This window comes from Nuphar pumila, chromosome 7 (assembly GCF_984573655.1).
Source record: "Nuphar pumila chromosome 7, dmNupPumi1.hap1.1, whole genome shotgun sequence".
NCBI lineage: Eukaryota > Viridiplantae > Streptophyta > Magnoliopsida > Nymphaeales > Nymphaeaceae > Nuphar > Nuphar pumila.
Window position 1 is genome coordinate 18,357,154 of NC_143255.1, and position 72,089 is coordinate 18,429,242.

Below are 72,089 nucleotides of genomic sequence, written 5' to 3' on the forward strand. Positions count from 1 at the left end.
TAATCGGACAAACCAAGAGCCGGACCCTATAAAACCAAACATGTAATTCACATTCATAAGGTGAAATTAAAAAAAATGATGAAATCTTGGTTCATACTCCAGCTTACATATTTTCAGTTAACATATCTTCAGCTTCACATTGAACCTTTCTCTAATGGCTTCCCAATCCATGGTTGAGTCTGTTGTTGTTCCAAAAAGTTACAAGAAACAGTTTTTTTTTTTTGGGACACCTGATCATTTAAAGAAAGAAAAGGGAAAAGAATTGTAAATTTAAATACATAACCAATAAGAGTTAAGGGTTAACGGAAGTTAATTGGATGTAGTTTGACAAAAGCGGTGATCTGAGTAATTTCCTAAAAACTTAGGCACCTATTTTAAAAGTTTGAAAACCCAGGCGGTTAAATACAATTTCACCATAGGTTAAGCGGCCATATGTAAATTTCCAAAAGAAAAAACAAATTACAGCAAGAATTTGTTTCGAGTTTCTTATCATGTTGGTACATTAGAACCAATCAAAGGTGTCTTTGGTGTTTGAAGTTAACTACTTCACATCAATTCATTGAAGTGTATAGCATGGCTGATTTGTGTGTCCCAAGTTTACAGGATCCTATAGGGTAATGTTTGCTACCCTCGTGGGTAAAGAACTACCCAGTGAAAAAATGCAATACTTTTAATTTTTTCTATGCGTTTACACATCTGACATTTAGATGTGATTTACATATTAAGTTAAGTAGAAGACTTTTTTTTTATTCCACAGAGAAACCTGGGGTTAGACATACCCCTACCAGTTATACAACCATACCATTTGGGGTTCGAACTTGCAACGTCCCAACACAAGGTGACATGCACTAACTGCTCCTGCCAGACAAGCGGAGCCCCATTGGCAGTAGAAGCCAACTTTTGGATCATGTGTTTTGATGTATATGTCAGATTTTAAGAGGGTTGAAAAATCACCAGCCTACGATGTACCAAATTTTCAAACCTTTAAAAAACATACTTTTACATGGAAAAACTATGATAAGAGTCGATTCCTAGTATTTTGACCATGTTGAACACATCTACAAGTTCAAATTTGGACAAAACAACCTCCCCCCTGAGTTTCAACCAAGGAGTTCCTTTCCCAGTAAGGCAGCAAATGCTATATCCCTCCTATGTGTACTTCAGGTCCAAGGGTGGATAGCGAACTACTTCATTGATTTGAAATCAATATGGTTTTGAGCTTATATATTATTATATCCAAATCTTAGGAATTTGTTGAAATCAATATGGTTTGGAGTCTATATATTATTATATCCAAATCTTAGGAATTTGCATCCTTATGTTGGTGTATGCTCCAAAATTAAAACCTAAATGCTAATTCAACATATACCGGTAGATGCCATAGTCGATGCGATGTGCAGGTGCTTGGTATTTTCTTCAGCCTATCGATGCCCACGATGAGCCCAGGCCTTCAAGTTGATGGTGAGCAGGACCTTAAACCCAAATGAGAATTACGAGGACACATGCAATAGGCTTCAGCTGCTCTCATCATGCAACAAAGCCTCCTATTTACATTGGAGGTTAAAGGACGAGAGGGGGGAGGGGTTACAAAATATGAACCCCTTCACATTCTCGTAACCTCTACTCTACTAAATCTTACTAATTTCCTACTAACAGCCCACTAACCCCTCATTAGTGTCAAACCGGGTCACACTATGGGTTGGACCCAAACCCAAATGTCTAACACCTTCTTTGTTCTCATTTTCTCTTCATGGTGAAGTAAAGAATGCACTCCTTATTAGTTGTTGATTTTTCTTAAGCCAAGATTAGTTGTTAACTTCAGTAATGTTGATTTTTTTTAAAGAGAAGATCAGCTATTAATTCATGATATGTTTTCAGAAATGGTTACACTGATGTAGTTATTGCATGAATATTTTTTGCCTTATGAAATCATCACCGTACCATGCGATCTAGGTGTTTTTGCAAATGGAGTCATTTGGAGTTTTTTTGCATCAGCCATCAATAAGAAACAAAGTCCAGATATTCTCTCTATTTGGATTATGAAAAAAGAAACAAATCCTTTCACTATTAGCTTCTGTGGGCCAGTGCTTCATAGATCCTCACCCATTGGATCTTATAATGTTTTTATGCCACTCAATGGAAAGAGATTCTTGGGTTTGATGTTCAAACTTAGCGAGCATTACAATAGTCATAAATCTCGTTACTAGGATTTTCTTAGCAGAGTAAATCTTGTAATAAAAAAAATTGTTTTTTTCATAGAAGGATGCCCAATATGGAGCCTCAATACTTGATCTAGCAACAATCATTTGTCATCTGCTCATCCATGAATTAAGTGAGACCTAATATACAAACAATAACCAATCACTAACCCCTTGAATTGAAGGATCACTAGTCTAATCAGCTTCTACTAGAATAATATAAATATTAAGGGAATATATATCACTACAAGAAAAACGTTAATTAGCGACAGAAATTTGCGATGAAAATAATCCGTCATAAATTTGTGACAGATTAGCTAGAGAAAACTAGTTATCCCTAAAATTGGAATTAGTTGCAGAATTAGCGACAAAAAAATTCTGTCTCAAAATCTGTTGCTAATTAGCGACAGAAAATGTTTCGTCTCAAAGTCCATCGCAACTTCACGATGGATGAGTGACAAAATTTTTTCGTTGCTATTTAGAGATGAATTTAGAGATGGATTTTTTTTGTCGCTAATTTTTGATGTAAAACAACCCATCTAGGGCATGAAATTAACTTCGCGAACATGTTGTCTCTCTCTCTCTCTCTCCCCTCTTTCGCCGACCGCCCCCGCGCTGCTCGCCATCTCCGCCCCCGCTCTTCGACGACCCACCATCCGACAACTCCCTTCAGAGACCTCATCGACCACCTCCTGTTTTCCTCCCTCGGTCATTCTCCCTCTATCGCCCCTTTCCCTTGGGTGAGCCCTCTCTCCCGCTCGCCAAATTCTGGCCACCCAACGCCGATGACCCCCACTCCGCGTCCGACCCTCTTAGGTGATCTCTTCCCCCCTCTCCATTTTCTTTTTCTTCATTTTCTTTCTTCTGGTCTCTCTTCTCCATCCTTTATACCTTGCAGCTCGTCGGCAACCCCACCCTGCATCCGGCCACCTACCACCGCCGACGACCTTAGCCAAAGCACCTCCCAACCTCCAGTCCCCACTGCCATCTGCCTCTCTCCAGTTTTGGTTCGCTGGCCACCCAACTGCCTCCCTCTCCGGCAGCCTCATCAGGCATCTGACCCTGGTTGACACCCTCTGTTCCCACTCTCTCTTTCTTCCCTCGCTTGTCCTTTCCCCCTTCTTACCTTCCACGGTCCCGCCCTCTGGTGATGACACCGACAAACCCTTCACCGGCCCCGCTCAGATGACTCTCTCTCTCTCTTTCTCTCTCTCACTGGCATCGCGGGAGGGGGCACATACCCCTCCCCACCTTCTTCTTTGTCGACAGGCTGGGCCTGTCGACACTTCCTTTTTTGCTGACAGGTTGGGTCTGTCGACTCTCCATTTCGGATAGACAGGGGCTTGCCGCCTCTACCTTCCAGACAAGTGGCTTCGCCCCTGCCCGTTGTGTCTTTCCCGACAGGTAGGGCAAGGCCACTGCCGCCTTTGGTTTTGTCGGTAAGGGCGATGCCCCTGCCCCTCTCAACCTCCCTCTTTTGTTTCGGCCGGCAGAGGCAATGCCCCTGCCACCGTTGGGGTTCCTTCGGTAGGGGCTTTGCCCTTGCCCCTCTTTTTCCTTCGACAGGCAGAGGTGCACTCCTTGTCTTTGCCCCTTTCCCCCCCTTTGGACATATAAAGCAGTCTCCTTGCCTCTTTATTCGTGCCAGGCAGGGCGGTCATCCGGCCTCTCAGTTATCATTTAAAATCTTCGTTGTATGATAGGAATCTAAATGTTAAAAATTACATTATATTGCCTATATAAATGTGCATTGCAGATGCGTAGCAGAGCAAAATGCATGATGCTTAATGCTAAACATCACATGCGGCTTAAAATGCCATGCGAAAAGAAATAAGAAAAATACAAATGCAAAAGTATGTAAATCGGGTAAATACCCATGATAAATAAGTGATGCAAGCACATCACATGTTATTTACTTTGTTGGATGCAACACTTTCCTGCTGACTCACTCACTTAGTTGTGGATATCTAGGTCCGTTTTGCTGGAGTTTGGAGATCATGCTGAGCATGATTTGAATGTATGAGAATAAAAGTGCTCTTATTTTTGTAGTCCGGAGACCATGCTAGTCATGGTTGTAGTTAGCGGGATATTAGAGTATGTTTGCTACAGGTACATGTTTGACATTGTTGTGATATGAATGATTTAATGTATTGCAATATTTGACATCACTATCCACGCTTGCATAAAGTTATTTTTGATTTGATTATGCATTCTATGTGAAATTGTATCATGAAAACATGCTTAAAATGAATGTATCGTGTTTGTGTGTGTGATATATATATCAAATCATTACATCCGCCATCAATGTATGATAAATTAAATATTTTCTTCATCATAGCATTATTATAATTCTCTTTTAACTGGTTAAGATAATATCCATAACATCATAGGATAGAATGACTGCAAACCGTGAATGGATATACCGTGGAATAGTTGATAATGAGGTGTTGCTTGAATATATGGATGATGTTCACAATTTTATTGAATTTGCAATGGCAAGTGTTAATACAGTGGATCCCACCTGTCGAATCAGGTGCCCCTACACGATGTGTAAGAACAATCGATTTGTAGAACCTCACGGTGTTAGACATTACCTATACAGGAAGGGTTTTGTTAGTGGTTATCATAATTGAACGCTTCATGGTGGAAAATTTTGGAACAATTTTGATGCATGGGTGGATGTGGTGCACGATAATCTATATGGGGATTTAATATTTGATGCCGCAGAACCAAAACTGGGTTCTGCTATGCATCCTAGTGATGTACCAACTGGGGTAGAGGAAGAAGCAACAAACGATGCAGCTAGTAGATTTTATGACTTACTTAGAGATGCTGATGAACCACTGTTGAATGGTTGTGAGAGTCACACTATCTTGTCTGCAATTCTTCAACTACTAAATTTGAAGTTAGAGTATAATTTGAGTCAATCATGTTTTGACCGTCTATGCTCTATTGTGAAAACTATGCTGCCCAAAGATGAGAAATTACCATAAAATTTTGTACCGTGCGAAGGTTATGGTCAACGCTCTAGGTATGAGGTATCAAAAGATAGATGCTTATCCAAATCACTGCATGTTGTATTTCAAAGATCAAGAAAATAACAGATCATGTTCGTCATGTGGGCATCCTCGGTTCAAGCCAAAAACAAGAGGCAATGCTAGCACGAGGTCAAAAGAAGTGTCATACAAGTCAATCCACTACTTTCCTCTCACCTCTAGATTGCAACGACTGTATATATCTTCGAGGATAGATAAACACATGAGATGTCATGTAAATAAAGTTCGACATGATGAAGACAAGATCACACATCCTGTTGATGCGGAAGCTTGGATGCACTTTGATCGTACTCATCAGACCTTCGCAATGAAAGTGAGAAATGTTAGGCTCGGTTTATGTACAGATGGATTTAATCCATTTGAGAGTAGATCAACCCCATACTCGTGTTGGCCGGTATTTGTCACCTTATACAACCTTCCTTCAAGCTTGTGTATGAAGCATTAAAATCTTTTCTTGTATCTATTGATCTCTGGTTCGACGTCTCTAGGCCAAAATCTTGATGTATATTTAAGGCCATTGATTGATAAACTGAAAATATTGTGGAATGACAGTGTTCTCACGTACAATGCCCATAAAAAAAAACTTTATTACGAAGGTTGCTATTTTATGAACAATTAGTGACTTCCCTGCATATGGTATGTTATCTGGTTGAAGCACACATAGAAGGTTGGCATGTCCGTACAACATGGAGGATACAAAATATTTTAGATTGATGCATGGAAGAAAGCTATGTTAGTTTGATTGTCACCATCCATTTCTACCTAGCAACCATTCGTTCTGACGATAAAAGAATGCGTTCCAAGCAGACACAACTGAAATAGAAGGTCGACCTACATGGTTGTTCGACATAGAGATTTTAAGACGATTGCGATACTTTTCATATGAACTGACAGATGCCCGTAGTGGTTTTATTTTTGTAGTTAGGAGACCATGCTAGCTATGGTTATAGTTAGCGAAATATTAGAGTGTGTTTGTTGCAGATACATGTTTGACATTATTGTGATATAAATGATTTGAATATATTGCAATGTTTGACATAACTATTCATGCTTGCATGAAGTTATTTTCGATTTGATTATGCATTCTATGTGAAATTGTATCATGAAAATATGTTTAAAATGAATGTATCATGCTTGTGAATGTGATTTCATTTTTCTAAATATCCTTGTAATGTATGTAAATATGATGTGATGAATATTAAATTATCAATACATGCATAATAGTTCATGAAATTGCATATCATGTTACATTCCACGCATACTTAGCATGTACATGCACAGTTTATGCATAGTTATAAAATTGATTCATGTAGGACCTTCAAATCTTTACATTTCATGCATATGTCATGTCAATGCTAAGATCAAGAGTTATGTAACTGATCCAAATAACATTTTTATTTGTTAGAATATGGTTCGTGGAGGTCACAGTAGTCGAGGACCAAGTGGAGGCTGTGATAGCCAGTCTTAGCCTCCATCTTCACGTAATGCTTCGATAGGTATATCATTTAAATAATTGTATACTTGATTAGTTTAAATGTGCATTGTGTGAATTTCTAACTCATTATTCTATAGATGATGTTTTGTCTGCACATGACCCACCTACACCAGCTACTCATACACATCACGAGACAAAGCCGGATGCAAGGTCTTCTCAGTCTAACACACGATGATTTATTCAAAATAGTGTATATCGATAGTCGACCATAACTATTTGATTGTCAATTATCCAATACTTATCTTATAAATAGTGTATATTGATAGCTGATTGTTAATGTGTACCAATTCATGTACAACGTGAGGTTCGAGCAAAAAAAATAATACAAGAAATTAAGAAATTACTAGTTCAGCATCTTCCAAGACCTATCACTCACCGGAAAGAGTACCCAAATGAGGTGTTGGACAGATTATGGTCATCATTCATAGTATACAATCATTTATCATAACTAATGTGTTTTATATTTAATTTTTTGTTATAGTCATGTGTACTAACTTTCTGAAATTATTTGTAGGCTTCGAATCACTTTGCGACTGCGAAGGAGTAGTAGCACTCGAAGCTAGAATGACAGAAGATGACTGTTAGTCGATTTGCCGACATGCTGCATAATATGAAAACTGCAACAATAAAAGCAACTGGTGGGATAGATAATTCACTGCAGTGGAAGGACCATGACCCTTGTGCTATCAGGTCAGATTATTGGGATGCAATGTGCAACAAGTGGGCGAGCCATGAGTTTTAAAATCGCTCAGCAAAGGCTGCATAAAACTGAGCGAAGATGCTCGATGCCCATCTACACAGAGGTGATTCTAGGACTTTTTGGGAGCCACAAGAAGAAAATGGTAACTCATTAATATATATTGTCAAATTTATAAGTATTTCTGCATACTTTCTAATTGATTTTTTAATCATTTAACCTTGCAGAAAGTCGAAAAAGGAGGCATTATGCCTTACAAGAATGTGTTTGTTGAAATACATAAACATAAGAGCACGAGAGAATTCGTATCAGAGAAGGTGAGAGCGACAACGGTATATATTTATTGTATTAATAAATATTATAATATACAAGTTACTATGAATTACATTATCATAAACCTTATAATTCTTAATTATTAATTCATACTATAACCATTACTTTGTAAGAGTCATACGAGCAGCAGATGGTAGAGCGATGACTCCACTCAGCATCCGCCTTTTGATCCTGCAGCATGGGTGACTGCAACCGGTGAACCCAAAAAAGGTCGTGTGTTTGGGTTTGAGAGTAATATGAACACCACACCAATCGTTGCCTCCTGCAGTCAGGGCTCTCAGAGTTCTCCCACCAGCATCAACTCCTACCGTCCGATTGACCCTACTATTTCTTGGGATGGTGTCCGCCAGCTTCTTGAGGACACAATGCATGATTTTTTATATGAACTCATTCCCAACCTTATCCATAATGGGTTGTGCAACTTTTTTGGGGACAGGGGTCTGCATTCAACATGAGCTCTGATGCCCGTAAGTTATAATTTTTTATATCATTTGTTTCATGTTGTTAGATTTCAAGCTAGTATATGCATGATTGAATACATATATACATGATTGAATCATTATGAATTTTTGACACCTTTAGAACACATATATGCAAATCGCTACACAATTTTATGACAACCTTAGAACACATATATGCATGATTGAATCACTATAAATTTTTTTGACAACCTTACAACACATATATGCATGATTGAATCACTATAAAATTTTTATGACACCCTTAGAACACATATATGCATGATTGAATCACTATAAAATTTTTTTGACAACCTTAGAATACATATAAGCATGATTTCATCACTATAAAATTTTTTGACTGCCTTATAATACATATATGCATGATTGAATCACTATGAAAGTTTTTTGACAGCCTTAGAATACATATAAGCATGATTTCATCACTATAAAATTTTTTGACTGCCTTATAACACATATATGCATGATTTCATCACTATGATTTTTTTTGACAACCATAAAACACATATAAGCATGATTTCATCACTATGGATTTTTTTGACTGCCTTATAACACATATATGTATGATTGAATCACTATGAAAGTTTTTTGACAACCTCAGAACACATATAGTCATGATTTCATCAATATGAAATTTTTTTGACAACCTTAGACCACATATAAGCATGATTGAATCACTATAATTTTTTTTTACAACCTTAGAACACATATAAGCATGATTTCACCACTATAATTTTTTTGACTTCCTTATAACACATATATGCATGATTGAATCACTATGAAAGTTTTTTGACAACCTTAGAACACATATAAGCATGATTGAATCACTATGAAAGTTTTTTGACAACCTTAGAACACATATAAGCATGATTTCATCACTATAAATTTTTTTTGACAACCTTAGAATACATATAAGCATGATTTCATCACTATGAAATTTTTTGACTGCCTTATAACACATATATGCATTATTGAATCACTATGAAAGTTTTTTTGACAATCTTAGAACACATATAAGCATGATTTCATCACTATAATTTTTTTTGACAACCTTAGAACACATATATGCATGATTGAATCACTATGAAATTTTTTGACTGCCTTATAACACATATATGCATGATTGAATCACTATGAAAGTTTTTTGACAACCTTAGAACACATATAAGCATGATTTCATCACTATGCAAAATTTTGACTGCCTTATAACACATATACATGATTGAATCACTATAAAAGTTTTTTGACAACCTTAGAACACATATAAGCATGATTTCATCACTATGATTTTTTTTTATACCTTTAGAACACATATATGCATGATTGAATCACTATACAATTTTTATGATAGCCTTATAACACATATATATATGATTGAATCACTATCGATTTTATTTGACAACCTTAAAACACATATATGCTTGATTGAATCACTATGATTTTTTTTGACAACCTTAGAACACATATATGTATGATTGAATCACTATAAATTTTTTTGACACCTTTTGAACACATATATGCATGATTGAGTCACTATAAATTTGTTATGACACTCTTAGAATACATATATGCATGATTGAATCACTATGATTTTTTTTTTGACAACCTTAAAACACATATATGCATGATTGAATCACTGTAAAATTTTTGACATCCTTACAACACATATATGCATGATCTAATCACTATGAACTTTACTTTTATTGACAACCTTAGAATACATATATGCATGATTGAATCACTATGTTTTTTTTTGTCAGCCTTAAAACAAATATATAAATGATTGAATCAGTATGAAATTTTTTTGATAGCCTTAGAACACATATATGCATGATTTAATCACTATAAATTTTTTTTGACAACCTTAGAACACATATATGCATGATTGAATCACTATGAATTTTTTGACTGCCTTATAATAGATATATGCATGATTGAATCACTATGAAAGTTTTTTGACAACCTCTGAATTCTGTTAATGTCCTTCACTTTATTGCTAGTCTATGTGTCATTCAACCATGTTACTTTGATTGTCTTAGATTAGGTGCATTGCATATAATTTATTTTATTATATTTTGTTTATCAATACTAACATTTCGGTTCTCTTGTAGGATGCTGAAGATGATCAGCGTAGAGGAGCTGATGGAGGCATAAATGAAGGGGGCAGATCGAGACAATAAAGAGGATGATGCTCCGAATCTTGGCGAGTATTAGATTCATGTGATGAATTTGTTTCACGTACTTGTTGTTTCAAACGAAACTCTTTGTATATGTTCACTTGTAACTAATTAGAACTTGACGAGGATTATATTGGGTTGTTAAATTTGTTTCACTATGTATTTTTTATGTGTACTTTATTTTTTATACACATGTTATATAAATTGTATAACAAGAAATTTTTTCTTGCTATTTATATTTCAAACAAAATTTTTTATTTTTATTTTTAAATTTTGCAACGGATATTATCCATCGCTAATATCCATCTCTAATTTAGCGACGGATTAGGGACAAATATTTATCTGTCTCACAAACTGAGTCAACCGATGTTTTGTGACAGAATGTATTTCATCACTAATCTGTTGCTGAATTGGCGACGAATATTAGAGACGGATACATATTTGTGGTTAAATTTTAGCGACGGATTAACGACGAACATGTATCTGTCACAAAACCAAATGAGTCCTTATTTAATGACGAATTAGCGTTGGATCATGAAATTTGCTAATCTGTCGATAATTAGTGATGGAAGTAGCGACAGATCAGTTCTGTCGCTAATTAGCGACCAAGAAATTGCGACGGATGCTACCCATCGCTGATCCGTCACTAAACACTTCAGCGACAGATTAGCATCGGATAATGTCCGTCGCTAATCCACAGAATTCTCATAGTGTATATATATGGTAATGAGTTCATGCTAAACCACATTGGTGCTAGATCAGAGCTAAAACATGCTAACCGTTCAACGTGACCGTTGATAGATGGTCAATGCACAAAAAATGCAAAATTCGCATAAAAACAATGATTTTTGTGCAAAAAGACCTTTAGTGGTACACTAAAAGCACCAGTAATGGTCCCAGACCTTTACCGAGAGGTTTTTGACGCGATCCTTTTTTGTGCACTGGCTGTCCATCAATGCCCGCGATAGTCGATCAATGTGCTTTAGCTCCAGTTTAACACCAAATGGGTTTAGCATGGACGCATTTCAATACATATATATATATATAGTGAAGAGTCAGACTCATGATAAAAAATGCTCCTCTTATTAAGGTATTGGCAAAATGATTTGCAGTATTCTTGCAAAGGATGGGACAACAACGAGTAAGGAAAGTGAACAAATATTTATTTAGAAATAAAAGGCCCATCAAACCACCTCAAGGTAAAAACTATGAATGCAAACCTACACATCGTAGCAAACCTATTTAACTTAATCAAGGTAATAAAACCCATGAATGCAAACCTACTCATCGTAACAAACCAATCTAACTTAATCATCAATATCCAACCTATCATAACTAAGCTTAAGAGCTGAATTGCAGTATTCCGTAAGTTGGTACTTTCTTCAGTAAGTTTCTTTGTGGGTACAGTTATTTAAATTGCGTAAAGTAAACTAAATTGAATCAGCACAATAAAAATTCAGAAAAGCATATTAGCAAAATTTTCAGAGGTTGAAAATCAAGGAAAAAATTCAGTGTTTTAACTATATCCTCTATGAAAATATCGCATCAAACTAATGGATTAATCCCTCAGAAAAATCAAACTAATGGGTCTACCATGTTCATAATTCAATTATGTGCATCATCAAAGAATACAAAAAGAATGAAGTTTTGGATCTTCCAATTGCATAATTCAGAGCAGGATGACAGTTGGACTGGCCTCAGATTGCACCATCCTAGCCAAGGAATGCAAGATTTCAGCTATCCCCGCTTGGCCATCAGAAACAAGATATTATTCGTAATAGTGCATAAATTGAACGTTTGGAATTGATTGGGGAAGAAGGCCAAAGGGTAAATGGCTTCCAGTCAAGGGTTCTAAAGGATTTCATGGATAATCATAAAACATAAAACAGAAAATCTGGTCAAACCATCTATCAGTTGAAGGGTTTGCAATCATAGAAGAATTGCAAGTACATGTATAAAATAGAAAATGTGGGTTACAGAAAAAAATGTGCCCTGGGAACGCTGTTTCCATTTCTTTTCTTGAAATTGGTTCAAACTTAAATTCAAGAGTCAATTCAAGTCAGCCACAATTCAGAGATTCAAAACTGGACTGGTAGTTTAGGATAATATCAATGCTTCCTTTGGTTGCTTTTTATGCTATGCACAAGACCATCAGGTTGCTTTATGTTCCATCTGAATATCAACTAGCCTATTTCTTCACTTAAGCACTCTCGTCACCTAGATTTCACTTCCTACTTGACAAACTCTCGTGTTACACTGTGAGTTTGAGGGGGTATTAAGATAAGCCTCTAATATATATATAAACCGGAATACCTATCAAGGGTATTCTGGTCATTTTATATTGTAATAGGCGTCAACCCATTAGGAGCTGGCTGTTTATTTATTTATTTATTTTTTTTGTAAATGTAAATGTGTACAGTGATTGGGCAGCTCCTATTGGAGCTATGTGACCGTTGGAAGTAGCCAATCAACTAATTGGGCTGCTCCCTATGACCCTTGTGTATTTCAATGACTTTAGAGCATTTCATGCAATACAATAACCTTTATTTTGACCTTTGTATGGGTAGTGTGGCTTGATCAATCAAGTGTTCTTCTTGGTTTGTTGTGTTTTTGTAGGTCCATAAGTGCCATTTATTTGCTTTTGTTCTATTTCCTAACAGCCCATTATTCCATTTGTAATCTAGCTAAAACAGCAATGCTTGGTTTTTATACTTTATTCTTCAAAGTTTTATATTTGCTTATATGTTCATTCTTATTTTTCTTTATCTTACTGTTGCCTGATTTTGATTTGTAGCAATGGAACCCTCCAGTTGCTTTCAGGAAGTTACTTTTCTGACATATATAGGTTTGGCTATTCCAAATACTTTATTGACCATGGGCATGTATAATGGCCTTGTTGAGAAAGTGGCTATAATGCAAAGAAACTTGTGAAAGCAGATTGCTGATTGTAAAGTTTGCTTAGAAATAATTGAAGGTATCATGGAGTTGTGACAAGGTTTTCATCTCTCTTTTTGGAAGGCTAATGCTGTAATCTCTTACAACAACAGACCAGCTTCAGAGGCTGTCCCATATTTTGAGCAGGTGATGATCGTTGTTTTGGTGAATTTATCTAGGAGGAATTGAAGATTGGTTACTATTCCAACATGCATGAACCAAAAGCAATTTATTCTTGTCTTTATATTATCTTTCGGAGAAGCAACTTTTCATCACATAATATTGAACTAGGGATGGAAATAGGATGGATTTGGGCTTGATATGTGATCAAAAGCCCTAAGTAGGTTTATTAGATCTATACCAGATCTGATTGTATAATTGGTCCCATCTAGCTGATAGTTTTCCCTTACAAACCAATAAAAGTCTGACATATATGTACATCCATATGTATGCACATGTATGTATGTATACATTATGTATTTTTATTTTGTGTATGCTGAATATTGTTTATTTACTAGAAGGCATGATTTGGATCCAAGTTTTCGATAAAAAAATCAATTTTTTAATTGCAAAGTTTTGGTGCAATATTGGCCATTGTTTTTTAGATTCTTCTAGATTCATCATCTTATAGCTCTCTCTCTCACTATGTGTGATTATGTGTGTTCTTTTCCTTTTTCTGAAAAGTCCACATTATTATTAAGAACATATATATGTATGTATATTCCTGTCATTTCTTCCATAAAGTTGTCACTTGAAAGTTAGCAGTTCTGCTAGCTTTTCATGTATGTGAAAAGAATCTTCTCATTTAATATCTTGCCATATGATGGTCAATTGTATGGGATATTTGATTGATTTATTATGTCTTTTTTCCTGCTGTTATTCTTAATTATCTTTCTCAACCTATCATGGGATATTTTTGTTATGCTGTATTTCATACGTCGGCACTTTACGCTTGCTTTTTTCTGTTTTGTACAGTTAGGTCCCATGGTCACCCAGTTAACGCCCAAGACAGAGGCTTCACCTATATATTCAATAGCAATGTCTACTTCAGGTATTACTTTGAGTCTGTACTGCATTTTCCTTCATATAGTTTCTTGATAAAGATCATCTGAAAAATCTTTTTCTAGCTGTTTTTTTTTTGGGCTTTCTTGTGTATTTGTTAGCAGGTGATTTCAAAAGTTTTGTCCGCCTTTTGCTTTATTATTGGAGAATAATAAAGCTTCTTGTATCCAAGTAACAACCAAATGTTCTAGCACTCCTTTCACAAATTGCTGTCATTAAGCTGAACTGACTGGTTTATGTTTAAGATCCACAATGTTAATTTGAGTAGAAGAGGGTAAAGATTGTCTGTTGGATGCTTTCCTTTCTTGCTTCTCGTCTCTTTGGAACTATCTTACTGTAATTTTGTGATGGTTGAATGCAATTATAGTTGGCAGAAAATTGTTGGTTTTCATCTTTTATGAGGATAAAAGTCAGAAGCAATGATGAGTTGTGATATTTTGAAGCTGGATAATTTTGAACATGCACGACATAAGATTTTGTTTCTTCTCAGATTTTGAACATGTACAACATTTCCTCCACTCTTTTTCTCTTTCCTGTTTGTTTGTGTCAATGTGGCTTCTTATACAGTGAAATCCTTCTGTAGGAGATGATTTGAAGGCTCTATTTGATACTGCTGCATCAATGGTTCAAGAATATGACCATGAAGCTGTAGTTTCATTGAACTAATTTGATGAACAATTGCCTCTGGTTATGAATCAGGTTACTTCCTGGAAAAAATTCCTTTTGCTTTCTGTATTCATTTTTTTGCTGTTTGTGAGGTACTAGTCCCTTGCCATTTGGTTTGATGGTTCTGGCAAATTATCAGCAAAAGTTTCATGCTCTTTCAATTACAGATGTACGAAGGGTTATCAGAATTCAATCCAACACCCTTTGAAAATAGTAATTTTGTGAAGAATAGTTACAATGTGCAGCAAACTTTGCTGGTATTTCATCTGTTTGTTATCTGGAGTTGTTTGTACACGCTGTTTATGTTTTATTGGTACACCATGTCTAAATATGTTAATGACATGCAGGTTAAGTTAAACTCTGATTCTATTGATGAAACTGATGTTATTGAAGAGATATTGAGGCTTCGTGTGCACAGTATAGGTGGAAAGTTGGAGAAGGTAATACTGAATGGAAACCATATCACACCATGTGCTCAAGTAATTAACCTTGTTCATTTTATGGTTTCGATTTTAAAGTAATACATACCGCTATTTATCCTTGATTGATGATCATGTCCAACTAAATGCACAGCTAAGTCAGAAGATATGAAAGATTCAGGCGATTCCCAGAACATGGGAAAATAGGATTTATGATTCTTTAAAAGAAAGCTGATATTCATATACTCATGCGGTCAAAGTTACTATATTACATATAATAGGGAGGTTTGTTGAATTTCACTCATTTACTGGTTATTGAGTTATTAGTGAATAGTAACTCTTGTTTCTGTCATACTAACATATTGAGCTAACTATAACAATGAACTTGGGAAGGAAGGTGAGAAAGAATTTTCTTTCTAGGACTTTGAGTTGCTTTAAGTTTGATAAAATAACTCTGTTGCCAAATGATTATGAACCACTGCATTTAAAAATACCTCTCTTTATGCTGGAAGTTCATCCTAGTTATAGCAGCAATTAAATTTAGAGAGGGGCCTCTACTTTAAAACACCCCTGGATGGAGGACACCCCCTTGACCCCCATATTGGTCACTCAGCTGTGGGACGGATGGGGAAGAAAATGGTGGAAAACAAACTTATAAAAAATGTTTATTGCAGTTTATCTTCTTGGTGCTCATAAATTCATGTACGGTATCTTCCCGATTATTAGCCTCAGCTGATGATCTACGAGTGTTGGTCATGTTTAACTTAAACAGCATATCAGCTTCAAAGAAACACCAATAATCTAGTTCACAGTTGGTTTGGTCAGTTTGTATTCATGTCAAATCAAGGGTTCATGGATTTGGATGAACTTACGAACTCAACTTTTCTTGACTTTATAAGCCTTGGAATAGTTCAAGGCATCTTTTTGGTTCGAGATCATTCATCAACATAATGTGGGACTCAGAAAAAGTGACGAAATTGAAGAAAAGAAAACAGAACCTGAAGATGAAATATGATGTTTACAGAACTAAAATAGAGTTATCGTAGGGGCTGTTGTTCTGCCACTTTAGGATCTCAAGCAGCTTCTGAATAGCTCCAAAGTCTATGATAATTTATTTATCTATATTTCTTTTCAATCATTCATATTCAAAGAATTGTATCCGCCATTCCGATGCATCTTTAAGATCATGAAACAGCTTATAAATTACTTCAAAATCTATGGGATAATTCATTTGTATTGTATGTCACATATTCATATTGTTGGACCTTGGTTTATAAAGGTTTGTCTAACTTTTCTTGTCTGTTAATTCTTGCACAACCTCCCATTTTTTGAGGTTTTACTTTTTTCAGTGATACTTGTGTGTGTGTGAGGCATTCAGTGCAGCTAAACTACTAACAATTTTATCTTCTCATTCTGCATTACCTTCCTTTTTGATGATTACAATTTTTATATAGAAGATGATTGTACACTAGAACCAAATGATCCATCATTTTGATTATTTAGGTGAAATGAATGACTCAAACCATGTTGCCCAATGTCAATTTTGGTCACACAGTCAAGTTCCATCATAATCTGGGGACTTGCCAGATCACCTTTTCCGTCTGAATTCCCTGTTAGGTCCATGATTTCGTAACGTTGCTTTGGCCAAGTTGGCATTTGCTTGTAAATATCCATCTTTCAGATGTGATTTTTTGTTACTCTACTTGCTTCCTAGTTCTTTCAGATGTGATTTTTAGTGAAGTGAGCTTTACAGCTAACATTATCTGTAAATAGGCGAGAAATACTCTCATTTTTGGTTTCCTATATTATTGAGAGTGATGCTGTCACATCTTCAAGACGATGTAATTTTGGCTTTCTTTTCAACCCTTTTAAATATTGTACTTGAAAAGAAACTAATTTTAGATCGTGTATGCTCCTTACGACAAGAGGTTATTTGACCTATTTAACTTAATCTATCCCTTTCTGGAACTTAGGATATCAAATGGCAAGTGGGAGACCTGTATACTCCATCCGATGCACTTGCTCAGGGATCAAAATCTGCTTCTTTGAATGATACCAAAATACTTGCTAGAACCATACCAGATTGGTTTCGTGGATAGAATGACATATAATTAAAAGCTTGCCCCTCACTTCATCTAGAGGCTTTCACACTTCAAGGTGCATCCTCGTATATCAGTTTGCATTTTCACTATATAAAGACTATATCGAGTTATGGACATGATGAAAAACCTGTGTTCAACTGACTTGGAGGTTCCACTGAAGGCAGTCTCTTAGCAAGCAGCCAATAAGCGGGCAATGTGGTGACGAGGTGAACCTTTATCAATGCTTGTTGTATATCATTTTTTGTTAGCTGTTCATTGTTAAACAGCATATGATATAAAAAGACCGTTGAATTCTTGTTTCTTTGGGATTTTTCATCTTTTAAAGAGAATCAGCAAACTAGTACAGCATGAAAATCAGTTTTTGAGCAGTCTAAAGATTAAATTTTCCAGCACTGAAGGCAGCTAGGTGTCACATATGGCATGAAACAAAATTTTGGAATGATTGAAGCTACAATTTGGGAGAACATGACTTACGTGACTTACCCTGAGCTTTGATGTGATCATGACCACCATCAAATTCAAATCCCATAAGAAACAACTCTGAGGGCACTTTTGCCTGGCCCTGCCATTTGGGTCCATCTTCAATTTGAATTTGAATGGTATGAATCAAAATCACATTGGGCCAGACGCGAGAATGGGCTGGAACTTGTTGAAAGGGAAATTTCAAGTATTTGTCAGATCAGTATAAACTACATGTCAAGCATCGTTCAATTAAGGCATACTTAGGAAATAGGCCTCTGTGTATTAAGGGCTAGGTGGGTAGTTAAGGCCTTTTGCTTGGCCCTGCCAGAAACCAATATTGCTGTTGCTGCATGGATCCATGCCATAACCTTGTTTGGCCAGCCCAGAAAGCACCTTGCTGCACTGCTGCTTCTAGGTCCTCTGATCGCAGTCCTTGATTGGGAACTGGATTGATTGATTTTGTCCCTCCCCTGCACCATCCATGTCGGAGAATGCGTGTCGGATTCCTTGATCATTTCTCTAGTGTTTTGTTTTGGAGATATCAATGACCCCTTACTCACCAAATTATGTGATGACCAGATGACCTCTTCAACCCAGCTGGGTCGGCTAGAAAATCACCAATTTGATTCAACTGAGCTCTAGGCAGTTTAGTGGGGATCAATTAGCTTGAGGTAGGGAGCAAAATGGACTGGACACTGGCTGATCATACCTGATCCAAATCCAGATGAGATCCAGTGAAGCAAGGTTGAATCTGGATCCAAAGTATAGATTGATGAGTTGTGGAGCCTGATTCAGAGCTTTTGCCCTTACAGTAGGGGCGTCTGGGCAGTGCCCCCGAAAGTTTTTTTTTTTTTTGGGCTTATGTTTGGGACTCGGTTTCTTATGGATCAGACCCGACTTGTTTAGGTTTAGGGTTGTCGCCCTTGCCTTATAAATACTTTCTTTTCTTTCTCTCTTGTAACAGTTGAAAAGAGCAATAAAGGTTTTTCTCTGGGCGGCCGTGGTTTTTTTACTCTCTCGATTTTGAGAGAAGGTTTTTTCACGTAAATCTTTGTGTCCCTCTTCTTTGTGTTTTGATTGTTCTTGTTTCTTCGCTTTTTTGTTTGAGCGTTCCCTAACATAGATGGTAATACTCAATGTTTAAAGAAACACTAAACGGTCTTTAAGAGACGTTTGGTTGTGCTCTTTTATAATCACTCTCTCATGAGAATGAGAGAATGATTATGAAAGAGCTCCGAATCGGCAACCCATGATTTTGAATCAAATTCTATTCGAAATCATGACAGCCCGTGAGATTTTGAATCTCACGGGCTGGGGTATGATTTTGAATCAAACTATTTGAAATCACATTGATTCACTTTCATTTTTTTGAAAACACAACCAAACGTACCTTAATGTACAAATAGATGTCTCACTAGAATCAGGACATCGACCCAACATAAGATACTCGTCTGAATCTGATCTGAATGATAAGAGTATTTCAATTAAACAAATCCAAATCTAAACAATAAATACATACCATCTTATTTTAAGGATTTGTCCGAAAATAAAGGTAGGATTCGGATCAGACATCCAACCAAATCAGAGCCATTTGCACCCCTAGTCGTAAGAGGATGCATGGGAGCAACGGTTGGCAATATTCTGTGGGGCGCACCAAAGAGTATTAAACATCCAGATTGTACTAAGAATATAATTGATGCTAGGGCATACTCCACCCGTGTAACCTCCATTCGAAATTCACACAGTCCAACTGTCCAGAAGAATCATACTGCTCATGGGGCATGTTTCTGCACTAAACTATGGTTTATCTTTTGGTTTTCAAAGTTGGTCTTCAATATTTTTTTGCCAAACAGCATCAGCATCATAATAATCTAAAGCTTTGAGAGAGAGAGAGAGAGAGAGCATATTATATATTTGGACGAAGTTGGTTTCTTTGTGGTTGCAGTTGGTTTTCGATTTTTTTTATAATAGAGAAAATAAAGTCATAAGAGTTGATTGGGTTGTTCCATCAGTTCAAACCGTGAAAACAGACCAAAGGATGGTTATCACAGTTTTCGAAAGTTAATCTCTCTCTCTCTAATCATCGTTTCCATCCATCCTTCCGCCTTTACCGTGCTAAAAAACTACAAGAAAACAACCAAACAAAACTAATAACCAATTCCATCGTCCCTACTTCTACCCAATTGCACCCCTGCACGTTCTGGCCCTTGATTCAGACACATTGAGGCGACCATGATCTCCATTTTCTTTATAAAGTGACAACAAGAACCAATTATCTGTTTCATGCACCATCATAAGCAGCCCCCATGTCTCTCCAGCTCATCCCTGCATGTGTAGATCTCGAGAACACAAAATAATGGCAGCCTTCTCAACCATTTCTTCTGGTATGCTTCTTGCTTTGCTTAAAAATTTCTTCTATATTATTACAATTATCCCATTCTATCATAGATTCATAACAATACATGCACCTATATAGAAACTTATATTTGATCTCTGAGAATATAATAAATAGCAGATTAATCATAGGTTCCATGCACATATTGGTTGTTGATGTTAGACCTAGACTCCAAGACTTTTGCTCTATGTAATGATAATGCAATATCTTGTTTGCAATGACCATAATCATATATAGGTCTAATTTTTTATGCTATTCTTCCTTGAGATCAGTTATTCATTGAGAGGGAACATATATAATTGGGTCTATCCATGGGTAAAAGAACAAAGGATGTTGCACCGGCAAGAAAAGGAGGTGCAGTTTCTGCTAGGGCCTCTTGTCCTTTAGGCAAGGCCAAGAGCAATCTAAAGCCATCACCAAGCACTGAGGATTCAGATCCCATCACAGGGAAGCCCCCGCCTCACTACCTAAGGCCAACCATCAGCTCTTGCCATGATATCTGCAGGTATGGCAAGAAAAGTCAGGAGCAAGCGAAAGCAACACGGCGTTTGCCGAACATGAAATTGGCATCACCATCTCAATTATCATCTTCTTCTACACAAAGAAGACGTGCTTCTGCATCAACCAGTCCGAAGGATCAAACCAAAAAGGTCCCACCTCCCTTTACAAGGACTGTATCTTTTGGCAGAACTATCTCCACCAAGAATTTGAGACCACATGAAAGACATACTCCCACAACAATCACCCCTACCACCATCACCACCACCACCAAGAGTCTGCAAAAGGCGAAGATAAAATATAAGAATGTCTCCTCTGCTGCTTCTGGCAACGCCGCCACAAAAAAAAGAACCAAAGATTCTGATTCAGCAAGAGATCACGAGGATAAAATTGAAGAGAAAACCATATTTGAGGAAGTACATGGTTCACAAGGTGAGAACTTGGAACAAGCGGCGCTTTTGAAGTCCCCAGACGATTCATCCAATCAAGAGCAAAGCAGCACCAACACCGCCACCACCGCCGCCAGAAATGAACACGCGGATCCAGAGACTGCAGCGCTCTCCGAGGAACGAATGGAAGACTCGGAAAGTAGCGTCATCGACAATTCGCCCTCTAACTCATCCTTGGAAGGAGAACGGCCACGCACCGAAGAATCTCAAGATGATGACACGAATGCAAGTGCAATTGAGCTCAAAGTAAATGTTGATGCAGATACAGATGCTGCTAAGGATGTCGGCAATGCTGGTGTAATCCAGAAAGAAGAGAAAGAAGAGAAAGAAAAGGAAAAGGATGGTCATTCTAATGATGAACATTCAGATACCAAGCCAAAGGAGGAAGAAGAAGAAGAAACCGAAGAGGGAGAAACAGTAGTGAAACCAACAACAAAAAGAGAGGACACACCAAGAGTAAAGGGAGGAGAAGAGCAAGAAGATAATACTCCAAAAAAGTTTAGTTTCCACAGAGGAACCATTCTATCGCCCAAAGCCGAAGACGACGAAAACACGCCGAGGAAGTTGAGATTCATGCAAAGGAGAATCCTTGACAAAGAAGATGGGGAGGGCAGTAGCAGGGGGAGGAGGGAGGTGAAGCAAATAGAGGAAGTGCAGGAGAAGGATGGTGCTGTGGTGTTCAATCAGGTGATTGAGGAGACGGCCAGCAATCTGGTTGGGGCCAAAAAGAGCAAAGTGAGGGCACTGGTTGGTGCATTTGAGACTGTCATCTCCATACACGAGACTGATGCTCAAAGCAGCCAAAGCCATGCTTAAGTTTCATCCTCCTGCACCAGATCCACCTCTTTGGTGATTGATAATAACAACAGTGATGGTAACTATAATGTTAATGGTGGTAATGGATCATGATTTTCATTGATATGGTTATCATTGAGAATGATGCTGTGGAGAAAGAAAAAAACTGTTGCTTGCGATTTACATGTGCTTAGCATGTATTGATACACCAGATATTGCCTTTTTTTATTCTTTTTTACTTTGTAAAATTGTTGGTTACCGTTAAATTATGTATATGCATGTAATGTAAGAAAATGTGAGTATTTGGTGCATGCACGTGTATCTACCCTCACCGTTCCAATCACAACATCATGGTGTGACAAGTCATGCTTGATGACATGATGATGATGATGATGATAATGATGATGAAGATGATGGTAATGTTGACGATGATGATGTTGACAAACATAACATCCCCACCTACTTTTGTTTACAAGGCTATGCGATCCCAGCCCCTAAGCAACCCCTACGCCTATGGCATGTTTCAGCATTTTCATTTCCATCCTGGACCATCCACTCTCACCAATATCAAACCAAATAAGAAGAAAGGGCCCCACTCCAAGCTAATTTTAGAGGGGACCCAAATTTTCAGTGGGCAAGGGAATGGATTGGTCCAGGATGATAAGGGGGTCCATTCTCCTTGGAACTGATGAGGCTTCATTTCCTGTATGACTTCTGTGGTTCTCTGTGGGCAAACTAGCCAATCAAGCCATTAGGTCAAAGCCACTGTATGGTCCATTACCTGGAGAAATCTTGGCTATGTGAAGGCAAATGGATCTGGATCCAAACAATTTTATTGAGATGTTGGTCAACCAGGGTCAGGAGGGTTTATCCTTCAGACCTTTGGTTAGGGAAGACGGGGATGACAAAACATGGTCTATAGGGCTGGGATGGGATTACTGGAACCCGACCCACGTAAAGAGTAACAAGACATATAGTGGTGTACAATGGGTTGGTTCAACCTGGTCTAGGATCCAACTTATGAACCTTGACATAGTTCATAAAACCACCGGGGTGGTTAACCATGGGGTCAGCATGGTCTATGTCAAGCTGGAGGCCCAGGATCGAATCCCATTGGCTTATGGGGGCTGCTGTTCTTATCGTGGTTGGGGCACATATTTAATGGCAACTTCAACTAAGTTAAACCCTGGGTTTTTTAATTAACCATGAAAAAGATTAGCTTTTAACACTATCAAAAGCTTAGGTATGTTTTCGATTATCTACAAGTGCAAATTAATTAGTTGGTGATGGGAGGGTTTTCCTTTGGTCTAGCTAGGCTCCTAGAAAAAAAAGGAAGAGAAAGAGTTGGGTCCATCCAGTAACTAAGCTAGCCTAATTTATACACAACCCACTGGACGGAGCAAGCGGATTCAGGGATGATAACGTACATGTTCGACCTTTGACAAGCTCATGATGGCTCAAGAGTTCCCCCAGTTAAATTCAAATCTTTGAACTTCTAAATCTGGTCTACTTTTTATAGGCCTTATTAAAAACTTGGGGCACGTTTGCTTGCAGCAAATGTAATTCTAAATCACAGGGTGGACAATGTGATCTTGAATCACATTCATGTTTGTTTTGGTCACGGTGGAGAAAGTAAAAGTTTTTTTTTTTGGAAAGGCAAGATGGGGTTAGGCAGACCCCCACCCATTATTATTCAACGTACCACTGGGTTTTGAACCTGCAACCTCTCAGCACAAGGAGACGTGCACTGGCAGTTCCTACCAACCATGCAGAGCTCCGTTGACGAGAAAGTAGAAATGTTTTACAAGATTCAAGGCAAAAACATGCACAAACAATCACAATGTCGATCACAATCACAATTTGTACTTTTTTATGTTTCAGTAACTTTGATAAAGTATTGTGATTGTGATTTACAATTACAGGCTCCAAGAACCACAGGGGATTGCAAACATGCGGCTTAAATGACCCATAATGTATTTCAAATCTCACTATGCCATTTTCTCACGGTTACCTCTATATAAGAAAGGGGTCAAATGAGAATAATTTTCTCACGATTGTGAGAGAAGGATTCACATTTGGGGCCTTGAGGAACAGCTCCTAGTGGGGGCTGTCAATTTATTGGGTACCCGAACGTGACCAGATAACATTGCAGCCGGTTTGGGGTTTGGGTTTGGATTGTACTTTAAAAGATAGATGCAGATATGTTTTGATAGGTTTGGATCTGGTTTGTGTTCAAAGCCTAAAATCCAACCCGAGTAGTATTTGAGTCTACCTGGAATCCAACACTGATATTGTTTACACCACAAGAAAAACGTTAATTAGCGACGAAAATTTGTGATGGATTATTTTCGTCGCAAATTTGTGATGGATTATCTAGAGAAAACTAGTCGTCCCAAAAATTAGAATTAGTTGCGAAATTAACGACGGAAAAATTATGTCTCAAAATTCGTCGCTAATTAGCGACAGATTAGCTACGAAAATATTTCGTCTCGAACTCCGTCGAAATTTTGCGACAGATGAGCGACATAATTTTTGTGTCGCTAATTTGCGATGACGTTTGAGACGAAATGTTTTCGTCACTAATCCGCCACTACTTTTTGATATAAAACGACCAACTAGGGTGTGAAATTCTTCCCTTGCGAGCGACACCCAAACCCTCTCTCTTTCGTCGCCTTTCCTAACCTGCCACCGCCGACGAGCACAACTGCCAACGACAACATCACCACTCTCTCTCCTCCTCTCCAGCTCCCATTTTTCTTGCGGCTACCAACAACCAGAGTCGTCGTCAACCGCGTTGGTGACCTCTCTGTCCCCGTCGCCCCCTTTCCCCCTTTCGCCATGTCGTAGCTGCCGGCGACCTCCGACCATCGCCAACAGTCTCTCGCATCTCCTCTCACTTGCTTACCATGATTCAGCAAGCCTCTCTCGGCCAACGACCTCTTTTCCCTGACGCGACCCCGTCGACTTTCTTTCCTCTGTGCTACCACCGCCGACTAGCGTGACCAACAAAAGCAGTCATCGACCTTTCGTTCCTTTTTCCTTGTATCCTCCGGCCAACCGGACCCGTTCTCATCACTTTTGTCGGAACAACCCTCGACGGAACCCCGAAGCTAGCGGTTCTCAGGTAAAACCCCTTTTTCTCTTCTTTCTTTGTTTCTCCTTTCTCTTTCCAGTAGACGACAGGGTTGCCTTCTGCATTGCCTTGTCAACTTGGTAGGGGCTGACCCCTACTATTTCTCTCGTCCTGCGAGGGTTGCCTTCTTCTTCCGTTGAACTTGTCAGGCAGAAGCAGACTCTTGCCTCCCCTTGGCATCATGTCAGCATGGGTTTTCTCCTGCCGCATGGTTTTCAACAAGCTCCCTGCCTCTGTTGCATCGTGTCAGAAAGGGGTTATGCTCCTGCCTTTGCTGCCCTCAAACTCTATCGTAACTTCACGATGGATGAGCGGCATAATATTTTTGTCGCTACTCCATCACTAATTTGCGGTGGTATTTGAGACGAAATATTTTTGTCGCTAATCCATCACTACTTTTCGATATAAAACGGTCAACTAGGGCGGCCAACTAGAGCGTGAATCGTGCAGGGTTGCCCTGCTAGATAGCAGGGGTATCCTTTTGCATTGTCGGTTCTTATTTTTTTTTTGTTCTCTTGGTCTGGATTCTATTCTAATGAGTATATATGTATATATATATATATATATATATCGTTAAAATCGGGTACCTAGATGTGTGTGCCATCACTGGGTTGATGCACGGGCAACCTTAGGGTACTGTCTAAACTTATTTTGAACTTGTTAGAGTGTCTCTTCGAGGTTTCTGCAAATTGGGTCATCGAAGTTTGTTTTTATTTTTATCGCTCCGAGATTGTATTTAGATAAGTTGGTCGTTGTGTGTGCAGCGGTAGTGTTCTCTCCTTATGAGAGAGACGAGTAGATTGCATCGTGTAGCACTTGCATTGGACTTTCAGGACTTCAAGCTTTATTTTACTTTTTGTCGCATCGAAAATGTAGGATTCCTAAACTAAAGTTTTAAAATGCTATTCATGTTGTATAATAGAAATCTAAATATTAGAATTGTATTGTTTTGCCTATATAAATGTGCATTGTAGGTGCGTAACTAAGCTAATTGCGCAATACTTAGTGCTAAGCATCGCATGCGGCTAAAAAAATATCATGCAAAAAGAAAAAAAACGAATGTAAATACAAAAGCATGCACATTGGGTAAATACTTGTGGTAAGTAAGTGATGCAAGTGCACCACAAGTTATTTACTTTCTTGGATGCAACACTTTCTTGCTCACACACTTAATTAGTTGTTGATATCTACGACTATTTTGCTGAAGTTTGGAGACCATGCTGAGCATGATTTGAATGTATGAGAATAGAAGTGTAGTTATTTTTGTAGTTTGGAGACCATGCTAGTCATAATTGTAGTTAGCGAGATATTAGAGTGTGTTTGTTGCAGGTATATATTTGACATTGTTGTGATATGAATAATTGAATGTATTGCAATGTTTGATATGACTATTCATGCTTGCATGAAGTTATTTTCGATTTGATTATGCATTCTATATGAAATTGTAGCATGAAAAAATTATGTCATGAAAATATGCTTAAAATGAATGTATCATATTTGTAAATATGATTTCATCTTTCTAAATATGCTTGTGAGCATGTATAGTAAATCATGACATGATAGAGTCATACATGAAAATAAATACAAATTTGTTATGAATATTCATGAGAGCATTTAAATTTAAATTATACAAGTGGTATCGATTTTTGATATCATGCATGAGTATGTGAATTTGAATTATGCAAGTGACATAGATTTTTGATATCATGCATGAGTATGTAAATTTGAATTATGCAGGTGGTATATACTTTGATATCATGCATGAGTATGTGAATTTGAATTATACAAGTGACATAGATTTTTGATATCATGCATGAGTATATAAATTTGAATTATGTAAGTGACATATATTTTGATATCATGCATAAGTATGTAAGTAACAAAAGAGAGTACCACAAACAAACAAGAGCAAAGGAGTTCTTATAAACAAAGAGATGCTTCAGGGGTTGGGTTGTTTCAGCCTCAGCCATCCACCTACACTTCTCGTGATGAATCAAAGTGGCCACTCTAAAACCATATGGATGGCAGCAGCCCATAACCACGTTTCCAGACCCAACCTCCCCTCTCTCAATCGACTGTTTGCTACATTTTCAAACCCTCTCCCCACCTCACTAGCACCCTACCTAGATGAATAATTGGCATATTTATGCTGGAAACCAATAGTGTAGGATGCCTGTTTATTTATTTGATGACAAGGAACCATCCCAGGGATGCTGGTCACTTAACGGGTTCACCTCCCTAACAAGTATATATAAATCCTGAGTAGTTAGCCAAACACCATGCCTTTCCGAGAACTAATGGGAGAAAGTGGTGGGGTACATGTTACAAGCAATGGGGTTTGATCGGGCATCCTTTCATCTTGAACGCCTTCACACACCCTGCTAGCCAAGCGTGCTCAAGTTATAGGGGTATAGGATATTTATTTTTTTATAACCCAAAGAAACTGCACCCGGCATGAAGACCTGGTCGCACTGACTCAGCCTGTTATAGCAGTGTAAAACTCTGAGAATAGGTAGGCATTGGCTTGCACAGAGGGTTTATTTTTTATTACAAGAATGTCATTAACTTCAATAACCGAGATATTTTTAGACTCGGTTTGAACTGAAACTAACTATTCTTGTTACTTGTACTATTTGATATTGGATATAGTAGGTGTGCATTTGTGTCACGAAATGTGGGTTGTTTTTCAATGGGTGTGTGCTTTCACGGGGCCCACATTGACAACACAAACAGTGGAATCATGTGTTTCTGCGAAAAACCCTTGATGAGTGTGCCATTTTACATACTGGAGGTGGGTTTTCTGCGAAAACGGTTTCCATGGAGGTCCGATTTAATTTCCGCGGCAGTGGAATCTACAGAAAGGCGAAAGGCGATGCAGCGGCACCCCCATTCCGTGACATGCAAACGCCCCCCTAAGAACAATCAAGGTGGCACCGCACCGGCCAATTATCTTGACGGTTTCCATCCAATTCAATGCCGAAATGTCATCGAAGTGTGACACATTGTTTCACCATCGTGGTACACCCGACTGTACCAAACATTTCTTCTTGAAAAAGTGAGGGAGTTCAAAAGCTGTCTTTTTAAAAGCAAAAGCAATAATGATACGGAAAAGCCACAATCACTGTCATTTCAAATGTTGGGATGTGAAAAGAAGATGGATCATCGACATAATTGGCATACAAAATGGTGGACACAAATGCGAGTGTTGTTTTTTCTTCAACTTTTGTAGCTACTCTCTCTCTCTCTCTCTATAGAAGAATTGGAATATTTAATGTTAAAGATAAAACTCAATATAAAATAAGGAATCTGTTAAGATTACGAAGAAATAACAATATACAAAAAAAGATATCGGTGAATTTATGATAATTTTTCTTTGAATTTTATCATTTGTAAATGTATCACAATAAATTTCAAATATCATGGATACTTGTGAGAGATTTATGTGCACTGGGACGTTGGTAGGTTCAAAACCCAATGGTACGTTGAATAATAACTGGCTGGGTCTGCCTAACCCCGGCTTGCCTTGAAAAAAAAAAGTTCTATTTAGAATCTGCGTGGACTGACATGTAACTTGTTTGGAAAGGTCAAAATGGCAGATTCTTGAAAATATGGAGGCAGTCCATGTCTGCCATTTATTCCCTTTTCTCTAGATTGATTTCCTCCACGTAAAGGAAGTGTTTGCCAAATCTCTCACAAGGATTCTGGTGGAAAAGAAAGACCTCCAAACAGTAAATAAATGTGATAGATCTTGCTATTTATCAACTCTGATTTTACCTTATTTGTCATCTCATGTTATGTGAACAATGTTTCCAAACAAGTTCCTTTTAATTCTTACTTTTAAGGACGAAGTTACCAACCCCGAAACGGGTAATCTTGGGGTGGGGTCATCCACACTCAAGCCTTGACAGAGCCTAGCAGTAAGGCACCAGCACACCCCGTGGGTGTCGAAACTAGGATGAAGGGTCAGCATCTTCTCCGTTGGCCCGCCACCATTACCACTTGGGAAACCAGATCTCAACCAGAGCGTGTATCTAATTCTTTCCAAATCCATTTCTTACCATTATTTCGAATCTCTCTCCCTTATGCATGCGCACCACAGGTATCGAGCTCAGGACATCCTTCAACTTGAACATCTTAAAACAAAATAAACAAGCCAGGTATACGGAACCCTTGTGGGGAGATTAATATATACTTAATTTGGGCTGCTTTGATCAAATTAAATCTGGTCCCTGGTTCAAATGCGAGCCAAAGGATCATCTTTGTCAGGTCAAGATCTTGACCCGACCCAGCATCAACAAATCTAGGCCAGAACCCTATTAGGGCTCAAGTCCCATTTCCTTAAAGCTTGAAACAACATACATTGCATTCACCAGGGCCCCCACTATCTATATCTGCTCCGTTTGTTCATCGTTCTTTAAAATCATTCTGACTGTCTACGGACTCTGTTGGATCGGATTCCGCCCGGCATGGAACCAGGATTCACCTAGTTAGGTAGAGGGCACCCTGTAATTCGAGTGAGATTGTCATGGCGCAAAAACAGATATGGTCCGGTATTCCCTTGTTTCCCATAATGGTTATATTCCTCATTTCCTTGTCTAGCATAAACTAATCGAGCGCCGTCCGATCTCCTGCATGTTTGGGATCAGAGCTGCCACAGACCAACACAAGTCCAGATCTAGGACTGGGAAATGAGATGAGCCATTCAGCTCATAAAGAGCTCGTTCGAACTCGTGAAATAGTCTTGGTATGCTCGATCATGAATAACCAACTTGTATAGGCTTGTTAATTAATAGTAAATATATTTCACATATATTTTTTTGTCATAGAGTGCAGATGATTAAAATGTTTGGCTTGCAAGCAATAAGTTTAGAGTTCAAATCCTATTACTCACAAGTTTGAAATAATTATTTATTTTGTAAATGAGCTAATTTGAGCTCGGCCTAGGGTCCAAATTCTATTATTTTCAACTCTCAAAAGTATATTTTGTTTGTAAATGTGCTAGTTTGTGCTCGACTCATTTAGCTCGGTTGAGCTCAACACAAGAAACGAGCTGATCTTAAGCCCTTTGTTCCTTTGGTTGGGCTGGTTTACCAGCTCTGTCCAGATGAGGCCCAATCTGACTAGCCTAACATGGATCTGGATCTGTGTTGTACTATCAATTATGGCTCACTAGATTTCCTTCGATTTATTTTGGTAAGAAACAAATTGGATATGACCCATGTTCTGATCCATTATGAATCTTAGAATAGGTTGAAACCTGTTGGTTGGGTGGTTCCAACTGAAACCAAAGTTAGTTATGAACATGAACAAAATGTACAGGTCATTGATGATGTTAAGGGCCTCATGTAACTTGTATGAATCAACCAACAGTATCATCTAGAAAGACAAGAGCATCAGAAGCATCGCTTATAACTAACTACAAATATTTGGAGGAAAGCAAAGATTAAGAAAAAACAAAGAAAGAAAAAGACTCTGAAATAAGGGAGAGCAGATCAGGGATCTGTCAAGTTACATCTTCACCGTTCATTTGATTCATCTCAAAAGTGATTTGGCAGATTTTCGAAATAAGGACGTTAAGACATGTATATATGGATGATTAAAGCCTATCAAAACCATGAGACTTCAATTATTTGCAAGTGTGGAAAGAGGGGGGCAAATTCATTGAAAATGATATGGCATGAAGGAGCTTAAATGGTACTTGTCAACATCTCACCATCAGCACCACTTACTGCCAATTGTGTTTCCTTGATAGGAAAAGGACGCACGTGACATGTAATGCCTCTGCAGAAGACCATGTGAGGCCTCTGACAAACATCATCTTCCCTTTTCCCTTTGCACACCTACAGTGATGAGCACAAAAAAAGGAGAGAGTGATGTGCTCAGATCGTGTTTCGCAAAAGTTGACCAACTCCGCAAACTTTGAAATCAAATTGGGTTCTGTTTGGGAGCTGGAGTTGATACGGTAGTCAGATGGGAGTGAAGCTCGCAGCAACATCTTCGGAACTCCGCCAAACATAATGAGCGGCGCTTGTTCTCAACTCAACTCCTGTGTGATCTCCCATCTCAACTATGAGGAAACAACCAGCAGCGCCAGGGAGGGAACTCGAAAACCCACGTCTACAATGTTGTCAGTATCTACACAGAATCGTTCTTAACCGGTCAAAAATAACGTGTCAATCAGAACGAACGTGACATGTGTTAAAGTTATTAAAATTATATTAAAAATTAAATTTACGTATTTTTTATTTTACATTTATTAAAAAATAACCGAGTACTAGGATAAGTATCGGCCCATACACACCGATATTGACAAGCAAATCAGGTGATCTGTCAAATAACTTTAAGAAAGTGAAAGTGATTGGACATCTTCACCGTCCATTGCTTCATCCCACGAGATCTCATGTTTCTTGCGTACATCTCCCTCAGCCGGAGGCTTGAACGCGAACACTGCAACTTTATTGATGGGTTTTAACAGACAGGTGGTTAGTTCAAACTCACTTGCGGTGAATGTATTCAAAGAAGTAGGGGTGGCAATCGGGTCGGGTTGGTAGATTGGCGGGTCAGCATACCTCAATACGAACCCGACCCGTTTATTAAACGGGTCGGCTGTGGCAAACACGAACCGACCCATTTATTAAACGGGTAACCCGATACGACACGGTTAACCCATTTAATAAACAGGTCAGTTAAACGGGTTGGCGGGCATGTTGGCAGCTCGGGTTCGGGTAAACGGGTTGACCCACCCACCTAACCCGTTTATTAAACGGGTCGGGTTCGTGTTAGCGGGTTGGCATACCCCTAACACGAACCTGACCCGTTTAATAAACGGGTTAGGCGGGTCGACCCGTTTACGACACGAACCCTTAGGCTAAGAAATCAAGGAAACGTGACAATTATTTTAGATAATTCAAGAGAACACCCCCCCTCTCCCATCACCGACTGTCTGGTAAAACCAGGGGTGTCACCAAACCCTACCCCAACCAAACCCGGTTCGGGTATGGGGATATAAATAATAAGACCCGTGTCAATACATGGATCCGGGTATAGTTTGTAAAATTTTATACCAGACCCGGGTTCGACCAGAGTTCAGATTAAGACCCATAAATTTTTAATATAAAATTGATAAAAAATATTATTTTACCAAAGTATGGTCCAGTTCAAGTAGTTTTTTTCGGGTCCGAGTATAGTTTTTTTGTAGTGGATCCGATTAGACCGGACTCAATACCATACCCAAAAATTGGGCCCAAGTTTGATTCTGCCTGAGTCCGAACCAAACTTGACCCGTTGACACCCCTAGGTAAAACCTTTCCACTGAGTACACACTTTGACCTTGACCTTGCAGCAAGGGGATGCCTCTGGTGGGTTTCAAGCTTGCAACGTTCAAGTTGCCCCTACCGAGCAGAGCTCTTGTGGTCTAAATTGCGATAAAGTTCATGAACAACAACAATTTGACTAGTTTTGATCGTGAACTTGTTAACTGAAATGACCTAAAAACAAATTAACACCTCCCCGTCACTACCGCCACAACACGCACACGTGCACCCACCACAAGGTGGGTCTAGAGAAATTAAATCGATTCAACAAAAGGAGTCATAAAATATATTATGAAAATAACCCCCTACTTTTTGTATTTCTTTTTAGATTTGGTTTACTAAAACTGTGTTTGCCTGAACTTCTCAGAGTTTTTTCTTCCCATCGTATTTGGGAGCTTTTGTTAATAGATCCAAACAAAATTGAAAAGAGATAAAAAAAAACCTTTTTTTTCTATATTATATGATCCATATACCTAGTATATCCCGAAACATTCAAATTTCTCCATAAAATAATACATCACTTCACTCTAGATCGACCCGATGGGATCCAAAACACAACTTTCTCAGCTAAAACAGTTCGATCCATACTTGGCATGCAAACCTCCATCTAGATTTTGCAAGAAAAAAACTTTATATGTACAAACATAAAAAAAATGAGAAAAAAATATAAAATACGAAAAACATGAGAAAAAGAAAACCTATTAAAATCATCATAAGATTGCAATAAAAATATGGACATAATGAAAAAAATAGCTGTTTGAACCTATGTCACATGGACATGGCAGCCAGGAATACAACCATTTTATGAAGTTTTCAATATGACTAGTATATAAGAGGGCGCAACCAAGACATAGATTCGAACTTTTCATGATTTGATTAAGATCTCCTTTCTGGATTCATCAATATAAAAGTTTAATAAAAAATTTCACAAAATATCACAACTCACTTAATAATCAATGCATCATTCCCGGAGTTAATCACAACCTTAAACAAGAAGTACATATATTAACACTTCACGATAAAATATTAAACAAAGGTTAAAAAAAAACAAAACAAAATGTTCATACCACTAAACTCAAGCAAGCACAGGCTTCCATAACGTTTTCCTAACCTTTTTTTTTTCCTGACGCACGTGTCAATAGTTTCACACGCTTGAAAGGCACGTGCGAGTACTCCCCACCTCCCAAACACACACCTCGGCGCTGCTCAGCGGCTCGCGAGCCGGTTGATGAAGTAGAGCGCGTTGCTGGTAGCACGTGCGAGCTCGGAGACCCTGGAGCGGACGGCCGCCTTGGTGGCGCCCTCGACGGAGCGGAAGCCGTCGAGGCACGTGTCGTCGTTGGTGAGGGCGGCGCTGACCCACGTCTGGACGTTGGCGAGCTGCCACCGGCTCGGAGCGGCGCCTCGGCCGGCGGAGCGGCGGATCTCGGCCAGGGAGCGGCTGAGCTCGTCGAGCGACTGGGAGAGCTCGTCGGCGCAGTCCTTGAGCGCCGCCCCCTCTCTCCCCGCCGGGGGCCGGGTCTTCAGCAGGCCCGAGACGAACCGGGAGGCTGAGTAGGCCTTCGCGAGGCTGGCGGAGATCGCCGCCTGGGCGAGGTCGGAGGGGGAGCGATTCGGGCCGCGGAGGCCGGAGATCAGGGCGCGGACGCAGTCTGCCGGGAAGCGGGTCGGGGCGCACGCTGACTGCAGCTCCTTCGGGGCGGTCGCCTGCGGTGGGTGGGCCGAGACGCCGGTAGTTGGGGAGAGGAGGAGGGTGAGGAGGAAGAAGGGGATCGCTAACGCCATTGTGGGTTTCTTAGGGCAGGGTTTTTGTGGGTGTAGTGAGAAAAAGAGGTTTTAGTGGAGGATATATATAGAGACACAAGGCGAGAGGGGGGGACGGGCTGGTTTTTGCTTTAGAGAGAGAGAGAGAGTCTTACAGCATGACGCGCCTTGGTAGATTCCCAAGAACAGGACAGGTGTTGGGAAGTTAGAACGAGGCGGACTTCACGACGATTCATAGGATGAGAAGAAAACAAACGCCGAATCCTGTATCCACCCCAGAAAATGAGGATACGAGATTTTTTTTTTTTTCTAATTGCAAGAAAAGTTGCGTTTGGTTCGGTGATGCAAGAATCTGAGATTTTAGAACCTGAGAATCACTTTCAGATCCCCTATTTATAGGGAGATTGAGAAAGAATGTGATCCCTGGGAAACAAGTTGTTTGACTTGGTCCCAAACGAGAATCATTTGTCACAATGGTGAGAGAAGGATTCTCATTTGACTCATTTTTTTTTTACGAGCGAGTTGAAAAAAAAAATAAGGGCAATGAGGTGCCAAATCACATTTTACTCACCTCGGGTGGTGTCCACTTTTACGTACAACTTTAATTTGAAATCACATGTTTTCGAACTATGTGAGACGCAAACAATCTTGGAAACTATTTCTGTAACGAACGAAAGAAAGACAATGGAGGTCTAGACTCTAAAGAGAGCGAGAGACGTCTTTTCTCTTTCCTCGTGTTTGGCAAAAGGTTTACGAAATTGACTAATTTCGTTTTGGGAATGATGGTGGTCAAGCGAATCGTTCGGAATCGATTTAAAAAATAATTAAAAAAATATTTCGTGTCAATCAGAATGTGACATGTGTTAAAACTATTAAAATAATAATTAAAATTTAATTTTAAACATTTTTACATTTATTAAAAAATAGCCAATTCGTATCGTATCGATTCGGGTTATAGAAATGCAAGCCAACTCCAACACATGTTCAATTCACCTTTACATGTTCTGCATTTAGCCTTCCCAAACATACAAAATATCAAATATGAATTGATCATATATATATATATATATATATATGGAGAATGAAAACCTCGTCACTGTAAACCTCTCCAATGAAAAAATTTTGATGTTTTTTTCAAAATTCTGATAGTACAGATGTGTTGGACATGATTGATTTACTATGAATCAACAACACTCGGATCATGAATTTTGGATAGAAAAAATGGTAGTTGGAGCCTAGAAAATTTATGAAAATTGTTCATCGTTGATTTTGAAACTTATAAAAAACTATCCATGTATGTGAATCAAATGCTCCAAGAACTGATTTCTATAAAAACAGATCACATTTTGAAAAATCATAAAAATCTAATAAAATGTTCATTGAGGAGGTTTGAGAGAAATTTTCATTGGGGAGGTTTTCATTTCCCTTTCTCCCTCTCCCTCTCACTATATATATATATATATATATATATATGACAACTGACAGTAAGAACAGCGGGTCCTGATCTGTCATGCAGCAGCTGTGGTCCAACAAATTCCTAGCCGTTTCTCAACGGTATTGTCTTTTCCGGTTTTAGGGCTAACTGGATCTTCCAGGATCGTAGGACTTCTTGGAATCTCCATTTTGGTTAGCAACTCAGCTCACTTAGGAAACTAGGGCTACAAATGGATCGTCTACACTTGGACCTCTAATCCAAATCTGGATCCAAAAAAATTTCTAATTTGGATATAGCTCTGAATGTCTAATTGAATTTTGATTTGGACAAGAATAAATACGTGTTCCGTGATCTTTAATCAGTTTCGAATTAAATCCAGCCTATTTGTAATTCTCATATATATGTGCTGGGTTTAGGATTACAATATGGACTGCACGTCATCAGATCTGGCTCTGATCCAGATTGGAATTGGAACTTGTTGCTTAAGTTCCAGATTCATATTCACACCCGCCATAATCCTGAATGTATCCAACCCGTTTTCTTAGCCCAACTACGAGAAAGAAAACCATAACTTCGTAAGAGTGCGGATCTGATTAGGACGTGTGTTGGGTCAGAACCATAGTGACAAAGAAAAAGCAAAATATCGCAGTAAAAAACTTTCAAGAATTCAAATTTTTTTAAAGTCTCACATTTCTCGGCAATAAAAAGTAAATTAAAATAAAAATAATAATTTTTATTAGGAAATATAAATAAAAATTATTTAAAAATAAAACCACATGGTCTTTAACGATAAATAACCGTTAAAAACATAAATATCATGTTTAAATAACAATATTTATGTTTTGACAAAAAAATTATAGTATTTTGAATATATCGTGAGAAATTATCGTTTAAAACATTCAAGTAATTTCTCACGATATTTTTACGAGATTTTTTTATAAATCTCATGATATTTGTCACTATGGTCAGAACATGTCCTATATCCGTAGTGTTAAATGAAGGGACGAGAGTACCTGATGCATGCAAATGAATGCAAGAATGATAGTGAGGTAATGTCGTAATAGGCCTTCTTAAGGAGGGGGTATGTTCTCTCAAATTTGCGTATTCAATTTCCGAGTAAGCCCTCTTCCATTTAAAGGAGAGATAGAGGTTAACGGTTTTCACCCTCTTGGGTAGCCGTTACCTAGTTGAAGGAGAGAAAATCAGTAGACAGTTTCACACTGAGGCTTATCCAAATGAAACACGTTTAAATATGCTTCATTTGGATAAGGCCTTTTACTGAGTGATTTCACGCATTGGAGAGAGAGTAGGCCCACCTTTCTCCTCAACGCATGAAAACTTGCGTGAAACATGGACACTATGGTTATGTATGACCAATATCTTCCACTAGGCCATGCAAAACTATTCACGATGCAGGATTTTACCTCTCACTATTGGAGTATTTCACTTGCATCAATATTCCTGAAATGAGTTATATACTTTAGTTAATCATCCAGCCATAGTCTTATCAGATATATCTTAATCCCATACATGAAACATTTTCTTTGATATGTCCTTTGTTAAGGGATCAACAATCATATCGAATGTAGTTAAGTAACTAATTTTAATTTTATTCATTCCAATCATATCATAAATATAATAATATTTCACTATTGTATTTTTACTTTTAGAATTATCCACTCCACTCTTTATCAGAGAGATGACAAACTTGTTATCACAATAAATTTGAGCTGGCCCCTTGGTTATATCCTGCTTCAAATAATTGATGAAACGGCTTATCCAAATGGCAAACATGACAGCTGCATTGCATGTAATATAATCTACTTCTTAAGTATGTTGAGCTACGCAATCTTGTTTCTTACAAAACAAAGAAACTGCTCCTACTTCGCGGAGAAAAACATATTCAAAATTGAATTTACTATCATCTCTGTTGCCTGCAAAGTCAACATCAGAATACTTAGTTAATTCTAAAGCATCATCTTGAAAACATAATTTCAACTTTATAGTCCCTTTTAAATATCAACATATTTTTTTTACTGTTTGTTAGTGAGGCCAACTAGAATTATTTTGATAGCGACTAACAAGACAAACAATAAAGCTCATATTAGGCCTTGTGCATAGCATAACATACATCAAGCTTCCAACAACTTGTGCATAAGAGACATTCAATCTTTCTTGTCCATCATTAGGACTATCATTCTTACTCAAATTGACACTTTTTTTATAGGTGTTTAACATGGTTGCAATCACTCATTTTAAAATTTTTGAGTATATGGTTTATATATCTTTCTTGACTCAAGCTTAAAAATTGAGAATTTCTATCTCGAGTAATTTAAATTTCAAGAACATAGGATGCTTCTCCTGGTCTTTCATCTCTAATTGAAAATTTAACTATGACTTGGTTTTGACAATTATATCGTTGTCGTTTTTAGTCAAAAGAATGACATCCACATATAGTAAGAGAATAACAAATTTACTCTCACTTTTACAGACATAAACACAACGGTCAAATTGATTTGCCACAAACCCTAATGACGTAATTACCTTATAAAACTTTAAGTACCACTGACGTGGTGATTGCTTGAGTTCGTATAGGGTTTTTTTCAACCTATATACTTTATCTTCTTTACCTTTTATTATATAGCTTTCAAGTTGTTCCATGAAAATGGTTTTCTTGAGTTGATTGTTACTAAAAATGGTTTTAACATTTATTTAATTTAAATCTTGGTCGTAGTGAACTAGGATAGCGAGAATTATTTTTATCAACACAATTTTTGCAATAGGTAAATATGTGTCAATATAATCTAATCGTTTAGCCACTAACCTCGCTTTAAATTTATCAATATTAAAATCAGACTTGAATTTCTTCTTTAAAATCCATTTACATCCAATGACTTTCCTTTTCTCAAGTAAATCAATCAATTCTCAAACTTGATTTTTTTCAATAAACTCAATTTCTTCGTCCATAGGTTTAACTTTGTCTGTTGACTCACGTGATTTTATTGCTTCATCATATGACATATTATCTTGTATGCATTCGTGTCTAAAGCATAACATAGTTTCTCCGACAGGTAGACATAATAGTAATCTAAGTAAGACGGAGGAACTCTAGACCTTTTATAGCTAACTTGAGACTGATGACAAGAAGTTGAAGAACTTATAAATGGTTCGTCATTACTTAAATGTTCTTTCGAGTCATCAAGATCATATTACAAATCCAGAGGATCATCTTTATTTATTCCAGGAATAATTTCTTCCATGTTTTGATTTTTCAAGAATATAACATATCTACTTTTGATTAAATTTATATCTGGGTGATAAAATTTATAAGCTTTGGAGCATTTGGGATGTCTAATAAAGATACACGTTATGAATATGAGAAAAGTCAAGAGGCAAAAGTATAAATTTACTTGTTAAAGCGTATAAAAGATATAAACTTTATACAAAACCAGAAACTTCGAGAGAAAACTTGAGGTCCGTTAAAGCTCTGAGAATTTTTTTTGAACCAGCGATGAGGGTTTTGATCAACCAGCCTGATCGACTTGCCGGTTGGGTCGCCGGAAAAACAGAGATGATGGTGGCGGTGGTTGATGAGGCGGCGATGGAAAAAATGCAGATCATCCTCTTTTTTTTTTGTAGCAAGGTTGTCGGATGTTGGCAACCTTTCGCAAATCTCTTTTTCAGTGAAGAGAGGTCGTCAGATACTAGCGACCCTCTAAAAAAACTTTCCTTGTTTGAAAAGAGAGATTTTTTTTTCTTTTCGGTTTTGTGTTTTCCCCCTTTTATTTTTTGTGAAGAGAGAGAAGTCGCCAGATACAAGCGACCCTCTGCGAAATGTTTTGATAAAAACTCCTTCAACAAGAGAGAGAGGTCAGCGACAGTAGCATTGATCGACCATCGATGCTCAGGCCAGTGTCGAAAAGAGATTTTTTCTTTTAAGTACAAGGGTCACCTGCGAACCCCTTTGTTTTTTTTTTATATTTATTTTTTTTAATAACAATCGAGCATCTGATTCCTATGACCAAGGTCACCGAAATCCGACAGCGATAAAAATTGAAGGTAGATGCAGACCTTGACCTAGGTTTGTCTTTTTAAAAACAAGGTTTTTTGCCTTTTGATATATTTTTGTTTTTCCTCCTCTCTTTTTTGTTTCTCCCAGCAATAGTTAAACCAAAAAAAAAAAAAATTCCATTTAGGGGTCACTGAAAAACTGGCAACCTTTTGTGAATGGACGCAGACCCTGAATCAAGGTCTGTGTATTTTTTTTTTTAATTTATTAAAAAAATACAATCTCAAAACAAAGAAAGGTTTTGATCCCTTGCAGGGGTTTTCCTCAAATTGGAAAAAAAAGGAAGGGTTTAAAAAAATTTTCCCCCATTTTTGTTATATATTTTACAGGCAGACCCGATTCAAAGTTTGTTTTTTTTAGATGCAGACCTGATTCAAGGTCTGTTTTTTTTTTATACAGAGATAGAAGTCACCGGAATCCGACGACCTGTCTGATATCTCTTATAAACAAAAAATGCCTCTTTTCAAGGAAAATGTACTAACCATTCTTTTCTTTTTTTGTTTTGTTTTTTGGTATTCGCGTGAATGGTGAACAACTAACGATGGCCCTGAGCGGTGATTTGCAACCCCAAACGGTGACCGACGAACTTGAGTTGTGATAGAAGTGATGTGGACGAGTCTTTGCATGCAGCAAGAACCCGAGCTCTGATACCACTTAAGGTATCAGAGTACCTGATGATGAAGGCAAGAATGACAGTGAGGTAAGGTCGTAATAGGCCTTATTTAGAAATGGATCTGCTCTCTCAGATTTGCATATTCAATTTTTGAGTAAGCCCTGTTTCATTTAAGAGAGAGATAGAGGCTGATGTTTTTCACCCTCTTGAGTAGTCGTTACCCAACTGATATGGGACTTATCGATTTTCTCTCTAAAAATATAAAATCGGTAAACAATTTCACACTGAGGCTTATCCAAATGAAGTTCGTTCAAATGTGTTTCATTTAGATAAGGCCATCTATCAGACGGTTTCATGCGTTGGAGAGAGAGTGGGCCCACCTCTCTCGTCAAAGCATGAAAAAAACATGCATAAAATATGACCACTATGATCATATATGACCAACATTAAATGAGTCATGTACCCGGGTGAGGTAACCAAGATGGGGTGCATCGAAAAGGCATGAGCATGTTGGACTCATGAAACAAGAATAACAAAAGAAACTATATCTACATCCTATGCCACATTTAATGTGACTGAATCTGTGTTAATTGGATCTGGTCTTGCTAAGTTTCCAAAACCGGTGTGGTGACATTCACAAGCGGCCCTTACCAGATGAGGGGAGCCTTAGTTGTGGTCATGCATCCTTGTTAGGAAATGATTTTTGCAGTTTAAAAAAAACATCTACCATTTTTTTTTATAAATTCATGGCAAATTCACAAGATGCTGTTTTAGAGTGATCAAATAACGGAAAAGTTGATGTAGGCCATTAGATTGTCAAGATGGAAAAGTTGATGCAGACCATCACATTTCCTCCATGTAACAGGCCAGGTAATTAAGCTTATTGAACCCAGCTGTGGGGTCCGGGTCCAGGTCTTGCATGCTGAGCAGGGCGTGGGTCCTATTAGATCCTAATCACTGAGAACACAAAAACTAAGACCTCTCTCTCTCTCTAGCATGTTTACGATGCGTAGAGAAATGGATCACTGAATCGGATAATGAAAAAACCCGTTTTGCAATTAAATCATGTTTTTTTGTCGACGCTTCCTGGCATCTTTCTCCTATCATGTTCGGGTTGGGTTTTTTCTTTCCAATCACACATGTAGTTAGCAAAACTCCATTAAAACACGTCTTTTTTTTTATTGAAAACTGGAAAAAATTAAACAAATAAAACTCTATCCTTTTTAAAATGTCATAAGAAAAAAGATGTTCTTTTGAGAGAGAAACGTTTAGAACACGAAAAACTATACTTTAAAATAATTTCCAAGAAATCTCTAGCATGTAATTTTATTGGATGTTAGGTTTTGGAATCAGCCGATACAAAACGAATGGAAACCTTGCGAATTTAATTGCAAATTGCCCAAACTTGGTTTTCATTTTTTAAAATTTTGTGATGGTTATATCATTCATTAGCTATTATATTGTTTAGGCATTAAATGTGCAATTTAGAATTTGATTGGCCCCTATAAGTCATCATTTACTTCATTTATATAATTTCCTTGTTTTAGATAAGTTTCTTCTAGTGTTTGATTTTGCATAAAGTGGAACATTTTGAGCTCATTAGCTTTGGCACTTAAACCAAACATTTTATTTACCGTTTATAGCAATTGGGGATATATGTTGCTTCATCTCCAGTATGACCAAGTTTATGAACCTTTATATTAAATTTGCAATTAATAGACCTTTAGGTAGAGGTGTCAACGGTTCTGATTTGGGTTGAATATCCAATATTATTTGAATCCGTTCAGTCAGGTAGAGGAAACTGCATCCAGCCATGGTTTTTTGTCCGAATTGAAATTAAGGTTGTCAGATGCAGCCAACATGCATGGGCTCCACTGATCTGATAACCAAGGCCTAGGGATGGCAGTGGACCAGGGAAAAACGGGGCGGGCCTCACCCCGTTTGGACCAATGATGAATTAAAGGTTAAAATCAAAACCTGTGCCGAGATGGAGGCGGGAATGGACTTACACTTTCTCCCGCCCTGCCCCGTCCCTATCCTCAATCCCCGCCCTGCCCCGCTCCATCCCCGATTCTTTTTTAGAGATGGCAGTGGACCAATGGTAAATGGGGCCCTTCCCTGCCCCGCCCCGCCCCGCCCCGTTTGGACTGGGGATGGAGGACATGAAACGAGGATGGAGGTTAAAATCAAAACCCGTGTGGGGATGGAGGTGGGCATGGAGGGTAGGATTTTGTGATGGGGCCGGGGTGGAGACCTTGCCCCATGCTCCCGCCCTAGTCCACTGCCATTCCTACCAAGGCCGGCATTAATGGCGTTAATGAAACACCACTGAGGGAAATTGAGATCAGGTGTAATGTGATTGCACACTTAAAATATGCTGCTGCATCTGATCACCGGCCATCTGCTGTGAGCCTCACAGCTGAAACTAAACGTTCATTTCACTCAATAAGTGGCTAGGATTAAACAAACATTTTTTAGAAAATAACAACTAAACCAAAATAGCCTTCTTATGTAATTTTGCAGAAATTTCAAATAAATTATGTTTTTTGCACCAGTCTGACTGTCAAAACAAGCGAGCTAGTATCACGTCTACAAGGGCTCCTCACACCTGTTTAGGTTAGTTGACTTAAGGTATTCAAGTTGAAGGATGTTAAGAGTTGATGTGCAGGTTCCAAACATTGCCCACAAGGGCTCTAATCATCTGATAGGGATGACTTGTGAATGTCATGAAGTTGACAGGTCACAAGTTCGAAACCCACCGGTTGTGTCCTTTGCCCCAAGGTCGAAGCTAGGTATAGTCCCCGGTTGATAGCGAGGACCTTAAGGGTTTCACCAACCGGAGGCCAGCCAATGTGCTGCTGGTGATGAGGGGCTTTTCCCTTGGATTATCCCCCCCTCCCCCCCCTCCCCCCACCCCACCCCACCAAAAAAAAAAATCAAACATTGTGCCTCTTTATCTTCCCTCTCTTTTAATCTTTTGATGCAGTTGAAAGAAGGAAAAAGCAGAGTTCCCATGGGATGTCCTGTGCTTTGGGCTGCATGTTCAGCCAATGCACTATCTGGTCCATCCCCAAAATAAAGGCCACATGCATGCCTACTTCTACAGAACCAACATGATATCAGCTCATGGACCCAATCAGCTAGCCAGTGCAGTGTGTGCTTGTAGTATAGTGGCTGCAATCTGGCTGATTGGACTAAGAATTCTTACATCTTTGGCATTCTAGCAGCTCTAGGGCTTGAAATAAATTTGTGTGGATCTGGTATTGGAGCCCTAGAATTAGTGGATCTGGTATTGGAGCTCTAGAATTAGGGTTAGTATTGTCTGGTAAAGAGCTCATTATATAGGGTTAATGAGCAGAGCTTGGACATAGAATGCTCTCGACTCCGCATGGTTAGAGCAGGATTGAGTAGCCTAACCCGTCTTAAACAGCTTGAAAGAGTATACGTGTAGGTTTTGCTTTATCAGAACTCGCAGATATATTTTACTTAGCTTACTTGGTGGAAAACATGCTACCTTTCATGTTAAGATGTGTTTTTACAGTGATTAAAAATCTAGAGAACTCATTTTGTACTAGAACTTGATAATAAAAAAATCATCTTACAGGGATACTCCAATTTACCATCGTGTCATTTCCTCTTATATGCTATCACTAATGGAAATTCCACAAAAATGGCGTGTCTCGTGTCCATTTTTTCTCATATCTTTGCGGCATAGCTGCGACCTGGCCCGAGTTCATATTGTGCCAAAATTAGAAGCCAAGCTCGGAACATGGACTACAAAGGACAGTCAGGCAGCCAGTGCACTGTGGACTACATGGCTGACAATCATGTGAGGTCCCTGGCTGCTACATTCCGTGCTGAGGCTGTGATGGATCATCCCAGGAACCGTTTAGTGCCTGGCTCAACAACCAACCAATCCAACGCTGTAGTGCTGAGGAATAATGGACAAGCTTTACGAATTAAAAGATCCAATGCGGTAAATAGTTTGGGTTCAGGCCGGATATCCATTTGAAGCCGAGCCCATTTAGTCAGATTCGGTAGCCAAAGTCATGAATGTTTACTAATCTGATCTGGATTCAGCCCCAAGTTTTACATCAGATTCAGAGTCTGAATCTGAGAAAAATCAAAATCCAAACGCATGTAAATGTAGGATTTAAGAAAATCAGATCCAGGTTCTGTTTTAATTGATTCTTATGTGATTCTGAATTCAGATCCAGATTCAAATCCAATTATGCTAGACCCGGTTAGCTGGGACTCCACCTGATCACCCTCCATCTTGGGGACAGGGCCTGTCAGGTGTGAGACCTAATGGAGGGCGATCGAGTGCTTAATGCACAAATTTTTGTGCAATCATATAGAACCTGATCAGAATTCCTCATCATCTGCTGTTGGGCCCCGCAGCCTGAAGATGGTGGGGTGATCAGATGCAGCTGCACATTGAAAGTGTGCAATCACATTACACCCTGATCCCCCCAGTGTGTGTGTTTTAATATATACCACTGGCACGCAAGGAAGCACGGTATTGGGGAGCTTCCTAACGGTACAAACACTAGTCTGGACCATTGCTACCAGACTTGGTCCGAATTGGCACCTCACATGCCATACAAGGTACGATTTAGGGGAGGGGGCCTAGAACATGTCTATTTTCAATTGAATCGGAACGATACAGCCCGAGTCATTTTTTTTTAATTTATAAATTTTTATTTTGTGATAATTATGCTATTTGTTCACTATTAAATTGTATCAGCATTGAATACATATTTTAAAATTTGATTGAACCCCGCGTCACTTTTACCATTTCTGCGTTTTCTTTTTTGCACTAATTTTCATGAATTTTTTATTTTATGTTTTTTTTTTTTTTTACTTTTGAACAAATCAAAATTTGATCTGTTCCAACATTTTAAATCTTTTTGAAAGAACGGTTAGGTTCAAAAACTGATTCTCTCTCTCTCTCTCTCTCTATATATATATATATATAGAGAGAGAGAGAGAATTCTGGAGTGTGAACTAACCATTTCCAATGCTTCTTTTGCAAATCTGACCTTACAAATGAACCATTTTCTAGGGATCAACTGTTTGATCATGCTTTTTTGACCTACCTGACCCGATCATGACACACATTCTTTCCTTTCATTACACCAGGATTGCTGCATCCTCTCTCAAAGATGGAGGTACTTCTCGGGTTTTGCGTACCTTGCCTTGTCTTTCGGTCTATCGACACAATTGGGTTGATCAATCACTGTCCTCTGTCAAGCAAGCATTGGTATGTAATCGCTACTTTCTCACGATGGATGCCAAAAATAGGATTTTGTAGGACTGAGAACTCAAGTTTTTAGGATTTCCAAAGATATGAATTAGAGCTTTGTGTGACTGAGTTCAAAGGATACAACTAGGTTTGGATATAAAAAATGTCACTCCTTTGCAAGACTAGGTGACCTCTACCATACTCTCGAACTTGTAAGTCAAACAAGAGTGAACTCGATTGGACAAATGCGTAGTCAACAAACAATGAGTGCAAACAATGGGTGCAGCAATTTCTTAACACCGAAGTTAGGGATTTTTTTTTTTTTTCTGTTTTGCGAACAGAGCTGAGCTCGGGCCGTTGCACTTACGACGAGCTAAATGAAACAAGTTGGTTCAGGCTGGGGCTGAGCCTGAATCCAGTCATTCAGGCTTGAGCCGAGCTAGATCCTATACACCAGTTTACTTGGGCTAACCGAGCTTGTACATGCCAAGCTCAACTCGTGTGCATGCCTAACCCCATCTTGCCTATAAATAAAAGTGATTTGTATATGCTTGGAGTATTTTCTTGTAGTGACTGATGGGCTACCGTGCAGGGCCTGGATCAGATGGGTTGGGTTCCATCTAAATTTTGGGTCTCTGCCAGATTGAGCTTTGTCTTGGCCCAACCTGATATGTAAACTGGCCAGGCTTGAGCCCGGTTATAAAAGCTTTTTGAACAGGAGTGAAACGGTTTACAAAAAAATAGGTCAGTATCCAGATTTTCTCATAAAGGGAAAATCTCCTGATAAATTAAAAAAAAAACCTGCCTAACCCATTTATTCACGAGTCGACCTGCCTAACCCATTTATTAAACAGGTCAGGTTCGGGTTGAGGTATGCTGACCCGCCAACCCAACCCGATTGCCACCCCTAGCTACCCCTACCTCCCAACTAGGGGTGTCAATGGGTCGGGTTTGACCCAGACCTAACCTGTACCAAACCCTATAAGGGGTGATAGATAAGAAGGTTCAATTACAATCCGGTTGGACCGGAAGGGTCCGATTAATATACGGAGCCGGGTGTGGTTCGTGCCAGACTGGGGCCGACCTAACTTCCGATTAAGATACACAAATTTTCAATGTAAAAACTATTGTTTTACAGTGGTATAATCCAGGTCTGGTTCATGTAATCCTTATAGGATTAGGGTATCGTTTCTCTTATGGTGGGTTGTATTAGACAAGGGTACTGGATCCAGTACAATCATCTCAAATAAGGTTTGGGTCTGGTTTCAACTGAATCTGAACCAAACCCGACCTGTTGACACCCCTACTCCCAACGGATAAGATCCAACCTCCCCTTATCCATGCTGGACCCATTCCCTTGTGGGTAGGGGTGGCAAAACCTGACCTGACCCGCCAACCCGCCTCTTAGGCGGGTTCGGGTTGGGCAAAAACGAACCCATTTAATAAATGGGTTAGGCGGGCGGGTCAACCCGCTAACCCGTTTACCCGACCCAACCAGTTTATTAAGCGGGTTGGCGGGTCGTGTCGGGTTACCCGTTTAATAAACGGGTCGGGTTTGTGTTTGTCACAGCCGACCCATTTAATAAACGGGTCGGGTTCGGGTTGAGGTATGCTGACCCGCCAACCCGACCCGATTGCCACCCCTAATCTAGGGTGATCTTTCTAGATTTTGATCATTCACCCTCTTGCTACATGGGTTAGATTTTTCACCAAAAAAGGTTATTTAGAGTAATTATAGTTAAATGTTAACCCTATTAAAATTGTATATAATGTCTAAAAGCTCCATTAGCATCGCCTTTCTGGGTTCCCTTTCTTCCAAAACTTGCAAAAGTTTTTGATAAGATATATGCTTGCAGGTCCACATCCTTCTCAAGCCCCTGACATTCCAACCCATAACGTTCATGAATGGGGGTTTGAGGTTTAATTTGGTTATAAGCTCAAGGTCGACCATAAGGTGAACACTTCCTTCAGTTCCATATGTCCATCTTCCACATGAGGTCTGCTCGTTACAGGTGATGGAGATTTTACTCTCATGTTGCTCAAGTCTCTTGCCGATTCACCATCTTCTTCTTTTTAAATTTTGATTTGAAGCCTTTTAAAAACACCTTTATTTTCTTTTTCTAGACCCTGTTTTTCCTTTTATTTTTTCTAATAACAGGTTGGGTCGGGCTGGGTTCTGGGTCCAGATCCAGATTTAGATCGAACGTTCGAGAACGCACCTCATTTCACTTTCACTATGACGTTTAGATGCATTTTGCATATTTTGGCTCGTTTGTTATCATGATTCATTATCTCATTGCCGGTGATATGTAATAAGGCGTTTTACTACAGAAATACTTAAAGTAATGACCATAACCATCCAAGCCTGCCCAAGTATTCCAAGGTTCCAACCATTGGATCACCAAGATGCATCTCCTCGGGCTTAAATTCATAAAACATGGAGAAGATTTTCACAAGATGGTCAAAATTTGGTTTTAAATGAATATCAAAGTCTTCCAGTCTGAGGGAGAGGATGTAGATTTACAAACTACTTATTTCTTAAGTATTTAAAAGATAATGGGATTCACGAAGGGGCTCCGGGTGGTTGGTAGGAGCTGTCAGGGCAACATTTCAGGTTCAAAACGCCAGTGGTACGATTGAATAATAACTGGTAGGGATTTGCCTAACCCCAGTTTTGCCTTTCAATTTTTTTTTTTTTTAAATAAAAGATAATGGGATTCACGATAGTAAGTGATGTCCACCAATTTCGGATCATAATCATCGTGTTGAAAGGAAACACTATAACAACAGTCCTTGGTTTATCTATGATTTTAAATATTGCCAACATCTTAAAAAAATTATTGGGTTTTTTTACAACAGTTTTGTTGATAAATAGATTGCCCAATAAGTTTTTGAGTATGATATCTCCCTATGAGAAACTTTTTGGAAAACGACATGATTACTCCTATTTGCGAGTCTTAGGAGACGATGTTTTCTGCATCTTCGAGATTACACCAAAAATAAGTTCAAGCTATGTTCTTTACCACGATTGTTTCTTGGGCATCTTGCAAGTTAGAACCCCAAATGGTATGGTTGTATGACTGGTAAGGGTCTGCCTAACCCCAGCTTTCCCTGTCGAAAAAAAATAAAAATTAGACGTGTCTATGTATGTCACAATGTTCTATTTGATGAAGCATGTCTTCCTTCTCCACACAATACCATTACAAGAAGTTTGCCACTTTTTCCAATGGATCTCACGGGGTTAGTTAAGTTGATGATGACATTAATGAACCCTCAATTTCTCCAAGCTCATGTGCATCAGATAGAGATCAATGGAAATTTGCTGATGTCACCGTGTTGACGTCAATTCAATCAAGCAGCACCTCACTACCATCGATAGAGATGATCACCATGTTCAGCAAGAAGATCCAGATGACCATGATGGGAATAAATGATAGTGCTGATGATGGTCTTGAGTCCAACACTCAATCAGATGATATTCAACATGAAGAGGTGATACCAGGGAATCCGGCTGATGGTAATGCCCCCAACTCTCTTACTGCTGATCATAGCATGATGACCAGACCAAAACATTGTTGAAATTAACAGCAAGCCCATCGTCAATGATGGAAATGGTAAGCTCGATAATGGCAACCACAGCAGAGCCACCAGAGTGGATGGTAAGCTCGATAATGGCAACAGCAGAGTCACCAGCGTCAGATCACGGGATCACGGTAAGCTCGATGTTTGCAACCACAGCAGAGCCATCAGCGTGAGGCTGTGTTATGGTAAGTTTGACAATGGCACCATGATTCCTTTGGAAAGGAATGTTGGTAACATTCCCAACAATCCTGCTGTAATAAAAAAAAACAGAAAAAGAAAGTTGCTACCGTAGGCCTGGATCAGATGGGTTGGGTTCCACCTAAATTTTGGGTCTCTGCCAGACTGACCCTTGTCTTGGCCCAACCTGATGTAAACTGGCCAGGCTTGAGCCCGGTTATAAAAGCCTTTTGAATAGGAGTGAAACGGTTTACAAAAAAAAAATAGTTCAGTATCCAGATTTTCTCAGAAAGGGAAAATCTCCTGATAAATTTAAAAAAAGGTCATCTGAAGAAAATATCATCATATGTAAAATTTAAAATTATAAAAAGATTATAAAGTGTTAATATTGCGATAAAATCACGATATTTGGAAATAGGATATATGTTGATGTTCTGGCTTTTGATTACATATATCATGACAAAACCGTCATACCTTTGCAATATCACGAACATCTGCGATTGTGGTGTGCAAAGGAGTGAAACGGTTTTTTTTCGGGTCCTACTTTTAAGTAGTAATCCGAGACTATATCTGATTAAGCCTCATGGACTATAATTCAATCCAGATCTTAGTATTATGGTACTACGGGATCCGATGGAAAGAACGCTTAGAATTTGGAGACATGAGTTCGTCATGTAAAAAATACGAAAAAACTGAAGGATTTAATTCAGGTCTGAACTCGAACCGAACAGAAAATATTGGTCCGAGTCTAGACAAAGAAATGAGCAGGTAAGTCATCATGCCAGAGCCAAATTCAGATCTTATTCTAAGATCTGAGAATGATCCTGGATCTGGATCATAAATCCAAACAAAATCCTATCCATTTTCGGCTCTATATTGTATCTAGGGTGTTACACATGGGTGGCATCTAAAGGTGTTAAGTGGTCAGGTCACGCCCGATCGTAACCCATAATGGATCCAGTAGGATCAGGGTTTGGTAACAAAGAGAGGAGTCTGATTAACCGCAAGGGTCAGACCCATGAGGTCTGATTAGCATACAGAGTGGGTATGGTTTATGAAATTTCATACCAGACCCAGGTCTAACTCGAGTCCTGATTAATCTCTCGGTTTTTTTCTTAATGTAAAATATATTTAAAAGATTAGTAATTTAGTGGGTCTAGTCTTGATCTTTTTTATGCTGCCCTTATAAGACCTGGGTATGGTTTTACCTTTGGTAGGTCCATTTGGACCCAGATCCAGACCGGGTACCAGCACCTCAGACGGATTCAGGTTCGGACCCTTCTGGGTCCCACGAAGGTCATACCTGTTGACACTGCTAGTGGCATCATTTTTGTTTGGACGGGGAAGCACAGTTGGTAGGGGTGTAAATGATTGGATATTCGACTGGATATATGATCTCAATCAGACATTATTCTACAAATTTGGACATTAATAAGCACATTGGCTTAACTTAAGATATGGATGAATAGGCTTTTTCAGATTTGGATTTGGGTGCAGTTCAAATCTCGATTCAGATTAAGTCTTGCACTACAAGAAAACCGTGGATTAGCGACAGACGCTATCTATCGCAAATCCGTCGCTAATTCATTGCTAAACTGTTTAGCGATGGATAGCATCCATCGCAAATTTCTCATCACTAATTAGCGACAGAACTTATCTGTCTCTACTTTTGTCGCTAATTTGTGACAGACATGATCCGTCGCCAGTCTGTAGCTAAACAAACATAGATTTGGTTTTGTGATGGACATTATCTGTCACTATTTTAGTGACAGACAATATCTGCCGCTAAGTTAGCGACGGATATTATCTGTCACTAAATTTAAAAAAAATAAAAAAAATCCTCTCTGTCAGGTGGTATTCCGGCAGCAATAGGCCAAACTTGTACCACACCCCACAGGCGTTGCATAAGGTCTTAGACCCGAGCGGCCCAGCCTGCCATTGCGGGGTCTTCTGCACAAGGCAGTGGTTGCACCTCCGAATCGGCACACTCTCCGGTGCCCTTTCGACCTGGTTCCCTCGCATGTCCGTCAACCTAAAACCAGAACCCCCAACAAAATCATTAGGTCGAGAATGGAAAGCCACGCTCAGAAAAGAAAACCACTTATCGAGACGGAAAGCTCGTTGTCGTTAAGAACATCGGCGAAATCGACGAAAGAAGAGTCGTTCAAGACCAGAGAGGTCGGGCCGACCTGATCCTCCAGTGCCGGCGACTCTGACTCCTCTTCTTTCTTGCGTTCCTCCGCCACGAAGTCATCCTCGTTCGAGAAGTCAAGGAGGCCCTTCACGAAGAAGTCAGTTTAAATCGAACAACGGAGAGGTCAGTTTAAATTTCGCAAGGAGAGAGAGGAAAAAATTTATGCCCTAGATGGGTCGGTTTAAATCGAAAAGTAGCGATGGATTCACGACAGAATTTTTCTGTCGCTAATCCGTCGCTAATTAGCGACGAAAAAAGTTTCTCGCTAATTTACAACAGAATTTTGTCGCTAATTAATGTTTTTCTTGCATTGAGAATTAGCGATGGAAAAATATCATTGCTAATTCGTCACTGATTAGCAATGGATACTGTTTCATCGCTAAATTACGATAGAGTTTGAGACATAATTTTTTCGTCGTGAATCCGTCGCTAATTAGATATAGATTAGCGATGAAAGTTTTTTCATCGCGAATCCATCACTAATTAGCGACGGATTCATGCCAATTTTTTTTCTGTGGCTAATTCCACAAATCATTTTAATGTTAGCGATGGATAGTTTTCTCTAGCCAATCCATCATAAATTTGCGATGAAAAAAATCCATCACAAATTTCTGTCGCTAATTAGCTTTTTTCTTGTAGTGTTGTTGCTCAACATCAGATATAGATTTGGATCAAGCATGTTCCTACCCGCTTTTTTTCTATGAATATATATTTGTTACAATAGATTGTACCTACAATCAAGTTTGAGTTGGAATCTCATGATATAAGTTGTTTTGACTCAATCTAACCTCATAGATATGTAGTTTTGGTAGATTTCCTTGTAAATCCGGTATCGGATTTACATCAAGTACTTATAGTTTTCACTTAGCAACACAAGAATTCAAATAGTTTTCACTTATGAGAAAATCACATTTAAGCACTCAGTCTTTCAAAACTTTAACATAAGCACCTATCATCTTATGACTAAACATAATTTCTCTAAAGGTTTAAGCACCTATACATAAATTACACTTTTTTTTTTGTGTCTGTCACATCAAAATCCCAACTTTGGTTGTCAATGGAACTCACAATTATAATAATGTTTAGTATCTTAGCAATGTCTAAAAACATTGTTATTAATAGCTTTAGCAACAACTTCCATGAGAATGAAATGCTAAGAACATTTTATTTTAAAAGAAAATTTTCATTTTTGTCAATGTAGATTTCAGGTATAAATGGTATCAATATTGCAAATTGTGTGGTTCTCCCTATCAATTAAATTCAAAAGAGTCCCTAAAACGAAACAAGAAATCACAGTGTGAAGAAAGATATATATGCTAATGCTCTCTTTACCAATATTTTTGTAATTTTGACAACATTTTAGGATGCAGTTATTCCTTTCTTATGGAGATTTAGAACTTCATTTATACGAAGTATACAAGTAAAAAGACAGCATATAAATATAAGGGTAATTTACATATAGGCGACTAAAGTATGCGTAATTTATGTTTAGCTACCTTTGTTTTTAAATATTTAAGAAAGCATCCAACTTTTCCATAAATTGCACAAATGATTGCTTGTGTCGCTTTTACATTATGTAAGTAATTACTTGTGCTTAACTGTAGATACAAAAGTGTGTTTTCTTTTTTTCAAAAAGAAAAAAAAGGTTGGAAGTAATATTTAAGAAGTTCACTAGAGTTATGTGATATAAAAAGTAACTTAGATGAACATTTGAGCAATTTCTTTAAAAGCTAGGTGTCTATCTTAAAATAACTAAGGTAGCTAAACATAACATATGTTTGGCTCCTATTTGTAAATTGCCCTAAATATAATGCACACTTCATGAAAGAAGAGAGGTCCCATTAAGTCACCTGGCTCTCGGCGAGGGTTCCTCATCATAAAAAAAAAAGTTTCTTCATCGTGTTGTTCTATTACTTGTCCTCCCTACCACCTTCTTTTTGAGATGGGATCACTATTGTAGCACTTTTGGATGCCGTTGATCTCAAGATGAATGACATCCAAAACCTGTACAAATGAGATGCCCAGACGGGTCCTACTTTTTTTCTGATATCATTCGTATTTTGGACGGACGACATCAGAATGGCTTAAAATGAACTGCTCATGATGATCCTAAATTCACTGTTTCGGTGTGTGTATTCATTTTTAAGATGAACTGCATCAAGAAGCTTCTGATGGTGTTACTGTCAGAGGTGCCTTTGATGTGATCATCTCTCTTTATTTTTTGGTTAGGTCAAGGGGAAACCTCTCATCATTGATTATATATTGGCATGCCTCTGATTGGTAAAACCCTCGAGGTCTTTCCGGTGAATTTTAAACTTGTGATGTACTGTCAACTTGGTGACATTCACAAGTCATCCCTTTCAGTTGAGCAGATCATATATACTTCTTTTTAGTGCATGCATATGAGGTACTTACCTTATGCCATGACCAGGCCTACAAGCTACACTTTTGATCCACAAGCTTCGAATTCCTTGACCAATTTATATAACAATTGTCTTCGATCTTGATGCTTGTGTTCTTGGCCGTGAATCTTTGCACATGATTGCCATCTGTGTTGGGGCTTTCATCGAGTTCACTTAAGAATGAATGAGGGTATGGAGGCCCGAACCGACATGTTTGGTCTTTGACCTGGCCCGATTATTGTCTAAACCGGTGTGAATCAGCTCCAAACTAGTCTTAATCTACCCAAAACTGGTGGCAAAGTGGCCAAAATCATATAGTTGATCCCTCTCTGAATCAAAGTCTACACTCTTCATGTGTATTTTCATGATTTCTTGGCTTTCGTTTCATGACATCGTAAACACTATCAAGAACTTTGACTCTGATGCCAAATAATGCAATTCGAGTTCATGATTCACTCTAATGCAATTTGATGTAAATCGAGAATGGCTCAATTTACGAGAAAAATCTATATTGTACTACTCTTACGTACATGAAAATTGAGAAAACCCAAAAAATTTAAAAAATAAATCAGAAAGCAAATTTTTTTTAGGAAATTCAATTTTGATATTCTGAACTTCTCAATTCTATGAAATGTCTTCTAGATACGGCTCTCATTTTTTGATAGATAAGGTCTCTCAAATCTCAATCCAAATAAAGTATCTATTTTGATAAACTCCTAAAAAACATTAAACTCTTGTTAATTATCATAATCTAATTAAATCTAAACATTAGATTGAAGATCCATTATAAAATTATTCGAATACTAAGAATATCAATAATAAATAATATGGATCTCAAATGATCCAATAAAGAAAGTGGACTCATATATTCATCGTAAAACTCATACATCCAAAGGAAGCTCCTAATCGTGTTTATGATGTCGAGAAATGAAAGCGGAGAAATCGTGAAGACACTCATGAGGAGTGTAGAATCTGATGCATATAGGGATCAAATATATGATGAGTTGAAGTAAAGATTAAACTCAATGCAGTAGAACATTGCATTGATAAGGAAGACACTATGCCAACACACTATCGAACCATATAAGAAACCACCAGCAAATCTAACGATTCACCAAGAAATGTAGTGAAAGCAACATTCAGAAAAGTTGCTTGCTTCCTCACCTCCATCATTGTATCAAAGTGAACGGTGGACTCCACTTGCTAGTAATAATGCTCACATCTATTACGATCAAGTTGGTGAAATGGTCAATGATTAAAATGGAAGGGCTGACTGTTGACAGGTGTGTGGTCTGCCACAACCCCATCTTGTATCTTATCCAAGAGCAATGCCGGCAATTATCAAGTGCTTGTTATTACTAGCAAGTGATAAAAAGATCATGAACTGACTCAGCAATGCTATATAATGTCAAGAAAGGAACGCCAATGAAGCTTCAACCTTGCATTAGATCATAACTCATGGGGTTGGACGATCGTATATCTATTGTCATGATATATATATATATATATATATATATATATATATATATATATATATATAGAGAGAGAGAGAGAGAGAGAGAGAGAGAGAGAGAGAATTTATATTTGGATGTGTGCAAAGATAAACGTACACATCCCCAAGTTGGGCACATCTTTCTCCCAGCCTTGCATGCCCACAAGGCTGCGCCATTCCCATCCCTTTCTATTGTGTGTTTCCCTCTCTCTTTTTTGTTTGTTTATGGTATCAGACCCGATAAGAACTAGATGAACCAGACATGAGCCATACTCAGTAAAATAATATTTTTTATCATTTTTACATTGAAAACTTGCCGGTTTTAATCAGAAATCAATTGGGTCAGGCCCCAGCCTGGTATAAAATTTCACAAATTATACTCGGATTTATGTATTAATCAAACCTTCGGGTCTGGATTATCAACATACCCAGATCCTATAGAGTTTGGTACAGGTCAGGTCCGAGAAAACCTGACCCGTTGACATCCCTAGTTGCAGTTGAGACGTCTCTTAGATGTGTGTCTTACCTCATTTTTTGATCTCTTATGGATGATATGTGCGTCTACGTAATCATAAAGTTGTGGTGCATGATATCACACATTTTGGACATTCATGATAGGGATAACCATTCTTATCCGATGTTAGACTGAAACAACTCAAAAGTTCCTAAAACTTTCAAAGTATCACGAGTTCATGAACTTGGTCATATAGCATTGCTGGGCAGGATGGTTAAACAAAATTGTATTTCTAGCGAAACCAGATTGGGTATTGACCAAAATAACTATAAAAGGAAGTGCCCCTAAACTTTACAAAGTGTCAGAGTTCATGACCTTGGCCACAGGTAGGGGTGTCAATGGGTCAGGGTTCAATAACAAATAAGAAGGTCCAATTAGAATTTGGGTCAGATCCAAACAGTCCGATTAATATATGGATCCAGGTACGGTTTGTAAAATTTCATACCAAACTCGGGTCTGACCCAAGTTTCGACTAAGATCTACATATTTTCAATATAAAAAAATAAAATATATATTATTTTATAGGGTATGGTCCAGGTTTGATCACTACAAGAAAAATGATATTTAGCGATGAAAATTTCCAACATAAATAATTTGTCGCAACTTTGCGATCGATTAGCAAGAGAAAACTATTTGTCCCTAAAATTGGAATTAGTTGCAGAATTTGTGACAAAAAAATTCCGTCGTCAATGTTGTCGCTAATTTGCGATAGACAAATTCTGTCTCACAGTCTGTCGCAACTTTGTGATGGATGAGCGACACCTTTTTTTCATCGCTACTTCCACTACAAGAAACATGTGGATTAGCGACGTCGCTAATCCGTCGATAATCCATCGCTAAACTGTTTAGCGACGGATAACTTTCATCGCGAATTTTTCGACGCTAAGTAGTGCCAGAACTTATCTGTCGCTAATTTCCGACGGATTAGCAACATATATTATCCATCGCGAGTCCTTCGCTATTTTAAATTAGCGATGGATAATATCTGTCGCTAATCCATCGTTAAATTTAAAAAAAAATAAAAAAAATTGCTCGCTTCCGGCGCGTTCTCCGGCAGGGAGCAATTTTTTTTTGCACAGAACCGGCGCATTCCGGCGTCGGGACGCTCTTCCGCAGTGAGCCATTCACGACGGGAGAAGGTGAGGATGGTTTAAATCGAACTGGGGCCGAGTTCTCTGCTCTTCTTTACGTTTCCCAGTCTGCGGGCAGGGCGTACGAGTTCTCGATTTCCCGTCGAGAAAGCACGCGAAGGAAGAACGAGAGGGATAAGTTCCTGTTTGGATGAGAACTAGGGTTGGCCGGGAGGAGAGAGAAAAGGAGACGATGCACGCGATCTGGCTGAAGGAATCCCTGAGGTGCACCGTCAATCCCGGAGCGATCTTCTTGCCGGAGAAGCTCAAATCGGACAATCACAGAGAGGCTCGCGTTCCCAAGAACGGTGGAGTTCACGCCGAAGATGGAGAGGCTGTCATTGCGAGGGACAGAGGTCGTTGAGCGGATCCCGGCCGGAATAGGTTCTCCAGCGAGTCCCTTCTCTTTTTCTTCCTCCCGTCATTTTTTCTGATAATCTAAAACCAAGACAGCCTTCCAGGCGAGAAGACGTTGGTCAGCCTGAATTAGTGGCACTTCACCCATTTATTGAAAATCTCTCTGAATCGGTTTAATATTCTGTGGTGGAAAAACAGAGGGAAGAAAACTTTTAAACGAGGGAGAGGAAAAATTTCGCGCCTCAGGCGAGACGGTTTTAAATCGAAAGTTAGCGACGAAATTAGCGAGGGAAAAATTCCCTCGCTAATTCCGTCGCTAATTATCATTTTTTGTAGTGTTTTGGCGACAAAAAAAATGTTGTCGATAATCTATCGCTAATTAGCGATGGATTTAGCGACGAAAATATTTATGTCGCTAATTTTGCAAATATTTCAAATGTTAGCGACAAATAGTATTCGCTCGCTAATCCGTCGCTAATTTGCGACGGAAAAAATCTGTCGCTAATTAGCATTTTTCTTGTAGTGTTCGTCATAAATTTGCGATGACATTGGCAACAAAATTGTTTCGTTATTAAATTTCCCGTAAATCCCTAATGCGAGCCCTTTTCTTTTCTCTTTCTCTATTACATTCTGTCCCCATTCGCAGTCGGTTGTCGCCCTTCGCCCCCCACCTGTCGATCGTCGTCCTTCCACCACCACCATCGACCATCGTCCTTTCGCCGCCAACTGTCACCCTTCGCTCTTCCAGCCCTCGTCCCGCCTGTCGCTCTTCGCCCTGCCTGTTACCCTTCGCCTCGCCCTGTCGCCCTTTGCCCCACACTGTCGCCCTTTGCCCCACCTGTCGCCCTTCGCCCCGCCTGTCGCCCTTCCGACCTCCAACCTCTGGCAACCATACCTCCCTCTCTGCTCTCGTTCCTCTTCTCCCACTCTCCTCTTCCATCTGACCTCTAGTCCTCCACCTGCGACCCTCCCTCACCGACCTCCTCCTCTTCTTCCTCCCTGTCTCATCTTTCTCCCTCTCTGGCAGACTCGTCGTGCACTTAATAGGCCATAGAGGCCCGAACCTGCCTTCCACCTCTCTCTCCCTGACTGTGCCTCCCCTCTCACCGCTGCATTCGTCCCTCTTCGCCCTCTATCCTCTCCCGTCCGACCTCCAGCATCTGGCAACCCCCACCTCCCTCTCCGCCCTCATCTCTCTTCGCCCTTTATCCTCTCCCATCCAGCCTCTGGTCGGCAGTCGTTGGAGTCCCCCCCCCCCCCCCCCACCTGCGACCATCCCTCGCCGACCTCCTCTTCTTCTTCCTCCTCTCATCTTCCTCCCTCTCTGGCAGCCTCGATCACACTCTTTTCTCTTGACCCACGCCGGTGTCCTTGTCGTTGGTCGTCCTCTTATTTTGGTAGCCTCGCACTGCAGCTAACTCATGGCCGGATACCCTTCACCGGTGAGTCCGTAGGTATATAAATGTGTATTGCAGCTACATAATTGAGCTAATTGCATGATGCTTAGTGCTAAGCATTGCATGCGACTAAAAATGCAATGCAAAAAGAAATAAGAAAAAAACTGCAAAGGCAAAAACAATGCAAATAAGGTAAATACCCGTGATGAGTAAGTGATGCAAGCGCATCTCATGTTATTTACTTTCTTAGATGCAACACTTTTCTATTCACACACTCACTTAGTTGTGGATATGTAGGACTGTTTTGCGGGAGTTTGGAGATCATGCTAAGCATGATTTGAATGTAAAGAAATAGAAGTGCCACTACAAGAAAATTGTTAATTAGCGACGGAAATTTGCGACGGATTTTTTCCGTCGCTAATTATTGACAGATTAGCTAGAGATACAATCTGTCGCTAATTCGCGACGGATTAGCGAGGAAACAACTTTTATCACTAATCTGTCGCTACTTAGCGACGGATTAGCGACTGCAATTTTTTGTCGCTAATTCTTATTACAAGAACACCATTTTAGCGATGGATTTAGAGAGAGAACTCTGTCGTCGCTAATCCGTCGCTAATTAGCGACGGCGTAGCGACAGAATATATTCCGTCGCTTTTTTGGTATTTTGATTTACGACGGCTTAGCGACGGAATTATTCCGTCGCTAAGCCGTCGCTAAATGTCGCGTAAATCCCTAATCCCATCCCTCTTTCTCTTTTTCCTGTTTTGCTGTCTTGCTCCCGCCCGCCGCCCTCTCCCTCCCGCCGCCCGTCGGCTCTCGCCACCGCCCGGCCGCCGCCGCCCGTCGGCTCTCGCCACCGCCCGGCCGCCGCCGCTTGCCAGCCGCCGCTCCCCGTCCACCGCTCGGTGCCACTTTTTCAGTTTCCGCCATCTTTTTTTATCGCCTTTCTCCCCCCACCAGTTATGATATAAATATCATTTTCACCCCTGTAATTACCCCCACTCACTCCCTCTTCTTCTTCTTCTTCCTCGTCTACGAGAGGAGGATCTCTTTCTTCCCTCTCTCCTCTTTACTCTGACCTACAACAAACCAGAGGTATATCTCTCTCCCTCTCTCTCTAATCCGTTGCACGTCGTCGCTATTATCGATCTCCTTTTTCGTTGTCTGAATCTATAAACTTTTTCCTGCTAAAGATTGATGGAAGTTACCCTAAGATTTGGTAGTGTTTTTCTTTCTAAGGTTTTTAGCCCCAATATTTTGATCAAAAGCAAGGTTTTGGGGTTAGATCTACTGTCTCGTTCATGGATGTGTTTCGTTTGTTATGCATTCTGTAGATTTCTTGTTTATGAGTTGCCTGCAAATGGATTTGAGGTTTCTACTGATGGGAATGCGAGATTGAGATTTTTTGGGTTTTTAATGTTTTTGGTTTCTTAATGCTTTTCTTGTTGATATTGATGTTGTGATGATCTTCGTGAATAGTTTGGATTTAGTTTATCTGGAAGGGATTTGGATCTAGGGTTTCTCAACAAGAGATTTTCCTGCCGGAAATTGGGAGTTTTGCTTAAGAGCGTGAAATGTATTACATTGCTTGCTCCTTCTTTTCTGGGTAATTTTTGTTATCTAGTGGTTACAAGTATACGAGGTTGGATGGCTTTTAAGACTTATTGTCACGGCTTCTTTTTTCTCTACTTGAGATGGTGCCCTCCTGAGTGTTGTGGCATCCAGGGGAATGCTAATGTGATGTCGTTTTTCCCGTTTGTGGCCTGTATAGCTATTGAAGGATCTCCTCTGTCGTGAAATTCTGCATTCATTGTATTGATCTCTGACTCTTTGGAATTATTGATATAAAACCTTTGGTTCCGATACCTTGGCCCAGTCAAAGCGGTTATTGTGAACAGGGTCTGCATACTGTAAAATTCTTTGTTCTTTGGTTCCGATAACGAGTTCTTTTTCCTATTTTTTCTTTGTTCTATTTTTCTTTGTTTAGTCTTTTTGCTTCCTTTGCATAAGTGTTTGTGTTTCCCTAATTAGCTTCAATATTCACTGCAGCACATTACTTGCACACTTTATTTCATCGCATTTCATCATTAGATATATCATCAACAGTTTAGTTGTTTTTTGCATTGCATAAGTATTTGTGTTTCCCTAATTAGCTTCAATATTCATTTTAACACAGTGTTTTTTGCAGATTTCTCAACAGAACTCGCTTGTGCCCCGCCACCCGTGGTAAGTAAGTGACAAAAACAATGCAAATCGGGTAAATACCCGTAGTGAGTAAGTGATGCAAGCGCATCACATGTTATTTAATTTATTGAATGTAACACTTTATTGTTCACACACTCACTTAGTTGTTGATATCTAGGACTGTTTTGTTGGAGTTCAGAGATCATGCTGAGCATGATTTTAATGTATGAATATGGAAGTATTCTTATTTTTGGAGTACGGAGTCCATGCTATGCATGGTAGTAGTTAGTGGGATATTGAAGTGTGTTTGTTGCAGGTACATGTTTGACATTTGTTTGATATGAATTATTTTGATGTATTGCAATGTTTGATGTGATTGTATCCATGCTTACATGTAGTTACTTTCAATTTGATTATGCCTTCCATGTGAAATTGTATACTGAAAGCATGCTTCGAATGAATGTATCGTGTCATGAATAGTTTGCACATGAAAATATTAAGTTATCAATGCATGCATCATAATTCTTGTGATTGTATGACATCATATATTGCATGATAAATTTGATATTTTCTTCATCATAGCATTCTGATGGTTCTCTTTTAACTGGTTAGGATACTATTCGTAACATCATACGACAGAATGACTGCAAACCGTGAATGGATGTACCGTAGGATAGTGGACAATGAGTTATCGCATGAATATATGGATGGCGTTGACAGTTTTATTGAATTTGCAACGGCAAGTGTCAGTACGGTAGATCCCACAGGTCGGATTAGGTGTCCCTGCAAGATTTGTAAGAATAATCGATTTGTAGAACCTCATGGCGTTAGACATCACCTATACAGGAAGGGTTTTGTGAGTGATTATCAGAACTGGACGTTTCATGGAGAAGAATTTAGAAACGATTTTGATGCACGGGTGAATATGGTGCACGATAATCCATATACGAATTTGATATTTGATGCCGTAGGAACAGAACTGGGTTCTGCTATGAGTTCTAGTGATGTAAGAACTGCCGTAGATGAAGAATCGCCAAACGATGCAGCTAGTAGATTTTATGATTTACTTAGAGATGCTGATGATCCACTTTGGAATGGTTGTGAGAGTCACACTATCTTGTCTGCAGTTCTTCAACTAATGAATTTGAAGTCCGAGTATAATTTGAGTCAATCATGTTTTGACCGTTTGTGCATGATTGTGAAGAGTATGTTGCCTAAAGATGAGAAATTGCCACAAAATTTCTATCGTGCGAAAGTTATGGTCAACGCTCTAGGTATGGGTTACAAAAAGATTGATGTTTGTCCAAATCACTGCATGTTGTATTTCAAGGAGCAGAAAAATGACATATCATGCCCGTCATGTGGGTATCCTCGGTTCAAGCCAAAGACAAGAGGCAATGGTAGCACAAGATCAAAGGAAGTTTCATACAAGTCGCTCCGCTACTTTCCTATCACTCCTAGATTGCTGTGATTGTATATGTCTTCAAGGACAGCTAAACACATGAGATAACATGCAAATAAAGTTCGACACGATGAAAACAAGATCACGCATCCTATTGACGCTGAAGCTTGGAAGCACTTTGATCGTACTCATCAGAACTTTGCAATGGAAGTGCGAAATGTTAGACTCGGTCTATGTACAGATGGATTTAATCCATTTGGGGGTAGATCAACTCCATACTCATGCTGGCCAGTATTTGTAACTCCATACAACCTTCCACCAAGCTTGTGTATGAAACGTCCAAATCTTTTCTTGTCTCTGTTGATCCCTGGTCCGACTTCACCTGGCCAAAATCTTGATGTATATCTAAGGCCATTGATTGATGAATTAAAAGTACTGTGGGATGACGGTGTTACCACGTATGATGTCCACAAAAAACAAAATTTCAACATGAAGGCCGTTGTTCTATGGACAATCAGTGACTTCCCTGCATATGGTATGTTATCTGGTTGGAGCACACATGAGAGGTTGGTTTGTCCGTACTGCATGGAGGATTCCAAAGCTTTTAGATTGAGGCATGGAAGGAAGACTTGCTGGTTTGATTGCCATCGTCGATTTCTACCCAGCGATCATCCGTTCCGACGTCAAAAGAATGCATTTAAAGCAGGAACAACTGAAACGGAAAGTCCATCCTCAAGATTGTCCGGCATAGAGATTCTAAGAAGATTGCGATACTTTCCAGATGTATTAACAGATGCTCGCAGTCCTACACCCTTCCGTGGATTTGGGAAGGATCACAATTGGACAAAAAAATCTATTTTTTGGGAACTACCGTATTGGCTGACCCTATTGATACGACATAATTTGGATGTGATGCATGTAGAGAAAAATGTGTTTGATAATGTGTTCAATACAGTAATGAATATTAAAGGAAAAACGAAGGATAATCCGAAGGCCCGTATGGATTTAAAATTAATATGTAAAAGACCAGAATTGGAACTCAAAGAGTATAATGGCAAAGTACTGAAACCAAAGGCGAAGTACGTGCTCGGACCTGATCAAATAAAACATGTATGTCAATGGTTGAGACAACTGAGATTTCCAGATGGATATGTCTCTAACATTGCTCGGGCTGTGAAGATTGATGATGGACAGTTATATGGGTTGAAGAGCCATGATTGTCATATCTTTATGCAACGATTGATACCCCTAGCATTCCATGATATGTTAGACAAACCTATATGGGGGGTATTGTCTGAGTTGAGCGGATTTTTCAGAACATTGTGCACATCGGAGGTCGTTGTATCAGATGTAAAGAATCTCGAGGACTCTGTCATCACCACTGTTTGTCTGTTAGAAAAGATATTTCCGCCAGCATTTTTCGATGTTATGGAACATTTGATCATACATCTGCCATATGAACTAAGGGTTGGTGGCCCTGTGCAATATCGATGGATGTACCAATTTGAAAGGTATATGTTTTTTTATATTTGTCTCTTTAATGACAGATATTTAAAATTTGAAATGTATATTCTTGTCAGATGCATGTTCGACCTAAAAAAAAAGGTTCGTAATAAAGCAAGAGTAGAAGGCTCTATTTGTGAGGCGTACACTTTAGAAGAGATTTCAATTTTCTCATCTATGTACTTCGAACCTGATATTCTAACACGTTACACATGCCCGCCCCGTAACGATGATGGAGAACAAGTAACTGTAGCTGACAAGCTGTCGATATTTCAACCACTTGGGCGTGCATTTGGTAGTTGCCGATCAAGGCTATTGACAGATCGAGAGCAAGATGCAGCACACATCTATATTCTTTTTAATTGCTTAGCGATCGACCCATACATCGAGTAAGTATATGTATATGCAACTCAATTATAAATCCTTTTATGTTCTATATGTGGATACATGGCTCGGTAATATAAGTATTTGTGGTTTGCAGACGATTTGATCTGGAGTTGCAAAGTGAAGTTTCACATCTCACTGATGCAGAAGTACAAAAAGAACGTGAAACTAAGTTTGTGGAGTGGTTGAAACAGTTGGTAAAGAAGCTAACATAAATTTTGTACTTATAAACAACACTAAGTTATTTAATTGATCGTGATCACAATAATTATTTATGTCTGTGCGTAGGTTCGCCATGGTGATGTTAAAGATCAAGGAATATGTGATTTAGAAAATGGTCCGACCAAAGTTGTGCAATGCTACAACGGGTATATCGTAAATGGTTATCGATTCCATACAAAAGACTACGATATAAACAAATCAACGATAAATAGTGGCGTGTGTGTCAAGGGTAGCAGCTACGGTGAAAATGAACATGATTACTACGGTGTTATAGAGGAAATAATGGAGTTGACTTACTTAGGCATGAATAATAGGGTTACGATATTCAAGTGTCATTGGTTTGATCCAACTGCAACAAGACTCGACAAAGCTTCAGGCATTGTGGAGGTGAATCATAAATCCAGGTTTGGAACATATGAACCATTCATATTAGCCTCGCAAGCTCAACAAGTTTATTATACTTCATATCTGAGTATAAAAAAGTCAGATAGAAATGAATGGTGGGCAGTTTGCAAGGTGAAATCCAAACTATACCCCGAGTATGATCAGTTACAGGAAGATGAGTTAGCTGAAGACAGTGATTACTATCAATCAGATGATGTCTATGACTTCGCTTATGGTCACGATGTTGCGCATGATATGCATGTCATATCTCCATTGGCCGATGAAACATTCATAGAGGAATGTGATTCAAATGATGTACCAAGTGGATGGGCAAACAATGAAGAAGAAGAAGAAGAAGAAGAAAGTCAAACTAGTGACGAGGAAGAATTCTCAAGCTAGTGAGCAAAATCTTATACTACAAACCTCTATTTAAATGCATTGTAATACTTGATGTGAGTTGTATTGCAATACTTGGTGTGAATGATTAAAAATTTTATTTGAATGTATATTAATACTTGATACGAATGATTCGAATGCATTGTAATACTTGATGTGAATGATTTCAATTATCTAAATGTATTATAATTTATGCAATTAACGAATGATTTGAATTAGTGCAATACTTGATGTCAATGATTTGAATTATTTGAATGCATTGCAATGCTTGATGTGAATGACTTGAATGCATTGTAAAACTTGATGTGAATTATTTGAATGTATTGTATGACATATGTTATTTGTTAGAATATGGTTCGTGGAGGTTATAGTGGTCGCTCATCCAGTAGTAGCCAGGCTCAGCCTTCATCTTCACAGGCTTCTGTGATAGGTATATCATATAACTAATTAGATGCTTGATTAGTTCAAATGCACATTCTGAGAATTTCTAATGTATTTTTTTACAGATGATGTTGCGCCTGTACACGACCCACCTACACCAGTTGATCACACAAGTCAACAGCCAACACAGGAAACAGGGTCTTCTCAGGCTGGCACAAGAAGACTCATTCGAATAGTGTATATCGATAATCGACCGTAAGTATTTTGTTTTCAATTATTGCATATCTTTTAAATATTTTATATTGATATTTACTGTGTAACAATTCATGTGCAACACGAGGTTTGAGCCACAAGAAGTAGTACGGGAGATTAGGAATTCACTTCTTCAACATCTACTAGGACTAGTTGCTCAATGGAAAGAGTACCCAAAGGAGGTGTTAGACAGATTGTGGTCCTCATTCATGGTATACAGTTGTTCCTCATAGTTAATGTGTTTCATATTTAATTTATTTAAGCAATGTCTACTAACTTTCTGAAAATATTTGTAGGCTTCGAATCGCTTCGCAACTACGGTGAAAGAAAATGATGCAAGGAAGGTGTGGCAGAAGGTGGCTGCCAATCGATTTGCAGACATGCTGCACACTATGAAGACTGCAGCAAAAAAAGCATCTGGCATAGTAGATGATCCATTATTGTGGAATGGCCATGGTCCTATTACTATCAGGAGAGATTACTGGGATAAAATGTGCGATAAGTGGGCGGGAGATGCATTTAGAAATCGCTCTGCGAAGGCTGCACAAAATCGATCGAAGATGCCCGAAGCCCATCTACACACAGGTGGATCTAAGACATTTGGGAGCCACCTAAAGAAAATGGTAACTCATCAATATATAATATTAATTTTATAAGTATTGTTGCAAACTTGTGTATTAAATTTTTTGTCATTTAACTTCGCAGGAAGCAGAAAAAGGAGGCAGTGTACCATATAAGGATGTGTTTGTAGAAACACATAAACGGAAGACCACGGGAGTCTTCGTATCAGAGAAGGCAAGAACGACAACGGTATGTATTAATTCTATTAATAATCATTGCAATATATATGCAAGTTATCATAATGTTATCATTAATTATTAATGAATACTTTAAACATTATTTTGTAGGAGGCATATGAGCAACAGATGGTAGAGCGATATGGCGATGACGCTACTCAGCATCCATCATTTGATCCTACAGCATGGGTGACTGCAGCATGTGAACCCAAAAAAGGTCGCGTGTTCGGGTTTGGGAGTAATATGAACACTTCACCAGTTATTGGTTCTTCCAGTTACGGCTCACCGACTTCTTGCGCCGACATAAGCTCCAAGCAGCCGACTATTCTTTCCGGTGATGATGTACGCCAGATCATTAATGAATCACTGAATAACTACTTTCAATACACCGTCGCCCCCTTTCTCCGAAATGAGATCAAGGCCGCTGTTCAGGATAGGGGATCTTCGATTCCAGGTCCCTCTCAGGGATAATCACATATTCAGTTTTTTGACTGCCTTAGAGCACATATGAGCATGCTATAATAACATATAGAGTTTTTTTATTGCATTAGAGCACATATGAGCATGCTATAATCACATATAAAGTTTTTTTGTTTGCCTTAGAGCACATATGAGCATGATAGAATCACATATAAAGTTTTTTTGACTGCGTTAGAACACATATGAGCATGCTATAATCACATATTCAGTTTTTTGCCTGCCTAAGAACACATATGAGCATGTTATAATCACATATTCAGTTTTTTGACTGCCTTAGAGAACATATGAGCATGTTATAATAACATATAGAGTTTTTTTATTGCATTAGAGCACATATGAGCATGCTATAATCACATATAAAGTTTTTTTGTCTGCCTAAGAACACATATGAGCATGATAGAATCACATATAAAGTTTTTTTGACTGCATTAGAACACATATGAGCATGCTATAATCACATATTCAGTTTTTTGACTGCCTAAGAACACATATGAGCATATTATAATCACATATTCAGTTTTTTGACTGTCTTAGCACACATATGAGCATGCTATAATAACATATAGAGTTTTTTTACTGCCTTAGAACAATATGAACATGTTATATATCATTTATGATAGAATCACATATAAAATTTTTGGCCTTGCCTGCCTTAGAGCACATATGAGCATGCTATATTCACATATTCAATTTTTTTACTGCCTAAGCACACATACGAGCATGATCGAATCACATATATAGTTTTTTGCCTCCCTTAAAACACATCTGAGCATGGTAGAATCACATATAGAGTTTTTTTAGATGCCTTAGAACACATATGAACATGCTATAATCACATATTCAATTTTTTGACTGCCTTAGCACACATATGAGCATGATAGAATCATATATATATATATATATATTTAATTTTTTGTCTGCCTTAGAGCACATATGAGCATGATAGAATCACATATAGAGTTTTTTTATTGCCTTAGATCACACATGAGCACATGATAGAATCACATATAGTGTATAATTTATTTCATTATATTTTGTTTATCAATACTGACTGTTCTTTTCTTGTGTAGGCTGCTAGCGATAATCAGGGTAGTGGAGCTGAAGGGACAAATAAAGACAATGAACAAGAAGACGCACAAAATCTTGGCGATGATTAGAGGACTGTGTTGAAGAAGTTCTATTTTTTTTATTTTTCCTCATTGTAATTGTTGAATTTTAAATAATTAAACTTCTTAATTTTAAGGTGGAACGATTAATTATTGTAGATTCTTGTTATATGAATTTTTTTGTGTGGTTTGTTTTTTATTTACAGAAATAGAAATTGTAAGGTTCTCAGTATTTAATTTTCAAATAATTTTTTTTAAATTTTTTTTCGTGTTTGCGACGGAACCATCCGTCGCTATTCATATTAATCTAGCGACGGCATAGCGACGGAAGTAAATTCGTCGCCAAGCCGTGGTCGCCGTTTAGTACCGGCGGATTGGCGACGGAATATAGCGCTCGTTATTCCGTCGCAATTAGCGACGGACATGGCGACGGAATAATTCTGTCGCCAGTTAGCGTCGAAATATTCGCGACGTAAGCATACTGTCGCCTCGTTGTCGCTAATCCGTCGCTAACCATGTTAGCGACGGATTAGCGACGGAATGTGGTCGTCGCTAATCTACTGCTTTGTTGTAGTGTGCTCTTATTTTTGTAGTTCAGAGTTCATGCAAGTCATGATAGTAGTTAGTGTGATATTGGAGTGTGTTTGTTGTAGGTACATGTTTGACATTATTATGATATGAATCATTGAATGTATGTCAATGTTTGACGTGATTATCTGTGTGTATCGTGTATTGTGTATCGTGTATTAATGCTTGCATAAAGTTATTTTCGAATTAATTATGCCCTTCATGTAAAATTGTATTATGGAAACATGCTTAAATTGAATGTATCATGTTCATGAATGCGATTTCATCTTTCTAAATATTTTTGTGATATATATATATATGTATATATATCCAACAATGCATGATAAATTTGATATTTTCTTCATCATAGTATTCTGATGATTCTCTTTTAACTGGTTAGGATAATATCCGTAACATCATAAAACAAAATGACTGCAAACCGTGAATAGATGTATCGTATGATAGTTGACAATGAGGTATCGCTTAAATATATGAATAATGTTGACAGTTTTATTGAATTTGCAATGACAAGTGTCAGTACAGTGGATCCCACGGATTAGGTGCCCCTGCACGATGTGTAAGAATAATCAATTTGTAGAACCTCATGGCGTTAAACATCGCTTATACAAGAAGGGTTTTGTGAGTGATTATCAGAATTGGACATTTCATGGTGAAGAATTTAGGAATAATTTTGATGCACGGGTGGATATGTGGATTTGACATTTGATGTCGCAGGACCAGAACTGGGTTCTGCTATGGATCCTAGTGATGTACCAACTGGGATAGAGCAAGAAGCAACAAACGATGCAACTAGTATATTTTATGATTTACTTAAAGATGTTGATGAGCTACTTTGGAATGGTTGCGAGAGTCACACTATCTTGTCTGAAGTTTTTCGACTACTTAATCTGAAGTCCGAGTTTAATTTGAGTCAATCATGTTTTGACCGTATGTACTCTATTGTGAAGAGTATGTTGCCCAAAGATGAGAAATTGCTACAAAATTTCTATCGTGCAAAGGTTATGGTCAACGCTTTAGGTATGAGATATTAAAAGATAGACGTGTATCCAAATCACTGCGTGTTATATTTCAAAGCTCAAGAAAATAGCATATCATGCCTGTCATGTGGGATCCTCGGTTCAAGCCAAAGACAAGAGGCAATGGTAGCACGAGGTCAAAAGAAGTGTCATACAAGTCGCTTTTACAGCAACAAGAGTCGACATAATGGAGTTGACTTACTTAGGCATAAATAATTGGCTAACTTTATTCAAGTGTCATTGGTTTGATCCCACAACAACAAGAGTCGACAAAGCCTCAGGCATTATGGAGGTAAATCATAAATCAAGGTTTGGAACATATGAACCATTCATATTAGCCTTGCAAGCTCAACAAGTTTACTATACTTCATATCCGAGTACAAGGAAGTCAGTTAGAAATGAATGGTGGGCAGTTTGCAAGGTGAAGTCTAAACTATACCCCGAGTATGATCAGTTACAGGAAGACAAGTTAACTGAAGAGAGTGATTACTATCAATCAGATGATATGTATGACCTCTCTTATGGTCATGATGCCGCACATGGTATGCATGTCATATCTCCATTGTCCGATGACATATGCATAAAAGAATGTGATCCAAATGATATACCAAGTGGATGGGCGACCAATGAAGAAGAAGAAGAATATGAAAATCAAACAATTGATGAGGAAGCATTCTCGAGCTAGTGAAATACATCTTGTAATACATACCTCTATTTGATGTGAATGATTTGAATGTATTGAAATGTATTGCATGAAGTTATTTTCGATTTGATTATGTATCTTCGATAGGTATAGAGTTATGATTTGAATGTGTTGTAATTATTTGAATAATTTAAATGGATCGCGGTCGTCGCTAATCTACAGATTTCTTGTAGTCGATACACATAATCCTTATATGATCTGGGTATGGGTTCTCTTATGGTGGGTCTGATTGGACCTGGGTCCAGACATGATACCAGCATCTAAAATCAAGTCTGAGTCTGGTTTCACTTGGGTCCAAACTAAACCCTTGACACCCCTAGCTATAGGCATATCTATCCATGGTATTAAATTGGGAAAATTTTATTTACGTGCAAACCTTTTGCCCCTAATTACAAATGTGAGCCAAACGTTTTTAAAATTATAAATATGGGCTAAACTTTTCTTGAAAACTGTTAAATATGTTATTGTTCTTTAACTCAGGTTAAATTATAAGTCAAATTACAACAGTGACCTTCATCATTAAAAGGATGGGTGTTGACTTGAGGTTCCTATTTGACAATATGCAGAAAAAGTTTGGCAAATATTTAGAATTTTAGAAAGGTGTGGCCATATTTGAAATTAAGGACAAAAGGTTGGCCTGTAAATGAAACTTTCCCTAATAAACTTGTTAAGACTCGAATGACCCACACCTATGGATGCAAATGGGTTAGATGCAGAACAACTAAATACACAGGAGAGTGGATCGAATCAGATCCAAAACAGTCAAAAATTGCAAAACCTCCATCTTGGATACGACCCATTTGAATCCTTACTGAAGGAAACACATGCTTATGAGCTTGTTGTTGTCCAACATGATGCCAAATACAACCTTGATGTTGGAACGTCCAGAATTGACTTGGTTGCATTTCAAATTGCCAAAACCACATAAAACTAGTGTTGTCAGTATAGTCGTATCGCCAAAAAAATCGATACGATACTGACCTGAATCAGCTATTTTTTAATAAATATAAAAATAGCTTAAAACTAATTTTTTAATATTATTTTAATGGCTTTAACATATATCATGTTCTGATTGATGAGTAATAATTTTAAATTATTTTTTTGGTCAATTCAGAACGATTTACTTGAGAATCGATATCGACCGATTCACCTGAATTATTGACCAAACGATACAGGTCTGATACTGACAACATTACAAAAAACATCATGTGTTGTCTATGTGTGTTGGTTTGTTTTGTGATTCAGTATTCATTA

At 38.6% G+C, this 72,089-nt stretch overlaps 2 pseudogenes; one reads left to right on the forward strand and one right to left on the reverse strand.

The window, feature by feature from the left end:
• The first annotated feature begins 12,114 nt into the window (after window positions 1-12,114).
• Window positions 12,115-17,615, forward strand: LOC149831362 (uncharacterized; annotated as a pseudogene).
• Window positions 17,616-33,605: 15,990 nt separating this feature from the next.
• Window positions 33,606-34,479, reverse strand: LOC149831363 (pectinesterase inhibitor 9 pseudogene; annotated as a pseudogene).
• Window positions 34,480-72,089: the final 37,610 nt, after the last annotated feature.